Genomic DNA, 72,089 nt, shown 5'->3' with positions numbered 1-72,089 from the left:
ACTGCACCCCTCACATACACACCGAACCTCCCCAACACACACATACACAATACTTCCAAATATATATATATATATATAATATATATATACACACACGCACACACACACTACATTCCTGACATACACACTCTGGATACCCTATACACACACTAGATTCCTTGTAAGCAAACACATACTACACCCCTAAACACACACTCTCTACAAACACTACATCACATATACACACACACACACACTATAGCCTGTATGCACACACTTGCTACATCCCCTATACACACATTCTTTACAGACCCTAGCCACATATGCATTACATTACACCACAAACACAACACGACTAAAACCGACCTTATTACACAATACCACACCACAATCAGCTCACTCTATACACACACACACAATCCCACAAGCAGGCTCCAAACACAGCACGATACTCTTTCCTGGCATTTTTGTCTCCTGGTATCCATTTATAGAGACACCAGAGACAAGTTGCAAGGAAACACAGTGCAAGCATGTTATTAAATTTGCTTGCACTGTGCAGAACAAATACAGGGCTTTTTTCTCATGCTAGAGCTCTTTAGCAGAGCTCTGCGCATGGTCTGCCCTGGCCTGCACTTTGAGAAGGGGGCGTGTTTGTCGTTAGTGACGACAAAACACGCCCTCTCTGCACCGCCCCTTCTTAGTGGGCCGCTGTGATAAAAAAATGCCCGGGCCGAATTTTTATCCCAGTCCGGCCCTGATCACTTTATATACACAGTTACAGTCAGACATGTCAGAAAGATCAAAACTCTCCCGCACCAGGCCCGTGCTGCATTCTATGACAAGGAAGGTAAACATCAGGAGACTCTAGCCTGCACCTCTGCCTAGTGCACAATGGAAGTATTCATCCCGCATGCCCCATCCATTCAGAGCGTGGTTTGGGTGCATTGTCCTAGGTCCCTTAGGCCTGCAAAGGTAATTACTGAAGTTTGAGGTTTAATGCCACCTCTATTGGCTGTCTACAAGACAACCACTAGAGGGACTTCTGGCTGTTAGGCGACTTTTGGTCGCCAAACTGATACTGGACGTCTTCACACTATACATGGGGACGCCCAGTGTCACCCAAAACCCTGTATGAAAGCATTGTAGAATGCTTTCCTAGGAGAAAATCGTAATGTGAGCGCATGCTCTTTAGGTCTCCACCAGGTAGTAAGGAGTAGGTATTAGATATATTCTAATGAGTATCCAGGAGTAGCTTTGGTAGATGTAATATTTGGTAGATGTATATATAATAAAATTAGGAACAACGTTTTATGAGTTAAAAAACGAAATAAAACTAAACAAATATTGATATAACATGTAATATGGAAGTCCCAAATATATAAAGTTCAAAGTAGCAGTGTTTTAAAGTAGCACAGTATGGTATAGATACAAGTGTACAATGTTAGCTTGTGTCAGATAACTTCAGTTATTGAACCAGCTGGGGTTTATCTCCTGAACTTCATATATTTGGGACTTATTACGTCATATCAATATTTGTTTAGTTTTTCAATTCATAAAACGTTGTTCCTGATTTAAAAGGGATATTACATCTACCACAACTACTGCTGGATACTCATTAGAATACATCTAATACCTAATCCTTATCCTGCATTTTGGGCTTTTTTAGTGGAAGCCCTTTTTTTCCAGTAGAGTAGTGCCTTCCGCCATATAATTTTGCTCTAAATCTGAGAATGTTTCTCAAACCATACTCACTTTCTCCAACAGGGAGTGTAGGCAGACCCGAGCCAGTGCCGAGGGACATCGGAGCTGGACTCAGCTAAGTGACAGAAGGGAGTTTTAACCACTGGGGGAAGCTGCAAGGGAGCTATAGTGCCAGGAAAACAAGTTTGTTTTCCTGACACTATAGTTTCCCTTTAATGAAGTGGTTCTGGTGTTTTTAGCTTGTCCCTGCAGACTGAGAAAAGTAAAGCTGCCTTTTCAGAGAAAAGGTAAAATTTACAACTGCTGCCTAGTACCAACTATATTGACAGTCACTCAGATGGCCACTAGAGGTGCTTCCTATCAGTGCAACACAGTGTGCAGCACCTATGTTCCTGCATCTCCACGCTCTGCATTGAGACGCTGAGCGCTCCCCATAGAGATGCATTGAATCAATGTATGTCTTTGAGGAGATGCTGATTGGCACGGGGTGGCATTTTTTCCTATGGGAAAGCATTGGATTGGCTGAGATCACCAAGATTAATGATCTTAACCATGGAGGCAGGGCCAGCAGCTGCGAAACCAGGTCAGCATGGGTAAAAAGGTAAGCTGAAATACCTTGTCACAATGTTCTAAGCTGGGGCAAAAACCTAAATAGTTAATTTAACACTGTAGTGCAGTGGTGTATTAAGGATTTGTGCTGCCCTGGGCAGGACGGTGCTCGGGTATCCCCCCCCAATTTAAATTTTCCCCAACCCTTCCTGTTAAGGCTGTACTTTGACTGACAGATGCTCACTCACTGACAGACGCACACTTACTGACAGATGCACACTCTCACTGACAGACGCACGCACTCACTAACAGACGCACGCCTGCACTGACCAACACATACACACTGACTGACCGACACAAACACACTCACTGACAGACACACACATTCACTCAAATTCACTGACACATACATTAACTGAAACACACACACTCACTGACAGACACACACACTCACTCATTCACATTCACTGACTCACATTCACCGACACACATTCACTGACACACATTCACTGAAACACACACACTCCCTGACACACACACACTCATTCAAATTCACTGACACACACACACTCATTCATATTCACTGACACACACTCACTCACATTCACTGACACTCACAGTCACTAACACACACACTCACTCACATTCACTGGCACACACATTTCCCCACACGCACAATTATTACCATTATTTTTTTTTTTATTTAAATCCACCCAGCTTCCCTACGTTTGGGATAGCTGGGTGGATTTTTCACCTGGGGTCCAGTGGGGCTGCTGGGCAGGCCAGACGTGCAGGCGGCCAGACGTGCAGGCGGGCAGTTGTTTCTCGGGCGGGCAGCCACACTAAGCGCACCGCAGAGTGATGCCGGGAGCCGGAATATGACGTTACTCTGATGGGTGTGTGGCTATACAGCCCCATGCGCTGCAAATTCTGGCGCACAGTGTGCTCTGACACCTTGCTATCATGGCTAGCTTTAAATGAGCACTGTAGTGCCAGGAAAACAAACTAATTTTCTTTGCACTATAGGGTTATTAGGTTTCCCCCCTCCCTCAGGGCTGAAGGGGTTAAAACCCATTCAGCCACTTACCTTCATCCAGTGACAAGACAGGTTAGCCTTCGCATCCCATGTGCATCATTGAACATTGGGGGGTCAATGGATGCCAGTTCACAAGTTGTCCTATCTTGCAATGCTTTTGGTAGCTACTTACATATAGTTACATAGTTAGATAGCTGAAAAGAGACTTGCGTCCATCAAGTTCAGCCTTCCTCACATTTGTTTTTTGCTGTTGATCCAAAAGGCAAAAAAAAAAAAAAAACCCAGTTTGAAGCACAATTTTGCAACAAGCTAGGACAAAAAATTCCTTCTTGACCCCAGAATGGCAGTCAGATTTATCCTTGAATCAAGCAGTTATTACCCGACATTGAAATATTATATCCTTGAATATTCTGTCTTTGCAAGTATGCATCTAGTAGCTGTTTGAACATCTGTATGGACTCTGATAAAACCACTTCTTCAGGCAGAGAATTCCACATCCTGATTGTTCTTACAGTAAAAAAAACTTTCCTTTGCCTTAGACGAAATCTTCTTTCTTCCAGTCTAAACGCATGGCCTCGTGTCCTATGTAAAGTCCGGTTTGTGAATAGATTTCCACACAATGGTTTGTATTGGCCCCGAATATATTTGTATAATGTTATCATATCCCCTCTCAGGCGACGTTTTTCTAAACTGAATAGGTTTACATTTGTTAACCTTTCTTCATAGCTGATATGTTCCATTCCTTTTATTAATTTTGTAGCCCGCCTCTGAACTTTTTCTAGTGCCATGATATCCTTCTTTAGAACAGGTGCCCAAAATTGCACAGCATATTCAATATGTGGTCTTACCAGTGATTTATAGAGAGGCAAAATTATATTCTCGTCCCGAGAATGAATGCCCTTTTTCATGCATGACAATACCCTACTGGCCTTGGCCACTGCTGATTGACATTGCACATTGTTGCATAGTTTGTTGTCTATAACAATTCCCAAGTCCTTTTCGTGTGTTGTTATCCCTAATTCACTTCCATTAAGGGAATACGTTGCTTGTGTATTCTTTACGCCGAAGTGCATAACTTTGCATTTTTCAACATTAAATTTCATCTGCCATTTGAGTGCCCAGTCCTCCAGTCTATCTAAATCCTTCTGCAGCAAAGTAATATCTTGCTCACATTGTATTATTTTACAAAGTTTTGTGTCATCTGCAAACACTGAAACATGACTTTTAATGCTGTCTTCAAGATCATTTATAAAAATGTTAAATAGAAGGGGTCCCAGAACAGACCCCTGAGGGACACCACTTGCCACCTCTGACCAGCTTGAAAATTTACCATTAACGACAACTCTTTGTATTCTGTTTTTAAGCCAATGTTCTACCCAAGAACAAGCATTTTCATCGAGACCGATTTCCTTGAGTTTGAACACTAATCTTTTGTGTGGAACTGTATCAAATGCCTTGGCAAAATCCAAATAGATCACATCCACTGCAACACCCTGATCTATACTTTTACTTACTTCTTCGTAGAACGCAATCAAGTTAGTTTGACATGACCTGTGCTTCATAAAACCGTGCTGATTTTTGCTGATAACCATATTCTTCTCAAGGAATTCTTGAATATTATCCCTTAATAACCTTTCAAATATTTTACCAGCCACAGAAGTTAAGCTCACAGGTCTATAATTTCCAGGCAAGGATTTTGAACCCTTTTTGAATATAGGAACCACATCTGCCTTCCTCCAATCCTCCGGAACACTTCCTGAAAGAAAAGAATCTTGAAAGATTAAAAACAGAGGTTCACTTATTTCTACACTTAGTTCCTTAAGTACACGTGGATGGATACCGTCAGGCCCTGGAGCTTTGTTTATATTAACTTTCTTTAGTTGCTGCAGCACATTGTCTTGAGTTAACCAATTACAATTATTCTGCAAGTTTTTAGTAGCAATCATTTGCACATCTATTGCCATGGGTTCTTCTTTAATATATACGGAGGAGAAATAGTTATTTAGAATTCCTGCCTTTTCTTGGTCTTCATTAACTAACACCCCCGTTTCAGTTTTAAGTGTACCTATACTTTCATTTTTGGGTTTTTTAGAATTTATGTACTTAAAAAATGCTTTGGGGTTGGTTTTGCTCTCTTTAGCTATCATTTTTTCATTTTGAAGTTTAGCAAGTTTAATTGCCTTTTTGCACGCATTATTTGCTTTCTTATATCTTTTATAAGATGCATCTGATTTGTCTGATTTAAATGCTTTAAATGCCCTTTTCTTATTTTTAATCTCTTGTTTTACTACTCTACTAAGCCACATTGGTTTTAATTTGTTTCTTTTATATTTATTTCCCAATGGTACATACTGAGAAATGTATCTTTCTAATATTTGTTGGAAGATGATCCATTTATCCTCAGTGTTCTTTTCACTAAAGAGTTTATGCCAGTCAATATATTGTAAAGCTTCCCTTATCTTATTGAAATTGGCCTTTTTAAAATTATATGTTTTAGTATACCCCATGTGCTTTTGTTTTTTTGAGTTTATTTCAAAGGACACTATATTGTGATCACTATTTCCCAAGTGCTCACCTACTTGAATGTTGGTCAAAAGATCAACGTTGTTTGTTAAAACCAGGTCCAGACAAGCGTCCATTCTAGTTGGTGCTTGTACTAGTTGTGACATGAAGGTGTCATTTAACAAGTTTAAAAACCTAATTCCCTTTGCTGAGCTACTAGTCCCTATGTCCCAATTTATGTCTGGGTAATTAAAATCTCCAATAATTAAAGTGTTACCAAGATTTGCAGCTTTCTCAATTTGCTCAAACAGCTGTTGTTCCTCGTCAATATTAACATTAGGTGGTTTATAACATATCCGAACCAATAGTTGGTTTCCCTTCTTTTCCCCCAAGCAGATATTTACCCATAAAGCTTCCACATTTTCCTCATCGCATTCAATTTGCTTAAGATTTGGCTTTAAATCATGGTTGACATACAATCATACCCCACCACCCTTCTTGTTTTTCCTATCCTTCCTAAATAATGTGTACCCATTTAAGTTAACTGCCCAGTCATGTGTCTCATCCCACCATGTTTCAGTTATGCCTATTATATCATATTGTTTAGTGTATGCTAATGCCTCTAGTTCCCCCATTTTGTTATTTAGGCTCCTTGCATTAGTAAGCATACATTTAATATCATGCGTCTCTTGTTTATTTTGTGAATTACCAACATTACATAGCTTCTCTGTTCTGAGCTTGCCCCTCCCCCCGTCTCCACCCTCCTTATACTGTTCTAAAGCCCATCTCCTTTCTGTCCTATCTTCATTTTGTAGATTGGTATGACCCTCCCCCCCTACTACTAGTTTAAAATCTCCTCCAGCCTTCTAGCCATCCTATCCCCCAGCACTGCAGACCCTCTTCCGTTTAGGTGCAATCCATCACTACTATATAGGTTGTACCCAATCGCAAAGTCGGCCCAGTGCTCTAAAAACCCAAAACCCTCCTTCCTGCACCAAGACTTCAGCCACGCATTAACCTCTCTAATCTCCCGCTGCCTTTCCACTGTAGCACGTGGCACAGGTAATATCTCAGAGAATACCACCTTGGAGGTCCTTTTCTTGAGTTTGCTACCTAATTCCCTGAAATCATTCTTTAGGACCTTCCATCTTCCTCTTACTTTGTCATTGGTACCAACATGGACCATGACCGCTGGGTCATCCCCAGCCCCTCCCAATAATCCATCCACTCTGTCAGCAACATGCCGGACCCGAGCACCCGGGAGACAGCAAACTGTCCGGTTGAGCCGATCAGAGTGGCAGATTGCCCTATCTGCTCTCCTAATGATAGAGTCCCCTACCACCACAACCTGTCTTGCCTTCCTTACATTTTGTACTAGGAACTATCCACAAGACTTGCTGCTTTACAGATGATCTTACCCAGTCATCTAGCAATTACTATTTGGCACTTTTCGAACTCACTCAGATGTTTTCACTTGCCCATTTTTATTGCTTTCAACACATGAAATACAAGAACTGACTGTTCACTTTCTGCCACTCTTGGTGCCATTGTAACAATATAATTGACGTTATTCATTTCACCTGTCAGTGGTTTTAAAGGAACACTACAGGGTCAGGAACACAAACATGTATTCCTGACCCTATAGTGTTAAAAACACCAAATAGCCTCCCTGCTCCTCCCCCTCCCCCCCCCCCCCTTCCTCCCCAAATATAGTAAAATCTTACCTTTATGGTGCTGGCTTTGCCCCTGATCTTCCTTCTTGGCTGACATCATCAGAAGTTGTGATCTCCCATAGGAAAGCATTAGATTGGCTGAGACTGTCAAGGAGGCAGATCAGAGGCAGAGCCAGCACAAACCAAACACAGCCCTGGTCAATAAGCATCTCCTCATACAGATGCATTGAATCAATGCACAACTATGAGGATGGAGACACTGAATGCAGTACTGTCCCAGGAAGAATCTCTAGTAGCCATCTGAGGAGTGGCCAGTGAAGTTATCATTGGGCTGTAATGTAAACACTGCATTTTCGCTGAAAAGACAGTGTTATCTGCAAAAAGCCTGAAGGGAATTATTCTGCTAAACAGAACAAATACAATAAGCTGTAGTTCTGGTGACTATAGTGTCCTTTAATGTTGTGGCTAATCAGTGTGCACATACATGACATTCCATAATTTTTTTTTCTTCTACATTTTTAATTAAAATAGATAAGTGCATTGTTTAACCTTCTGAGACCCAGCTCATTAACTTGTGTCCTCTGTGCGGGACATTCCATTCACATGCATCTCCTTTAATTCTTTTGAGCTACTCTATAAATACCTGCTGTATTGTAAAGAGGGCATCATGGGGTTTCCTGTGATATGTTATGTGATAGGCTGGAATGCTGGGAACTTCCTCTTCCATTTCATCAAAAATGAATGGCATATTGGAAGACAATTTGTATACCAGGAGGATACACCAGTGTGTCTTTTACACTGAGAAATATGGCAGATGTAGAACTCGTCAAAACGGTCTTTACCTCTATATTATACCTCCATCTTGACTGCTTGTCAATCATCGTTATAAATGTTACCCTTTTCTGCAATGAACATCGCGAGTAGAAGATTGTAAGCTTGTTTAACCAGGTTTCCCATCAACCTATTGTTCCTATAACGTTTTGTAATTTTCTCCTTTATTGTTACGTTTCCCCGTTTTATAACACTGTAAAGCGCTGCAGAATAAGTTGGCAATATGTAAATGCCAATAATTATAATAAGTAGAGAAACCAAAACAATATTACAGTGTTTCCCCTCATTTGAATTGCATGCCATTGCTGTGCCTGGACTGTGATTGATAAATCTTTTATATACATATATCTTTACTATACAAACAAGAAAAAAGAGCAGCACGTGTAAAATGTTAATGCAAGTTACAGGTGATTTTTTTTTGTGTGTGTGAATATCTATATTTTGTGTCAGATATAACATATAACAGGTGATTTTTAGTGTTTTATTTAGTGGTAATTTCCATAAATATTACAGGTTCACTTTAACTTATAGAAAAATAACTCTACTGATGAATTAATATGAATGAAAAAAGGATTCGTTTTACTTTGTGGCTTTAGGGAAAGTTATACGGGTGATAATTTGTTCGTAAAATAAAGCTCTAAGTAGTTCAAACACACAAATTTCACAAATAATTGTCATGCCAAATCTACACATTATTTGGCGAGCTAACTACATCAAAGTGAGCATATATTAATATTTAAGACCCATGCAAATCATTTATAGCTAGATTACTTTGCTTCGTGTGTTTGAATGTACACAGCGTAGTGGATTCTCCTCCTAAGTTTGTCTGATTACTGAAGGCTCCGAGTAATTGCTCTAATTCATTTTCTGCTTTGCCATTATCACCTACCAAGTTGTAGCTCAAGGGGATATATATTTTTGTATATTTTGTAACCAACACAAATACCCAGCAAAATGCGGCATGGACTACTGGTATTTCTGCTAATGATTCAACACCAAAGGAAAAAGTTGTATACTGCACTACTGCTACATAATTCACAATGTCCTTGTGCCCAAAAATGGAGCATGTCATTCCAGCATGCAGACCAGGTGGGCAGAAAATCAGAGCTGCCCGTAAAAAAGAATGCTGCGTTAGTGCTAGCGTATGGGTTTAAAATTCTGGCGCACAAGGTGCACTATCCCTCAGTTCTTCTGAGAGAGAGTGACAGAACCGAGCTGCCAGGTGATCAGCAAGTTCCTCTAGATAGAATGTGTGCTCATTGAGCAGGGCCCTCCACCCCCTCTGTTTCTATACGTCCAGTTGTCTGGTTAAAGTTATTGTACAGCGCTACGGAATCTGATGGCGCTATATAAATAATAAAATATTAATATGAGAAAAGATTGAGTGTCACATGGCACCATGTGACTTAATAGGTCACCTTTCAAGGACCACTATAGTGCAAGGAAAACAAACTCGTTTCCCTGGCACTGTAGTATTAATAGGTCCCCCCCCCCTCATGACCCCCCTCCCGCCAGTCTGAAGGGGGAGGAAGGGGTTAATCCCTTACCTTTCTCCAGTGCCGGGCTCCCTCGGCTCTGGGAAGTCTCCTCCTCCTTCGGACGTCATCGGCTGAATGTGCATGCGCAGCAAGAGCCACGTGCGCATTCAGTCAGTCCAAGGGAAAGCATTCTCAATGCTTTCCTATGGACGCTGGCGTCTTCTCACTGTGAAAATCACAGTGAGAAGCGCGGAAGCGCCTCTAGCGGCTGTCAATGAGACAACCACTAGAGGCTGGATTAACCCTAGTGTAAACATAGCAGTTTCTCTGAAACTGCTATGTTTATAGAAGAAAGGGTTAATCCTAGATGGACCTGGCACCAGTGGCGGATCCAGGGGGGGGGGGGGTAGGCTACGGGGCAATTGCCCCCCCTGAGATTCTCCCCTGCCGGCTAATACAGGGCTGGCATTGTCCAGGTACCAGCCCTGCTATGTGCCTGCGGACCGGGGAGGGAGATCAGAGATCTCCCTCCCCGGTCCGCAGGCACTGTGCTGACAGCCGGCAGGGGAGGGAAGAAGAGGAGAGAGGACCCGAGAGCTCAGCTTGCAGCTCCTCCAGGTCCTCCTCTCGGTAACCACGGCAACGCTCCAAATCTCGCGAGAGTGAACTCTAGCCCTGGAGCGCGGGCTAGTGTTCACCTCACCAACACCAGACTACCAGGGAATCGCACTGGACCACCAAGGAACAAAATATGTCCCCCTCCTCCCAGTAAAGGTAAGAAGGGAGGGGGGACATAAAGTACATTCATTTTAATTAAACAAAAAAATGTAATATTAAAAGCCTCCCTACCCCCCATACAAGCACTGCCCCCCATACACACACTACACACACTGCCCCCCATACACACATCCCCCCCATACACACACTGCCCCCCATACACACACTACACACACTGCCCCCCATACATAGACTGCCCCCCATACACACACTACACACACTGCCCCCCATACACACACTGCCCCCATACACACTACACACACTGCCCCCCATACACACACTGCCCCCATGCACACACTACACACACTGCCCCCATACACACACTACACACACTGCCCCCATACACACACTACACACACTGCCCCCCATACACACACTACACACACTGCCCCCATACACACACTACACGCACTGCCCCCATACACACACTGCCCCCATAAACACACTACACAAACTGCCCCCCATACACACACTACACACACTGCCCCTATACACACACTACACACACTGCCCCCATACACACACTACACACACTGCCCCCATACACATTACACACACTGCCCCCATACACACACTATACACACTGCCCCACAAACACTGCCCCCATACACACACTACACACACTGCCCCACAAACACTGCCCCCATACACACACTGCCCCTCCATACACACACTACACACATTGCCCCACAAACACTGCCCCCATACACACACTACACACACTGCCCCCATACACACACTACACACACTGCCCCCCATACACACACTACACACACTGCCCCCATACACACACTGCCCCTCATACACACACTACACACACGGCCCCCATACACACACTGCCCCCCATACACACACTATACACACTGCCCCCATACACACACTATAAACACTGCCCCACAAACACTGCCCCCATACACACACTACACACACTGCCCCACAAACACTGCCCCCATACACACACTACACACACTGCCCCCCATACACACACTACACACACTGCCCCACAAACACTGCCCCCATACACACACTGCCCCACAAACACTGCCCCCATACACACACTACACACACTGCCCCACAAACACTGCCCCCACACACACACTGCAACTCTCACACACACTGCCACCCTCACATACACACTGCACCACTCACACACACACACACTGCAGCTCTCTCACACACACTGCCCCACACATACACTGCCCCCTAACACACACACTGCAACCCTGACATACACTGTACTCGCAGACGCATTTCACCACTCACACACACACTGCACCTTTCACACACACTTCACCCCTAACACATCTCCTATGCCCTATATCCGAGCAGACCCCAGGTAAGTTGTCAAACTGTTCTTAAACGGTTTGACTACTTACTCTGGGATGGGATCCTGGCACTACTGGCGCCATAACTACTACACTGAGCTGTAGTGGTTATTGTGCCTGGATTATTTATTTAAATAATCCACAAGTGCCCCTCCCGAGATCAGGCTCTGGATCCGCCACTGCCTGGCACCCAGACCACTTCATTGAGCTGAAGTGGTCTGGGTGCCTATAGTGGTCCTTTAATAATTCCTCAATTAAATATGACATTTACATATGTTCCAACATTTCAAATGAACAAAGAGTGACACGTTATATATATATTTTTTTTGTTGGGGGGAGGGGGGAAGTGGCAGGGAGCAGGGCTACCATGGGAGATTTTAGGTGACTTACAAATAACAATTAATGCAACTGCAATGTAAGTTATAACAATGTATCTTATTGACAGACTAAAAAATATTGTTGTAGTTTAAAGACCCATTACTGTGAATAATTGTATAAATTTAGACACACCAACAATATGGAGCTCCTAGAAAAGAGGGACCAACGAATAGAGAACAGCGAGACAGGGGAGGGGGATTTTGGTAAAAAATAGGGACTGTCTCTACTACGTAAGGGCATTTGGGAGGTATACATTTATAAGCTGAAGAAAAGAACAAACAAACTGTAATTTGTTTTCCCTCTAATTTAAGTGTTCCCTGATCCAGCAACATTTTACAATCAGTATTATAAATTTTAAAAAAGATAGTATATATACATAGTTACATAGTTAGATAGCTGAAAAGAGACTTGCGTCCATCAAGTTCAGCCTTCCTCACACCTGTTTTTTGCTGTTGATCCAAAAGAGAAAAAAAAAAAAAAAAAAACAAACCCCAGTTTGAAGCACAATTTTGCAACAAGCTAGGACAAAAAATTCCTTATTGACCCCAGAATGGCAGTCAGATTTATCCTTGAATCAAGCAGTTATTACCCTACATTGAAAGATTATATCCTTGAATATTCTGTCTTTGCAAGTATGCATCTAGTAGCTGTTTGAACATCTGTATGGACTCTGATAAAACCACTTCTTCAGGCAGAGAATTCCACATCCTGATTGTTCTTACAGTAAAAAAACCTTTCCTTTGCCTTAGACGAAATCTTCTTTCTTCCAGTCTAAACGCATGGCCTCGTGTCCTATGTAAAGTCCGGTTTGTGAATAGATTTCCACACAATGGTTTGTATTGGCCCCGAATATATTTGTATAATGTTATCATATCCCCTCTCAGGCGACGTTTTTCTAAACTAAATAGGTTTAAATTTGTTAACCTTTCTTCATAGCTGATATGTTCCATTCCTTTTATTAATTTTGTAGCCCGCCTCTGCACTTTTTCTAGTGCCATGATATCCTTCTTTAGAACAGGTGCCCAAAATTGCACAGCATATTCAATATGTGGTCTTACCAGTGATTTATAGAGAGGCAAAATGATATTCTCGTCCCGAGAATGAATGCCCTTTTTCATGCATGACAATACCTTACTGGCCTTGGCCACTGCTGATTGACATTGCACATTGTTGCATAGTTTGTTGTCTATAACAATTCCCAAGTCCTTTTCGTGTGTTGTTATCCCTAATTCGCTTCCATTAAGGGTATACGTTGCTTGTGTATTCTTTACGCCGAAGTGCATAACTTTGCATTTTTCAACATTAAATTTCATCTGCCATTTGAGTGCCCAGTCCTCCAGTCTATCTAAATCCTTCTGCAGCAAAGTAATATCTTGCTCACATTGTATTATTTTACAAAGTTTTGTGTCATCTGCAAACACTGAAACATGACTTTCAATGCTGTCTTCAAGATCATTTATAAAAATGTTATACTATATACTATAGTATATACTAATACTATATACTAATTATATACTATAGTAAAGTCCTCACTGTAAATTTGAAAACCCTGGCCATCTACTGCCTCTATCCCAATATACACCTCCCAATCCACATATAGAGCTGCATTCATGGATTGGGCTACAAAATATATATATATATATATATTTTGAGCTGGCGGCCATGTTTAATTGGGGCAAGGTGCCCTCAGTTTAACCAGAATATGGATTTTTTCCATGCTCTATATATATATATATATATAGAGCATGGAAAAAATCCATATTCTGGTTAAACTGAGGGCACCTTGCCCCAATTAAACATGGCCGCCAGCTCTTCTTTGCCTTGGGGGGGATTGATAGGTAGAGTTTTAAATGCTAGAGAAAGCAGCCGATACATAAAAAATGGTCTCTCGGTATCTGAAGCAGCGGTTCATAGGGCTCCAGAAACATGGCTCCTGAATTGATAGCACACTGGTCTATGGAACGATTTCCGGGGAATCTCTGGGCACGTCACTTCCGGTAGTGATTGTGCTGGCAGCTGCGTAGACATGGCAGCTTTTTCAGGTATGTATGTCAGAGGCCTTCCAAGCGTGGGACTGTAGAGCATTAATAATAATAATAACAACACAGTGTACTGTAATAATGCCAGATACAGGGGTTACTTCCTCTAGCAGATATATATTCGTAATTAATAACCTTTCATGCTCCAGCTGGTATGAGTTCTGCTTCTCATCATGCCCAGCCAGCCATTTGGCTGAGTATAATAATATTGGAAATCCAAAGCAGACACCTGGATCTGGAATTTGGCAATGGACCACCTGCCCTGTTTCTTCCATGTGTGGGTTAGGGCAGCATGTCTGTGTGTAATGCAATTCAATTAATTTGCATTTTCAAGGCATTAAATACATGTTAATAGATGTAAGGAATGTCCAGTTCCTCATTTATATATTTAAGACCCCTTAGCTAACCTCTAGTATAATCTTTAAAACGTAAAGAAGAAGGTGTATATATAATGATATATAAGTGGTTCCAAAACATTTTTGGGGCAAGGTGGTAAGCGTTTACAATGCACACCTACTTGTTGAGTTTCATTACTAGGGACAGGCAACAGCTAAACTGGCACTGGCAGGTCTTAATTACCTGGTGGGTGTCACAGTTTTAATGCTGACATTTATTTAAAATGCATACAGACTGAACGTAAAGAGACACTATAGTCACCAAAACTGCTTTAGCTTAATGAAGCAGTTCTGGTGTACAGGTCATCCCTCTGAAGTCTTGCTGCTCAATTCACTGTCATTTAGGAGTTAAATCACTTTTGTTTCTGTTTTATGCAGTTCTAGCCGCACCTCCCCTGGCTGTGACTGACACCGTCTGCATGCAAAAGAAAATGGTTTAAATTTAAATGCAGTGGTTGCAGGATATTAACAGAGCAGTAGATAAGAAATTTTAAACTAAACAGAATTTGCAATAAAAGGTACTCTTTACACAAAGTGTTTAGAACGGCTGTGCAAGTCACATGCAGGGAGGTGTGACTAGGGCTGCATAATTAAGCAATTTAAAGGGATTCTCCAGTGCCAGGAAAACATTTGTTTTCCTGGCACTGCAGGACCCTCTAGTGCCCCTCTACCCCCCATCCCAAGTTGCTGAAGGGGTTAAAACGAAAGTGACTTACTGGAATCCAGCGCCGATGTCCCTTGGCGCTGGGCCAGGCTCCACCTACGCTCCTCCTCCGCCAAAGTCAGTCGGCGGGGGAGACCTAATGCGTGAGCGCGTCTGTCGGCAGGAGAGACCTAATGCGCATGTGGGGCAATGGCCACGCACGCGCATTAGACCTCCCTATTGGAAAGCATTGAATAATGCTTTCCTGTGGGGATTTCAGCAACGCTGGAGGTCCTCACATAGCGTGAGGACGTCCAGCGTTGTTTTAAACCACTTTTCGTGTTCTATGAACTCGGAAGTCTCCTCTAGTGGCTGTTTATGAAAACTGCAATAATTACACTTGCAGGGTTAAGGGTAGTGGGAGTTGGCACCCAGACCACCTCAATGGACAGAAGTGGTCTGGGTGCCTGGAGTGTCTCTTTAACTCCTAAATGGGAGAGACTTGAGCAGTGAGACTGCAGGGGCATGATCTATACACCAAAACTGTTTCAATAAGCTAAAGTTGTTTTGGTGACTATGGTATAATTGTAATCCTGAAAAATTAATGTTTTATGGCACATGTTGAGTTGGTTTGTGGCACACCAGTGGAGTGCTGGTTGAAAACTACTGGTAAATATTATATTTTTAGCATTCATATTCCATTAAAAAAAAAAAAGACACATTTATATATTAGATGTGCAAAATAAAATCTTAGTAACAAATTATAGGAAGCAAGTGTTAAAATTCACAGTATTCAATCCAGAGATAATATGAAACAAAATATTGAATCTGCAAGTTACGAGTTCGTGGTCAGTCTTTTTCAATTTGCTAGACGATACAGACTAACAGAGCACATCTGTTTGCCACTAAAAGGACATTAAAATACATTATTTACCCAGTTGTTTTTGACTAATAACATCTGACGTTTTGGGAAAGTAACAGAATTGTTTTTATTGTTTAATTATTGTTTAATGTAAGATGGCATTATTATTCTGTAGCTATGTAATAGACCAGAGTTACAAATGAATGGACTTTTAAGCTTTAGAAAAATATAATACACTCTATGCATATCTTTTGCAGACCATTAGGAGACTGCTTAGAAGGAGGGGAAATGCAATGTAAAGAATTGATGCTAGAGGAGGCAGTTGGTTACCTTGAGGAATTAGTTTTGTAATTTAACTAGTTTCCCATGTGTTGACTTCAGATTAACTGACCCGTTTTATTTGTTTTTACAGAAATGGGTGTGATGCCTGAGATTGCTCAGGCTGTGGAGGAAATGGATTGGCTGTAAGTATACAGTGTGTCATGACAAACATTCTGCCACATGCAGTATGATTAGAAGCAAATTCTATGGCAGACAATTCAGTGTCCAACCCACTAAAATATTGTAAGGATATATGTGTTTAATTGGTAACATAGTTAGGAAATTGCACACCCAGTGGCATATTTGATAACCCCAATGTAGTAAATTATGTTTTGGTTTATTCCTACAGAGTTAGACACTGTAAACGATACTCTGTTGACAAGGTATTGTGGGGAATGAGAAAATGCAAATTGCTGATTAACCCCTTCAGGACGGAGTCAATAGTTCACGTTCTGATCAAAACAAAATGTAAACAAAAACTGGAATTTGCGCTATATGTCTGTTCACCCGTAGTTCCCCTCTTTCATATTAAATGCACCCACACTTATATATCATTTTGTTCAGGGGAAACAGGGCTTTCATTTTATATCAAATATTTATATATGAAACATAATTTATTATGAATAAAATTAAAAAAACTGTGAGAATTTTTTTTTTTTTTTTAATTTGTAGTTCCGCCTCACATTTTAGCTGTACATGTCATAATACTGTTAGGTTTTACTGCAACAAAAAGCACATATTTGTAATCAGCGATGTCTCACGAGTACAACAGTACCCCCTATTAACAGGTTTTATGGTGTTTTGGAAAGTTACAGGGTCAAATATAGAACGTTCCATTTTCAAATTGAAATTTGCCAGATTAGTAATGTTACCTTTGAGACAGTGTGGTAGCCCAGGAATGAGAATTACCCCCATAATGGCATACCATTTGAAAAAGTAGACAACCCAAGGTATTGAACGTGGGGTATGTTTAGTCTTTTTTTTAGTAGCCACTTAGTCACAAACACTGGCCAAAGTTAGCGTTCATATTTGTTTTTGTGTGAAAAAAGCAAAAAACTAATATTTGGCCAGTGTTTGTGACTAAGTGGCTACTAAAAATGACTGGACATACCCCATTTGCAATACCTTGGGTTGTCTACTTTTGCAAATGGTATGCCATCATGGGGGTAATTCTTATTCCTGGGCTACCATACGATCTCAAAGGCAACATAACTAATCTGGCAAATTTCAATGTCAAAAAAATTAAATGCAAGCCTTATATGTGACTCTCTAACTTTCCAAAACACCATAAAACCTGTACATGAGGGGTACTGTTATTCTCGGGAGACTTCACTAAACACAAATATTAGTGTTTAAAACAGTAAAACATTAGTGTGTAAAACAGTAAAACATATTACAACAATAATATAGTCCATAAAAGTGCCGTTTGTTTGAAAAAAATGCAAAAAACTTCACTTTAACTTAAAATATCATTGTTTTAATAAAATTTACCAGTTTTAAACACTAATATTTGAGTTCAGCGAAGTCTCCCGAGTAAAACAGTACCCCCTATGTACAGGTTTTATGGTGTCTTGGAGAGTTACAGGGTCAAATATAGTGCTTGCGAATGAAATTTGCTGCACTTTCTCCCTGTGTTGTCAGGCATGTCAATCAAATTTTAATTAATCAAATGACATAATTATGTTAAAAAATGACTTAAAAAATACGTAGAATTTTAATATATATGCATTTATAGGTATTTAAATTCTACGTGCATACTAATGTAATCTTTTATGTAATTATATGTATTTATCTCTATATATATATATATATATATATATATATATATATATATATATATATATATATATATATATTTGCGGTTATTTGCATTTTATATATAGATATATATATATATATATATATATATATATAGAATGTCATTCTAAGTGTATTATGTTACCAATATATATATATTAATAGCAAATTACAGTTAGAATGAAATTACATATGCATATATAATTTATTTTACATTTTGTTTCAATATTTTATTTATTTATTTTATTTATTGTAATTAGACGTATTTATATATAATATATGTGTATATATCTATTATATATATATATATATAATATATATACATATATATGTAACGTCATTCTAAGTGTATTTTAATATTAATATATATACTAATATTAATATTAAAATACACTTTGTCTGACGTTACATATATATAATATGTATATATATATACATATTATATATATATATAAATACTTTTAATTTAATTTTACACATGTTTAATACATTTTTTTTACTCTTCCTACCAGCAGGGGGACTGTCTAATATTTTAGACAGTCCCCCTGCTGGCAGATCCATAGCCAGCTATAGGGGGCCATGTGATCGCTCTTTGAGAGTGATCACATGGCCCCCGGGGGCCTCATTTGCCATGGGTGGGCTGCCTGGGCTGTCAGGCAGCCCCCCAGAAGAGGATCGCGGCGGAGGTAAGTAGCTGCGATCTTCTGGGGGCTTAAGCCGTTACGGCGTTCTATGCCGCCGCAATGGCTTTAAAGCCGCGACGGCATAGAACGCCGTAACGGCGTTAACGAGTTAAAGGGACTCTCCAGTGCCAGGAAATCAAACCCGTTTTCCTGGCACTGCAGAATCCTGCAGTGCCCCCCTCCCTCCCATCTCATGTTGCTGAAGGGGTTAAAACCCTTTCAGTGACTTACCTGAATCCAGCGCTGGTGGCCGCGCGCACGCATTAGACCTCCCCATAGGAAAGCATTATTCAATGCTTTCCTATGGGGGTTCAGGCGAAGCTGGAGGTCCTCATGCATAGCGTGAGGATGTCCAGCGTCATTTAAAACACTTTTTGTGTTTTAAGAACCCGGAAGTCCCTCTAGTGGCTGTCTGATAGATTGATAAAAACTGCAATAATTACACTTGCAGGGTTAAGGGTGATGTCACCCAGACCACTCCAGAGGGCAGAAGTGCCTGGAGTGTCCCTTCAAAATAGCCAGACTGGATTTATTTTCATTAGGTTTTTTGGCTTTAAATGAACACTATAGTCACCAGAACCACTTCAACTTAATGTAGTGGTTGTGTTGTCCATAGCATATCCCTGCAGTCTTTTCAGTGTAAACACAGGTTTTTCAGACAGCCACTAGACGGTGCTTCTTGCACTGAATCTATTTTAGTCCAGATTTTTGGGCTTTAAATGAACACTATAGTCACCAGAACCACTTCAACTTAATGTAGTGGTTGTGGTGTCCATAGCATATCCCTGCAGTCTTTTCAGTGTAAACACAGGTTTTTCAGACAGCCACTAGACGGTGCTTCTTGCAGCACTGACGGTCAGCGTCTCCATGCTCTCCATGGAGATGCCGAACATTCCCTAGAGAGATTCACTGATTCAATGTATCTCTAAAATGAAATGCTTATTGGCGTTTTAGCGTTTAGCCTGCCTTGTGCAATTGCCTCCCAATGCGGGGTGTAAAATATATTTTCACAGGGAGCCACAGGGTTCCGGAATACAAACTATAATACATGCTTGTGTTTCTGGCACTAGTGTTGCTTTAACTTAATTACCTTTAGTTTATGCTGCTTGTGCAACAAATTCTGAACATGTATTACTTTGAATTAAATTTCAGTGGTTGCAAGTTCAGGTTTTTTTTTTTTTTTTTCCATCAAGGTATAAGTAATTTTATTGAAAAAATATAAACATTGTACAAACTAATTTTCTTAAATTAGTTACTTTTTCTGTTCTCCTCGACAGTCTTCCTACGGATATTCAAGCAGAATCTATCCCACTAATCTTAGGTGGTGGGGATGTGCTCATGGTAAGTTCCATTTTATGTTACAAAACTTGACAGTAGTTGATCAAGAATTTAAAAATGAGTTTACTGAGATTTAACTAAAGTGTCAACATCATCTATAGTGAGCAACTTGCTCAAGTAGTTCAATTGTAAAGAAGATAAGAGTTTGCAAAAAGCTGTACAAGATAGCAGATCTGAGCAGCAAATTTGTGCTTCTGAGCTTTCTCTAAAACAAAGCCTTTAAAACAAATTTTGCTACTAATACACAACTACATTTGTAAGACTTTGTGCTCACTCTGAAACTAGAGAGCATTAACCTTGTCATTTGGGACTTGCTTTTTGCAGCTTAGTGTTGTTTGAGAGGCAGATGAAGCAGTTGATTACCTGCCCTCTGGATGCTGGCAGCAACTAGTTGGTCCAATTCTCCTGATGTAACTATAGGCGAGACAGGAGGTCAAGGCTAGCATACCACCCAACAGACCTCTAATTCTGGAATATCTAGACTACACGGAGTAGTGTCCAAAGGGAGGGTGGCGATCACGCTTGTTTGCTACTTTATCCACAACCCATGAATGTATGGCATTCGGTCCCTCTTGATGTTTTCTACCTGCGCAAATCAGGCCCCCAATTGGAGTATTGGTTAAGTACCATGGTCTGTTCCAGGGTCTTGACCTTGTCAACACAGTTGCCATCAGTATTAGGCTATGTTTTTGCAGTCTGATTGCATTGTTTGTTCTCTTTCTTTAGTTTTCTTTTGCTTTTCCTTCTACTTTCATTATTGAATGGCTAAGCATGGTCTTTCCCCCACTTTTATAGCTTTCCATGTGAGCCAGCTGATTTTTATTGCTATATACCATTTATAGAGGTCCTTCAACTTTCATGCTACTCTTTTATTTTTCTATAAAACCAAGGTATACATATTGCTGCTGAGAAATTACTGTTCACTTTGCTTTTTATGCACAAATATGTCGTCTGAATAACCTTTTGTATATACTTTAATAAACAATTATATTAATACATTTATGGTGGAGTGTTGATGCAGTCTATACGTGGATGAATAGTGCAGTGGTACATGATGCAAGTGGCACTTAGATTTGGCACCTTGTGTGTTGGGTTGCTGTTAAGTGATGTTGAAGGATGTTGGCACCAGGATGGTGCAGTTCATGGTGGGAATTGGGTGCACCGATGGTGGTATGAGTTATTGTATCTTTGTGCTGTTAGGAGTAGTGGCTTATATTTGTTTAGTGAGATTGCTGAGGATGGGCCTGTAATAGAATAAATGGCAAATTTAAACATTTTTCTTACCCATTTCTTGTAGGCTGCAGAGACCGGAAGTGGAAAGACAGGGGTGAGTAAATGTACAAGTGACTTGCATTGCCTATTCAAACGTCTCCTCTTGATCCTTTTCTAGTGTTAAATATATCATTGTTCTAGAAATAAACAAATGTTTATAAGATATGTTGATGTTAAATGGATAGTCTTGCAATGAAAACAGGGCCTTTTTTGAGGACTTTCTCTGTTTACATTCCACCCACTTCTGCTAGCAGCTGCCAGGCAAACGCTAGACTAAGATAGATTACGTAATTAAATCTATTTCATGTCTGAGGTCAGCTTGCAAAGTGTGCTGACACTGGCCCTTGTGTGTACATCACGTAATTCTCTATGAAGGATTTGATTGGACACAGATTATCACAATTGATCATCTCACAGTAGTATTCACTTTTATTAGCCGTGTATTCGTAGATCTCTTCACATTTGTCTTTTTTACTCTTGTTTAGGCTTTTAGCATCCCTGTTATCCAGATTGTGTATGAAACACTCAAAGATCACCAGGAAGGGAAAAAAGGAAAAGCTTCTATTAAAACTGGCAGCACAGGTAACGCCACTTTCACGGGGAGTACAGTTACTGTGTGTTTATATCGGTTTATAGTATACACTGAATCGGTACATGGATTATTTTCTGCTTAGTGAAAGAAATACAAATAACATCCTATTGAAAGGGAAAGTACAATTAAGGTTGATTTCATATCAGTCTTGTTAACCCGTGAATGAAGTCGTAACTACAATTAATCGATTTCCCTTCCATTAATGGATATGGTTTCTAAAATTTAGGTTATTGGTATAGCTTTTCTAAGACTGGTACAGTACATCCACTTTGCCTTTTTATTACCATAATGGAAAAATCTAACACAAAATAAATTGCTTATACAGTGATCTTTTGGCCATTTAGCAGTAATACCTAACATTTATGACTTAATTACCACTTTTTGATTCTATTAAAATGCCATAATAGATATGTTGGATCTGGTAAGCTATGATACACTGACTGAGTCCTGAGACGTCTCGTGGATTTAAAACTAGTTAGATCTTTGAATATTTACATTGTAGTTATGCTTTATATTTCATATTTTAGGCTCTAATTTAAAGTTGCACTGTCACCGTTGCCAGTGACGATGAGTAGTTAATATATATTCTAACACTATGAAATACTCCTTTTTAATATAGGGTTAATGTCATGTTTTGAAAACACTTTGACAGTTTTTGCATAATGCCTAATTGCACATTTTCCTATAAATCTGTTCGATAATTGCTCCTTTCTTTTCTAACCAAACACTTCTAGGATTTGTTGTTGCTACATTCTTAGTTTTTCACCTTTTGACATTACTCATTAGCTCCTTTGGCTTCCAATATTATTTCTATGCAGATGACACGCAAATCTACCTGTCCTCTCCTGATCTCTCCCCGTCCCTCTTGACTAGTGTCTCTGACTGCCTCTCTGCTACTTCTAACTGGATGGCTGCCCACTTCCTTAAACTAAACTTGACCAAAACTGAAATTCTGGTCTTCCCTCCTTCAAGTGTTGTTACTCCTGTGTCTGTCTCCCTCCAAGTCAACGGTGCTACCATCAGCTCCACCACGCAGGCTCGCTGCCTAGGTGTTCTCTTTGACTCCGACCTCTCCTTCAAGCCTCATGCTCAGTCTATCGCCAAATCCTGCCGTTCCCATCTCAAAAACATTGCGCGCATCCACCCCTACTTAACGCCTGATGCGACTAAGGTGCTGGTCCATTCCACTGTCCTTTCTAGGCTTGACTGCTGTAATCCGCTTCTCAGTGGTCTTACGTGCTCCCAACTTGCGCCGTTACAGTCCATAATGAATGCGGCAGCGAGGCTCATCTTCCTGTCCGCCTGCACCTCCCATGCCTCACCCTTCTGTCAGTCCCTTCATTGGCTTCCTATAAGATATAGAGCTCAGTTTAAAATTCTGGTTCTTGCTTTCAAATCTCTACATAATGCTGCTCCCACCTATCTATCCTCCCTTATACACAAGTATGTCCCGTCTAGGCCCTTACGATCTGCTGAAGACTTACGTCTATATTCTGTCCGTACTCCCACCTCTGATGCTCGCCTTCAAGACTTCTCGAGGGCTGCACCGTTCCTGTGGAACTCACTTCCCTCTTCCATTAGATGCTCAAAAAATCGTTAAAAACCCACTTCTTCATAAAAGCGTATCAATTGAACTGTTAGTGGCTCCTGACTGATTCCTCTTCTGCAACTGTCACTAGTCTAATACTATCCTTACCTTTTGTGTCATTTTACCCGACTCCCTCTAGCATGTAAGCTCATTGAGCAGGGCCCTCAACCCCTCTGTTCCTGTGTGTCCAACTTGTCTGGTTACAACTACATGTCTGTTCGTCCACCCATTGTAAAGCGCTGCGGAATTTGCTGGCACTATATACATAACATAATAATAATAATAATAATAATAATTACTTTTTTTTTTTTTTCTCTAGTCCTGAATAAATGGCAGATGAACCCATATGATAGAGGTTCAGCCTTTGGTAAGTGCCCTTCATGTAGCTTGTATCAATTTAATTTTTTCTTTCAATGTTTACATGTTTGTTACATTTTTCAAAACTTTATAATATTAAAATTGTTTATTTCTATGAATTATTGACCAGAGTATCTAACACAATTTACTTCTGTTTAGCTATTGGGGCTGATGGCTTCCTTTGCCAAAGCAGAGAAATAAAAGAATGGCACGGCTGCAGATCCACACGAGGTGTTAATAAAGGTAAATTCATATTTGCTCAAAATTATTGAAAACAAGAACCAACCTTGGAATATGAAAACGTTGCAAGGCAGAAAAATGTTTCCTTTTTATAGTTTTTCAAAGTATGCAGCACTGAAGTGGTATTTGTGCAAATGTTTAGGTCAAATTAGATCAGGTAGCAAAAAAAAGCACAGATTGTGAAAAAAGAATGCTACGAAAACATGGTATTTATGTCTAGAGTGGGTTTCTGTGCCATGAGTTTTCCCGAGTAGTTTTCTCTTATTTTTCATGCCAAGGCACACATTCTTTGAGAACAAAAACCGCACTGAAGCTGCCTAGACATTTCTTAGGAGCATAAAAAACTAAAAAACATGTACAGTAGTGTAAAGATCCAAATGTAATCTCCTACTGTTATCGAGTTTCTACTGATAGGTTGAAACCATCACTTACATCCTGGATGAAACTGGAAATGAGCTGAGTGGGGCAAAGGTTTAAAAATAATATCAGGAAGTATTACTTTACTGAGAGGGTAGTGGATGCATGGAATAGCCTTCCAGTTGAAGTGGTAGAGGTTAACACAGTAAGGGAGATTAAGCATGCGTGGGATGGGAATACGGCTATCCGTACTAATAAGATAAAGCCAGGGACTAATGAAAGTATTTAGAAAATTGGGAAGACTAGATGGGCCGAATGGTTCTTATCTGCCGTCACATTCTATGTTTCTATGCTCACTTTAATATCCACACCGTTGAATCTGTTCTGTGTGCACACCTTTTTTAAAAAGTCACGGAAACGCGAGCAAAAACCTCTGTTTGCTCAAAGCAAAATTCCACTTATTTCTCACAATTTATTGTGAAAAGGGCACTTATTTTTTATGGACATTGCATGTAAATCGCAAGTAAATTACTTGCAAATATAAGTTGCAAATAAAGTCCATGATTCAGCTGCACGGAGATTGCAAAATCCATGGTATTTTCTACCAGATCTAAATCGTGGTTATGTATAAATGTTTCCTACAGAAATGGACATTTTACCATGACCATGATTTAATAGTTTTGGATAGACTTTTAAAGTAATTTATTATTATAAAAAATATTAAAATGTTGATATCTTTTTGATATATTTACTTTTGAATATATGTGTGTGTGTGTATGTATGTATGTGTGTGTGTGTATATGTATATGTGTATATATATATATATATATATATATATATATATATATATATATATATATAAAATTTGAAAAGCTTAAACAATAATATTTATATCAGGGCTTGACTTCTAAGCAGCATGGTATAATGGCACAAGTGAGTTAAAACCTAGCAGGAAACATTCTGTGTGTGCATAATCCAGAGGGCAAAGTACTAAGCTATTAGTTGTTCGCTCTGTTTGTGGTTTGGGATGCTCCTTACTGTTATAAAGTTATTGCAATATTATATTTTTTGAACAAGTCTCTCTCTAATACGAACATGCCATCTCTACTGCTTTAACAGGAAAGTACTACTATGAAGTACATTGTCACGATCAGGGCTTATGCCGGGTTGGATGGTCTGTGTCACAAGCTTCTTTAGACCTTGGTAAGTTTCTTGTTTGTATAGTAGGATATATTATTTGTTTAGGTTACCTTGGTGCCATAGTCATTATACAATTATGTATCTGAAACAAAACTTTCTTGTATTGTCTTTTTTCTTTCTTCATACTTTGTTTCAATTCAATAGTTATCTGTCTACTTTTCTTTAACCATACATATAAATGAATTGATAGTATAATATTTACCTAAAAATGTATTATTATATTAACAGGGTTTTTTTTTCTGATCCTAGTTTAGTAATTAAGCCCCATTCTGTGTTTCTTCCTCCTTCCTTCCTTGCAAGTGTCGATATTTATTTATAATTTTTTTTCCCTGATGGTGGTACCTTAAGCCTAATTGACATAGGCTTTATATTTCTATGGCACCCTCTGTTTTTAACTGCAAGGTATGGGAAAAACAGGCAGCAGTGCCATCAATCATTCAACATAGAAATGACACCACACAGAATATAAAGTGCAGAACAGCCTCCACATTGACCGTACCATCAAGTAGTGGCAGAGCTATGGGTGCCTAGGGACTAATTCACTGTCAAACTGCTGAAGTTTAATTTGACACTTAATAGTTGGACACCGACAGAGGACTCCAGCCAGCATAACCACTAAAATGAAATACCATAGTTATAGTGCATATTGTGTCTATTCAAGTAAAACCACCAAGCAATAATTGTAAACAGTCCTCAGAGTAAAATATAAAAAAAAAATGTTTTGTTCTTTTACAAATTTGGGTTTATTTTGAAATATAACTTGGTTATCATTTCTTGTAGGAACGGACAAGTTTGGCTTCGGTTTTGGTGGGACTGGGAAAAAGTCTCATAACAAGCAGTTTGACAATTATGGAGAGGTAAGTGTTTAGGGCATACTTGTAAATTGCTACCATAGGAAGACATGTATCTGAATCTCCTCTACAATCATGTCCCCCTATTATTTAATCCATGAGCTCCCAGTTTGTTAATGTATTATAAAGATAATGCTTTAAAAAATAATGTGCAGACCCCCCCCTCACACACAAGGAAGAAACTCTTGTCCCATAAACTTCAGAACAGGAAGTAGTTTATCCTGAAAACCATTCCACTTATTTCTTTTAGAATGTAAAAACGTCTCTATAAACTGCAATGAGCCATGCTGGTGCTTATAGCTATTCACACATAGTCTGGTTCAATGTATAACGGACAGGCTATGTGCTGCTCGCATCTGAGCCACAGACCACACATGTAAAGTCCTCTTCTTGGTTCTCTTTAAAGGGAAGACCGAGAGCTACATACAAGTTATGTCTCCACAGCGTATGCAAAACTTGGACAATAATGAACTCAGCCAACATTGCAGGGATCTTTCTTTCTTGTATCTTTTGCCCTTCACAGAGTTGGATTAGGGTACTTTTAAACAAGCTTGTGATGGTGCTTACAGTGACACTCTAACATGTGATGGAACTTCTCCAGTAATGGACATTTGTGTTAATGAATATTGTATAAAGATGTCTGACACCATGATAATTCTTCGAGAGACTTGTTTCCCACTTGAGTAGCTACACTATCTTGTTTCTCTTCTATTTCAGGAGTTTACAATGCATGACACTATTGGCTGCTTCTTGGATCTGGACAATAACCAAGTAAAGTTTTCAAAAAATGGTAAGCTCTGGAATCCTCTGTAACTGTAGTAAAGCTTTAGGGTGTTTGCTTGCTTTTCTTTAATAAACGATCTGTGCATCTTGTTTAGGTAAGGACCTTGGTCTTGCATTTGAAATTCCTTCACATCTAAAGAATCAGGCTTTTTTTGCATCCTGCGTGTTAAAGGTACACTTTGTTCCATCTCTTTATTTATATATAGTGTTTGAACTTTATACTACACTGTATTTGTTGTTCATGTTATTTTACATGCTTTACGAAACAAATGTGATGTTCCCAATTCTACTTTAGAATATCTGTTCTATGCTAATTTCACACATTTGTTCTATTTGTTTTGTTTTTAATTGGCTGGCATTGCTATTAGAAATAGTCTTGGAACTGTTACTCCCTAAATTCTTTAGTAAATAACCCTGTAATTTTACAATCAGGTGTTTTGCTCTTTTTTGTTTTGATTTTAGTTTACATTATATGTAAGAGACAGTGAGGTGGCGTTAGGCTGCGCAGCTATTTCTGGTAACTGGTTAACGTTGGTGGTTTGTCTATTAAGCCAGGTACCTATGAGCTATTTCATAATTGTTCTCTTTCAGAATGCTGAACTTAAATTCAACTTCGGGGACGAGGACTTTAAATTCCCACCGAAAGATGGCTTTGTTGCTCTTTGCAAAGCTGCTGATGGTCATGTGGTGAAATCTCCAAACTCTGGTATGTTCCTTTCTCATTTTGTGTATATAGTATTTTAGCTGCCTAGAAGTAGGGGGGGTTATTTTCATTAATGACAATGTAAAAATACAAGTTCCAGTGATTTTTTTTTTTTATTCTTTATTTTTGAAAGTGCATAGATGATTACAAGTTTCAATACTGACAGAGAATGTTGTAGTAGTCGACAATTGGTGACATTTTGGTGTCAGATACATTGCACTTTTTTTTTTTTTTTATAAGAAATTCAAGAGTAAACATAGACAGGCATAACAGAATACCAGTAACAATCAGGTTATACATGCTGTCTACAACAATTTTGCTTGAAATCATAGTGCTATATTTAGTCATATATTGCAAGCTATCTGCACTGTTTCAAATGCTTAGTTACTCATGGGTTAACTTTTTTTTTTGACATTCTGTGATTATCGGTTTGGTATTTTTGACATCGCGTTAATCGTTACAAAAAGGATCATTGCATAGGTTAGTACACCTACATTTGCATTATGAGTCAACAGGTATGCAAGTTCTGATTGCATTAGACTTGTCCTTGGTTAATATATATGTTTATAAAGATCTTTCCTTTCCTCTTTTTTTTCTTCTTTTCCTTTTCCCTTTTCCCTTTCCCCCTTTCTCTTTTTTCCTTGATTTAAGCAAGGTACAACTACCTAATGTAACCAGCAGGCAGGGGATCAGAGCTGTAACTTGCGCAGCATTTTGAAATATACATTCAGAGTTAACCCGAGCTTATGTGTGTACGGATAAAAATACTGGCATACCAAAAAAAAAAAACAAGCCCAGAAATGGTACCTCGTACAGGAGTGAAAACGGCCTTTCTGTATTCCCCAAGGTGCTACAGATTTGAGGTATCTCATCCTCTCACGGCCCACCACAGGAATCGATCAGGGCAGAGCTTTGGTGTTGGGTGTGGGGGTTGGGAGGGTTGGGGACAGACAGCCACATTCCTCCCTCTGTCTAATATTACTATTAAGTGAAACCAAGGTGAGAATTTGCAATACATCCTAGTAAGCCATTACAGAGCCATCCCTGCCTATCCATACACCGATCCCAGGTAGGCCAACAGAGTAGGGGGGTTGTTCCGTCATTTGTTACTGGCATTCCTGTGCTGAGACAAACCCCCTCCGTGGACTATTACTAGCCGTGAGTCTGAGGGGATCTTGTCATGTTAGCCCTTTGTTTGTTTCCGACCCGTTGGTTGCCCATTGGCAGGTGAAGTTTTTATTTTATTGTTTAAAAATAATTTTCATTTTTGAGTTGTGCTCTGTAGTTTTCATTTGCATTGTCTGATTTCTTGTGTTTATGTTGTTTATTGTTAAGTGTCCCAAACCCAGTATGTCTGAACCTTCTGGGCTTTGAATTCTCTTGTAAAAATGACATTCCGCATTAGAGGGCAGCACTAAACTTTACATTTATACTCATGACTTGGTACGAAAAGATGCATTCTATCAGATGACAGGGACTCCCGGAGCAATGCCTTCTCTCTTCATGTGTGCAAGGATTATTTCTGCAGCACTATGTACATAGACAAATTGAGCTACTTTTTAGTCATGTTAACTTCCTCGGAGGTCTAGCCATATATCTCATCCCACTATTCTTATATTGCCAACTCACAGGAAATGTCTACAGTTACTGTGAAACCGTTTGGAGCATTTGACTAAACCTGTTCTTGGCTTGTCATAACATTACAAAGTTGAACAGGCTAATGGAAGGCTTTTATTTCTGCGTCCCCCGCCCCTCCCCCACCCCCTCTTCGAACCACTCAAAAAATGTTTGCAGGAAACCAGGGGGGATAATGCTGCAATAAACTGTAGTGGTTGTGGCGTTTATAGTGGCCCTGTAAAACTAGGAATCTGGCGGACTATTATGGAAAATTTGGTTAATTGAGTTTAATGAAAGTTTCAATGCCACATTTAGCTATTGCTCCTTTATAGCACTGTAAACACATCTACATGTTTCTCTTTCATTAGGAAGTGCACAGGTGTCCCAAGCAAAGAATTTGCCTAATGCACCAAAGGCTCTTATTATTGAACCATCACGAGAACTGGCAGAGCAAACACTGAACAATGTCAAACAGTTTAAGAAATATGTGGACAATCCCAAGTTGAGGTAACACTGTTTTTTTGTTTTGTTTATTTAATACGTTAAATACTTAGAATAGCATTATAGTAAATAATTTGTTTTTTGTCTTCAGGGAACTCTTGATTATTGGTGGAGTTGCAGCAAAGGAACAACTGTCTCTTCTTGAGAGTGGTGTAAGTTTTCATGAAGAATGAAAAATTTGGCATCTACTAATATTATTAATCTGTACATACCTGCTCTTGAATGGTGATGTTTGGCAGTATTCATACCATAGTGTAACATTCAAGAAAGCATTCCCTTTATATAAATCTCATTTGCATGATATGGCACACACCAACAAATTCAAATATGTTTGTAAGCATTATGGGACTTGCTTGACTTTCATTTACCTCTATCAGCAGCTGTATATTTTTAAAGAAAACATGCAGAACAAAGCCCGTCAGGGTCTGACCCTTTGCAAATGATGCTGTTTTTTTGTAGTTGTTTTTTTATGGGTGCTTGGTATATTTCCAGCTCCCTTCAAGCATGCAACCATAACCCAGATCCTAAAGAAGTTCAATCTAAATTTCCTCTTTACCTATTACCATTTGCCCCCCGAGGTCCTTGAGAGTTACCTGAAACAAACTCATTTTTTTGAATCTAACTCGGTGTGACCCACTTCAGTCTGGATTCCACACATCATTCTTTCGAAACATACTTGGCCAAAGTATCCAATGAATTCTTTACGGCAAAATCCAACAGTCACTACTCTCTTTAAATAACTGTTAACATATTTTCCTTCCAGAAAATTCCATTGTAAACTCTTCTAGTAACCTACTTTTCTCATACATGAAATAAATTTGACCCCACTTCCCGTTGAATGTAAGCTTGTTTGACCAGGGCCCTTGGCACCTTCTGTTCCTGTACGTCCAACTTGTCTTGTTGCAACTACTTATTTGTTAGTCTTCCTAATTTGTTGGTGCGTTATACAAATAATGGTGTGTGTGTGTGTGTGTGTGTGTGTGTGTGTGTACATTTTACATGATCTGCCTGTTGTTTATAGGCTAATTTGACCTAACGTTTAAAATTCCCGTTTCATTTTCCAACCCTGAAACTGTATGTATTCATTTATTTTACATTTGAAGCAATTCCAGAGTGTGGTATTTGTTTCTGTAATTTCCTTAAAATGTTATTCATTATATTTTGCAGGTTGATATAGTGGTGGGGACTCCCGGCAGAATAGACGACCTTGTTTCAACTGGAAAACTTGTTCTGTCTCAAGTTAGATTCCTGGTGCTGGATGAAGCTGTAAGTTGAAAGGATTTCTTTAGCAACAAAAAAAGTGTTTAATGGGCTTAAGGAAAACTGTTCTCAAAATAACAATAAATGGAATGATCTGTACAAAAGGTAATGCCGAAAAAGTAGAAAGTGACATAAACGTTACAAAAGTAAAGTGAAAATGGCCATAACATTTGATAAATCAAACCGTAAAAAACAAGAGCTATTCTTTTCTGTGACCCTTTGAGATATTCCTTTAAAGCATCATCATTCAGATTCACTTTGTTACTGCTAGTGATACCCATTTGTACTTTTTTGATTGCAGGACGGCCTTCTCTCTCAAGGTTATTTAGATTTCATCAACAGAATTCATGGGCAGATTCCTCAGATCACATCAGATGGAAAGAGGCTGCAGGTAAGTGCTCCAAGGTACTCAATCCCCAGGTTAGAATTTGCAATCAATGTTTAGTAGACATTGTCTTTACCTAATCCTTTTTTATTAAACATACTGCTGTGTATTAATTGAATGACTTTACGTCTTGGAATCTGTTTTGTACACCAGGTGATTGTATGTTCAGCCACACTGCATTCCTTCGATGTAAAGAAACTGTCCGAGAAAATCATGCATTTCCCTACCTGGGTGGATCTTAAAGGAGAGGACTCTGTCCCTGAAACAGTGCATCATGTCGTCCTCGTTGTCAACCCAAAGAAAGACAAACTCTGGGAACGACTGGGCAAGAGCCATGTCCGGGTAATTGCATGTTCATCATCACTTCGTTCAAGTATACATAGAAAATACTGTTTATCAATATTCCATTTCCAAAGCACTGCTAATCTAAATATTGCCATAACGTGTTGCACAATATAACATCTACTCTTTGGTTTCGGTTGATACCTGAACTAATGGGATAGTGAATGCCCCTCGAAAGTAGGGTTAATCACTAAACAAAAATTGTAAAGTGAATTTCCAAACCCAGCTGTTTTTGTCTAAAATCTGAAATTATCTTCTTAATTCTTGAGCTTTTATAATTTATTAAATAAACCTGAAAATGGTAAAAAAAATTAAGCAATTCTAAAGTTTTTACCCCTATTTTTGTTGAAGTAATAGATATAAACTTGGCACAGTCCATGTATGTATTCTGGTGACAATGACTGACTACATTTTCACAAATTAAAATCGTATTTTCTCACAATTTAGCCGTAATTTAACATTTTAGGATGTGGGTTACCTGAAAACCCCCAAATTTTCTTGCTAAATAATATTCTATACTAGAAATTGTGTTCTTCTATTCTTTTACCTTTCCCTGTGTCTGCTTAGTTATCTTTAGTTCTCATGACTGGTGATTTTTTTGGCCTTTACATAACATTCTTTAAGACCGAGCTGTGCAAGATTGTCTGAAACCACGCTTTTTAGGATTTGTAAAGATTGTCAGATTAAAGAAGATAAGACTTGTTCCTACAGTTTTTCAAGCAAGGTTTATGTTTAATCTGATTTTCTTTAAATGACTGCCAGATTATCTAGTGGCACACACAAATCCTCCAGGCTTTCTTGGCCAGGCAGCATGATATCAATTGACACCAGTTGTATATTATTTCCTTGTCCTTTTTATTTTCCTCTTCTGCTTTGAGATCTCTGTTGCTGTAGGAGCACGGGCGCATAATTCTTTGCAGTAGAAAGAGTACCTGTAGTGAAGTATGGCTTTCTCTACCGTAAAAGAATGTTGTATATTTTTTTATGATAACCACTGACATTTTCATGTCTTGCTTCAAACAATAAGGGATTAAATCCCTCTGATTGCCTGCTACTGTCAGTTTGCCAATCAGACTTACCTCTTTAACAGCAACAAAGCAGTTTAAAGTGGCACTGTCATGGCCGAATCCCATTTTTCTTTAACCCCTCTCCTGACTCCACTACATCTAACTGACCCCCTAGTCACCCCCAAATGCCCCCTTAGCCCCCCCATCTTACCAATTTTTTAAATCTTTATTTTCTGCCCCGACCTATATTCTGGACACGTCATCTGCCCACACTAGATAGCGCTGTCAGATTCCTGTACATGCCCAGTTAAACACTTGGGCATGCGAACAGGAATTTCATCTGTTCATTCATTCGTCAGAAAGACGAATGACTAGAAATTTCAGACGAACAAACAAACACTGAATATCTGTGTTCTTCTGTTTGTTCAGTTTATTACAAGGAGGGAGCTACCCGTGCTCCCCGCTACTTCCTAAGCCCCCCCATGTCCTCCCTCACTCTATGGGGGTCAATATGACCCCTATAATAGCATAAGGGAGATTAAAATATCCCGAAATGCCCCTACTCGCTATACCGCGAGTAGGGGCATGTCTACTAAACAGTGAGCAGCCTATGGCTGCTCACTGTTAAAAAAACCTAGTGGCCCCCACCCCTAAACGACGGGTGGGGTCCCTAAATAACAATAGGGGGGGGACCTATTATCCTCCCCACCCCTGAGCAATAGGTCTCTCCTTCAGGATCGGAGTTTCATTCATTAGATGAAATTCCGATACGAACAAAGTCCCGAATTGCGTCTTAACACAAATTAAGAAACTGTTCTCATTCTGTTAGAATTCGGCAGTTTTGTCGGTGTTCTGTCTAAATGACAGGGCGTTCGGAAATACTGACAGGAAGCATTGCAGGAACACTGAGGAAAAGCTTAAAATTGTGGGAAAACTTCTCTGACCACCGGAAATAAAGCACACTTTCTCCTCCGCTGGTCAAAGATGGTCAGGCGTAGGAAACCTCCATAAGACAAATAGTCCCTACTTTGTCTTATGTTTAAAAGAAAACTAGAGCAGACAGGAAGAAATGAAGAACAGATCCTGAGAGGGGGAGAGAAGAGGAATCGATTAAAGAAAAGTAAGTTCGGCATGACAGTGCCGCTTTAAGGTCCCAGTCCGTTATTTTGATTTGCCTTGGCTCCACTTGTTTGACCTGCTTTTGTTGGTCGAAGGCATCAGAGTCCTTTTCCCCTCTTATATTGACGTTCCTCTCCTTTGACCCAAAGTGCATGTGTACTGATGCCAGCTTAAAGGATCACTATAGTGTCAGGAAAACAAATCGGTTTTCCTGACACTATAGTGCCCCCACCGTCAGGGTCCCCCTCCCGTGGCGCTGAAGGGGTTAAAACCCCTTCAGGTACTTACCTTAATCCAGCGCCGGGCTCCCTCGACACTGCTGACCTCTAGTGGCAGATGTGCCTCTAGTGGCTGTCCGGAAGAGAGCCATAAGAGGCTGGCTTAACCCCAAATGTAAACATAGCAGTTTCTTTGAAACAGCTATGTTTGCATCTGAAGGGTTAAAACCTGAGGGACCTGGCACCCATATCACTTCATTGAGCTGAAGTGGTCTGGGTGACTATAGTGTCCCTTTAATAAATGGCATATAAAAGAACATTGAGAGCTAGCACATTGCTCTTACTAACACTCTGTTTTGGCTCTCACAGTCTTTTAGTTCCTAGTATTCACTTCCTGTGTTACAGTGTACATAAATGCAGTTTAACTTGTTCCAAAGTTTCTGGATCTTTCCCAACTACCATCAACAAGTCCCAGCTGACTACCAGTAGAACACGGGTGCAGCATGTGGGAAATATTGATTTCTGCCTTTTACTTTGAGGGTCCTTCACTTATACATCAGTCTCATAACAACTATATCATTAGGTTTTTGCAACAGCAGGGATGTTTTATTTCTTGCACTGAACCAGTTTCCTTTTTATTTATTTAGTTTTCCTCTTCTTCCTTCATTCTCTGTATTTTAAAATATACATGTTTACAAAAAAATTCTGGTTTTGTAGACTGCATTTGCCAAACTATGTATACGTTATGCATGGACATGTAATATTGTTTTTCTATTTTTCTTTTATTTTTCTTTTTTCTGTCTCTATTAGACTGACGGCGTTCATGATAAAGACAACACTAGACCTGGAGCAAATTCTGCAGGTAATTCTAATGTTTGTTTTTATATTTATAGAAAAAGTCTATGGATCCAACAGGCTTCAGAAATCCTCACTGCAATGATTTTAATTTAAAATCTTTTTGCGTTTTTTTCATTGCAAAAACAAAATCAAACCTTTTCATTTCAGAAATGTGGTCTGAAGCAATAAAAGTGCTAAAAGGCGAATATACTATCCGTGCGATCAAGGAGCATAAAATGGACCAGGCCATCATATTCTGCCGCACCAAGCTGGACTGTGATAACATGGAGCAGTACTTCATACAGCAGGGAGGAGGTATGGATTGATGGCACATCTTGTTCAGAATTGCATCAGAAACAGATGTCATTAAAAAATGTTTCTTATAATGCTTAGCCAGCCTGGTTGTAGGCTGTGCATCATGGGAAATGTAGTTCAGAAACCAAGAAGGTTAACTGTGATGGCATTACTGTGTGTGCTTGCCTGCAAGTGATTTGTCTTGTGGTCCCCAACAGATTTAATAAGGTCTTTCTCTATTATTAGGTCCTGATAGGAAGGGACATCAGTTTTCATGCGTGTGCCTCCACAGTGACAGAAAACCTCAGGAAAGAAAGACAAACCTGGAACGATTTAAGGTAAACGTCAGGCCAAGGAGCCACGAACGTGAATATATGCTGACCATATCCCATAAACCTCTGCACATTATTGCTTCGCAGTTTGTATATAATTATAACAGCCACCTGTTGTTGAGCGTGGCTTCCATTTGGTCTAGAACTGAGTATTTCTTAAATTTCTGACCTTTCAGATCTTTAAGAAGAATTAAATGCCAGTCATGAATGAAACGTTTCATCTTGGGGAATTGAAATAAGTTTGTAAATGTAAACATCGAAAGTAAAATGTGGTAGCAAGTGGCCATTGCACATAGTGTAGTTGTTCTATTAAAATGTGAAGTTACAATTTGTGTTTAGCCCTTGGGGATTCCCTGGGTACATACTGGTTGATACATTTATCTTTTGTTCAGAAAATCAGTGAGGTGAAAGTTTTCGTGATAACCTTATAAATTCTTTACTGTTTTGCTTGTGTTTCTTCCTGCTGGTGCATAGAAAGCTGAAGTTCGATTCCTGATCTGCACAGATGTGGCTGCCAGGGGTATTGATATCCGTGGAGTCCCCTATGGTAAGCTCTTCTATTGCTTCTTATTTTTATTTTTGTATTACATATGTTCAGGCAAATCGTACAAAATTTCTAAATAATTTAGATGGAAAGACATTGCACAAAAGACTGAGTAAACAAACCCAAATATGGAGTTATGACCTCTACCATTTAATGATTAGAGATCTACGCTCTACTTGTGGTACATACAGGGCCGGCCTTAGGGGTGTGCGAGCTGTGCGGCCGCACAGGGCGCCATGGAGCAGGAGACGCCGTGCAGCTGCACAGCTCACACATGGCCGACCGGGATTAAAAAAATAATACATTTGCGGCGGAGGCGGAGCTTCCTGTGCGGCGGGGCGAAGCTTCTGTGTGGCGGGGCGGAGCTAAAAGTGCCGGATAACTGCTGCAGGGAAAGCAGGAAGGAGTCCCTGCTTCCCCCAACAAACAGTCTCCAGTAGCTGCACTGCCTGTCTGCCTCCACAATGAACAGGTAACTATGTGTGATTGTCTGCGTGTGTGTGTGACTGTCTGCCTGTGTGTGTGACTGTCTGCCTGTGTGTGTGACTGTCTGCCTGTGTGTGTGACTGTCTGCCTGCCTTTGTGTGGATGGCCGCCTGCCTGTGTGTGGATGGCCGCCTGCGTGCATGTGTGTGGCTTTCTCCCTGTGTGTGTGTGTGTGTGTAAGACTGTATGTGTGGCTGTGTGTGTGGCTGTCTGCCTGTCATTGTGTGTGTGTGTTTATCTACCTGTAACTGTGTATGTGTGTTACTGCCTGTACCTGTGTATGTGTGTTACTGCCTGTACCTGTGTATGTGTGTTACTGCCTGTACCTGTGTATGTGTGTTACTGCCTGTACCTGTGTGTTTCTGCCTGATCCTGTGTGACTGTCTGCCTGCGACTATATGCATGTGGTGGATTTGACAGTGTATATGTATAACTGTGTGAATCTGACTGTGGGAATGTGTGCTCATAACTCTGCAAAAATATACATCTGCATTCACACACAGGCCTAAATGCATGTTTTTTATCTGAATTACATAACCATCACACACAGCCAATAAACCCAGCACAAATATCACATACAACCAATACACCATATCACACACTGTTAATATACCCATTATAAATATCACACACAGCCAACACATAGCATACATATCACACACTGTTAATACACCCATTATAAATATCACACATAGCATACATATCACACACAGTCATCACATCTATCACATACACAGACAACACTAATATTACATCATACATGGATGACGAAGGGGAGGGGGCGCTGTGAAGATTTTTTTTGCACAGGGTGCCTAAAGGCATATGGATGGGTACATATGTTGCATTTCAGACTCTGACAGGGGCACCACTCTACCATTTTATTTTTGTAAAGTATTATGTGAAACTAAGTGCAAGAGTTAGGGGATTCTATTATCTTTCAGTCAGTTTAATATTGATAATTGGGGATAAAATGGATCACAGGTGTTGCTAGTTTTCTAAGCTGAATACCACAGGTTACAAAGTTATTGGCCACAATTAACATTGTTGTTAATTGATCTTTTAATTTACCTGTGTGTTTCTAAACTACTTTCACTTTTTGCATTTTTGCAGTTATCAACGTTACACTCCCAGACGAAAAACAGAACTACGTCCATCGCATTGGCAGAGTAGGGAGAGCTGAAAGGTATATCCCAAATAATATAATGTTCCTAATTAAATAGTTTTATCCTCAAACCTCAAGTTCTTTTAAGTAACTCTTTTTTTTCACTCTCTAGAATGGGTCTGGCTGTTTCACTGGTGGCAGCCGAGAAAGAGAAGGTAATAAACACATATTTTATTTAAAATCAACTTTGTGTTAATTTAAGTAATAATCAAGAAATTGACACTGAAGGTGCCTGGCTTTCAGTACATTCTAAGATATGTCATTTATGTCACTACACATTTAATTATTTTTAATTTTCATTGTATTAAAAGAATACTCTAAGCACCACAAACTGCAGCTCATTGTAGTAGTTACAGTACAAGGTGTCTGTGGGTGCAGTTCTTTCAAAAGTTATTTATTTTTATAATTTTTTTCAAGAAAACAAATTCCTGGAATCCGTCTGGCTATGCAATTTAATATACTTCTTGATTTGTTTTGTACGATCCAATGAATAGAATACATTTATGGCAATCTGCAGTATTGGATCATTACCAAATCTGTTTTCTGCCTCACTTGGTATCAGAGGAAGGAGTAAGAGTTTTTTCTCTATTGCAAATGCATTCATGGCCAATACTTGTACTGAATGACCCAGGTAGTGTTTCTTATGTTTAATAAATTAATTTAGGATTGTCTAATTGTCAACATTATTTTTTTTTTTTTTCTTGAGGTTTGGTATCATGTGTGCAGCAGCCGGGGGAAAGGCTGTTACAACACAAGGCTGAAAGAAGACGGAGGTTGTACTATATGGTACAATGAGATGCAGGTAATGTTCTCCATATGAGTGCTATATTTTGATGTTTGTAGCTTTTTAGCACATACACTCACTAGAACAGAGAGTTCTGTATACTGTTGCTTTTAGCTTTGCTAAATGTACAGTGTGATATGTACGGCTGAACATTTAATGATTTAAATAGGAACTGTCACTTTACTGTTTTTTTTTTAGTTGAACCCAATAGCTATCTAAAAGTTAGGTATCGGTTGTGCAACTTAAAAAAAAAAAAAAATCTTGTTTTTTTTTTTTTTACTTGCATACTCTGCAAGCCAGGGCTGGACAAAGCTACATGCTTTAGTTAACTCTTGCTTGAATGTTGTACATACTGCACTGCTGGAGAACATTCTGAGCACACATGCACACAGAATTTCTCTTTTAGGTGCCTCAGCGCACTGAAAGGTCATGAGATGCTGGAGATGCTGCAACTTTGAAGTGCAAAGTTGTTTTTTTTTTGGTGTGTTTTTTTTTTTTAAATGACTTCCAATGCATTATTCACAACAGGACAGTAAATGCTGAAATGGCGTGTACTGTGGTGAAGGAATGATAAGTTGGCACATCTCTTCTGGCAATGACAGTTCATCTATAATATCATTGTGTGAAAGTCTGGGATGGATAGCTCTCCAGTTGCAGTAGAGCTGCTTTCTCCTGATGTGCAGCAATCACTCTGAAAGAAAATGAATGTGTCTTTGTGGCTAACTGAGCATCAAGTGATGCTGTAGCTTAACAACTGTTAAAACCAAAAGTGCAGTTTGCCACAGTTACACAACTTCTGTTTTATTTCTTTTTGAAAGTGCTGATTTTATAAAGGTTTTTTTTTTCTAAATATTTAGTTTAACTTAATCATTTAAACTAAATATTTGTGATGTAGTATTTTATTATTGTTTGCTTCTAGTGTATTAAATAGCCTCCTTTATCGTAGCACTTGGTGGACATTAACATGTCATCTGCACATCATGTTAACAAATATGCCAGCAAATACACAGATAAAATATATAATTATTCATTCAGACTGTGATAACGTTAAACCAGGTACATGTAATAAAACTGCTCCAAACCAATCTAAAACCAATAATTAGTTACCATCTTGCTACTCCTCTGGTCAGATTCCACTTCTTATTGACCATCATGTGATTGGACTGTCTGCCTTCCTGTACCTCGTGCACAGGTCAGTGGCATCATTCCACATTGCCCTGTATTATTTCTGCAGCAGGACAGGGTGAGGGAAACTTGCTGTGACTCACAAGATCTATTCCTTCTGGTCTCGGCTATCATTGTAGCTCTGCCTCCACAGCATCTTATTCTGTCTCCATTCACCTCCTCAAAATACTAACTCTGGTTCCATAACATTGAAACTCTGCTGGCCTCCAGTTTCAAAACATGGTAACTACTCTTCCCCAGCCTTACCCTCTCAGCCACTTACATACAATGGGAAAACCTTATAAAAAGCAAAATAGGAGAGTTCTAGCTGGAGGTGGAGCAGGCAGAGAAGCAGAGACTGGCAGGTGGAGCCCATTAACTAGGGGCATGGTCTTGAAAGGTGGGCGGACTGGGTTACAATGTTGTGCCGCAAGATGGGAGCGAATTATGGGTCTGAGACAGGTTTGAAGCAGTTTTTCACAACATTTTCAAAATACATGATTTAGTTGATCTAGAGGTTTTTCACAGTATGTTTCAAAACTAAGGACAATGATTCCATTTTGTATAGTTATTTTTTGGCTACAGTAATCCGTTAAACCTTTGTGCTATTATTATAAATCAATAAATAAGGTACAGAGCTATGCAAACTGAGTGAGAGGTGTCTATCTCACTCTTAGAATACAATGCAGTTACATTGTGGCATAGTATAATATGAAGTTAAACTGTGCTTGCCATAGGCTATACAATTTACTTAGTTGGGTAGACACATCCACTTAAAAAAGGGTATATCTATCCATCTTGGGCTTCATACACTAGTATCTGCTACCTTCATCGGGAATTCTCCTTTTTGTTTCATTTTTTTTATAGCTGCTGTCTGAAATAGAGGAGCACCTGACTTGCACCATATCCCAAGTGGAACCTGATCTCAAAGTTCCTGTGGATGAATTTGATGGAAAGGTTGTGTATGGAAAGCGAAGGGCTACAGGGGGTAAGAGTGAATAAAGACCTAATTCTAATGTTATTTGTCTACTTTACTGTATCTTTCTGTAGAAAGAGCTTGTAGCTATTTATTAAAGCGGCACTATCACTGTCTGGATACTTTGCATAATTTACAAAGAGGTGCTGGAGTGCCGGTGGCTGTGGGGGGGCAGGCGAAAGTGAGTTTTACTTACCTGAACCTGTCCTCGCGGGCACAGCCATCATATTCTGGCTGGTTCGCTCCTGCTCCTGGTGCCTTCCGCTTCTAGGAGTCTATGTAACTGCTGTTCTCTCACATGTGGAAGATTAGTTCCATCCAGTGTCAAGAAGCATCAGGCAGTGGACAAATACTGAAACAATGTAGTCCCTATTTCAGTGAAATTCCAACACAGTAACTCTGCGTATTTAAAGATTCTATCAATGAGTAGCCAGAGAGCAAGGGTGTGGGTCTTGAATCCCTACCTACAGCTAATTTTCCAAGATCCTTTGTCCTCGCTATAGTTATAGAAAATGGGCTGGTAAATGAGAATGGGAATTTATTTTTTTTAGATAGTAATCTGCTTATATTTAAAATCTCTAAATGATAGATATGATTTGCCATCTACGTATTTTACTTGTTTTCATTTATTTTTTATCAGTTGCAACCCTACTACATAATATATAAAAAGTTGGTAAATCTGACTTTCTGTTTGTTTGTTTTCTCTATTTTTGCAGGTGGACTCTATAAAGGTCATGTGGATATTTTGGCACCTACTGTACAGGAGTTGGCCTCTTTGGAAAAAGAGGCTCAGACATCGTTTCTGCATTTAGGGTATTTACCTAACCAGCTGTTCAGAACCTTCTAAAGCTAATGTGAACTGCTAGAGAACCGCTCAGAAATCAAGCCCTAATCTCTGAAAGAAGATACCAAAGTACCAACTGAAACCCAGGCCATAGATCAAGAACATCTAACCGTTCCTTGTCCAGACAGAGGAGAACGTTTCCTAGAATCCTCTGCCTGCAGTAGGATGATCAAAGTCTGACATCCACGTTGTAGAAAAATAATTTCACAAATAGGTACTTTAGAAGTGTGCCCATCAATTCATGTGTTTGTTTATTATTTAAACTGCTAAATGTAGTAAATACATAGTTATAAACCAACAAGGTATACTTTCTTTTTCTCCTGTTTGATTTCTGCATTATATGAATACAACAATAAATGAATGGAGCAAAAGTATCATTTTATTGATTTAATTATTTTGAATGATCTTTGTTTTCAGTAAAGTTTTGTGTGCTTTTGAACTAGTGTATTTCCTTATAAAGTTGTAAAAAAAAACACAGAAAATATTCACACACAATGCAACCTTTATTTTAATACACTTAGTCAAAGGACATAGAAAAAAGGACCTCTAAAAAATAATAAATATTTTACACACACTCCTTGAAGGTGCAAAAACATATTGTGGCTCTGCAATCAGTCAATATACAATACAAAAATAAAAATGCCCTGCATCAATTAGTGAAAATGCACTCCATATTTATTGAGGTCCCCACAACAAGCTGAACAATAGGTCTTTCTCCAGTTCAATTGTTGAACAGAGAAACTAGGAAATGCACAGCTGACATAAACCGAGACAAGCTAGGAAACTTCCTGCTGACAAGAGCAGAGACAAGCTTAGGAGACTTCCAGCTGGCACAAACAGAGACATTTGGAAATGTAAAGCTGGCAGGAAAATACACAGCTGACATGTAAAGAGACAAGCTAGGAAATGTACAGCTGTCAGGAAGATAGACAAGCCACAAAATGTACCGCTGACAGTAGCAGAGACAACCCAGGAAATGTACAGCTGACAGAGACACGCTAGAGAGCTGACCAGAACAGAGACAAGTAGGAAACTTTCAGTTGGCAAGAGCAGAGACCAGCTAGGAAACTTCCAGCTGGCACAAACAGAGAGATTTGGAAATGTAAAGCTGGCAGGAACAGAGACAACCCAGGAAATGTACAGCTGACTGGAACAGAGACACGCTAGGAAATGTAGAGCTGACAGGAACAGAAACAAGCTAGGAAATGCACAGCTGACCGGAACAGAGACACTCTAGGAAACGTCTAGCTGACCGGAACAGAGACAAGCTAGGAAATGCACAGCTGACAGGAACAGGCAAGCTAGGAAATGCACAGCTGGCACAAACAAAGACAAGCTAGGAAACTTCCAGCTGGCACGAACAAAGACAAGCTAGGAAACTTCCAGCTGGCACGAACAGAGAAATTTGGAAATGCACAGCTGACATGTAAAGAGACAAGCTAGGAAATGCACAGCTGACAGAAACAGACAAAAGCTAGGAAATGCACAGCTGTGAGGAACAGATACAACCCAGGAAATGTACAGCTGACAAATTGTGACAAGCTAGGAAATGTACAGCTGACTGGAACAGAGACACGCTAGGAAATGTACAGCTGACCGTAACAGAGACAAGCTAGGAAATGCACAGCTGACTGAACAGAGACAAGCTAGGAAAATTTCAGCTGGCACGAACAGAAAAATTTGGAAATATAAAGCTGGCCGGAACAGAGACAAGCTAGGAAATGCACAGCTAACAGGAACAGAGACATGCTAGGAAACTTCCATCTGGCAGGAACAGAGACACGCTAGGAAACGTCCAGCTGGCAGGAACAGAGACACTCTAGGAAACGTCTAGCTGGCAGGAACAGAGACACTCTAGGAAACGTCTAGCTGACCGGAACAGAGACATGCTAGGAAATGTAGAGCTGGCAGGAACAGACAGTCATGGAAACTTACAGCTGTTGTAGAATCCATCTGCCTTGCATAGCGTACCATGGCAGTATATAGAGCAGTACATGTACAGGTGATACTCGAAAAATTAGAATATCGTGCAAAAGTTCATTTATTTCACTAATGCAACATAAAAGGGTAAACTTATATATGAGATGGACGCATTACATGCAAAGCAAGATAGTTCAAGCCGTGATTTGTCATTAGTTCGATGATTATGGCTTACAGCTCATGAAAACCCCAAATCCACAATCTCAGTAAATTAGAATATTACATGCAATCAATAAAACAAGGAGTGTACATAGAACAATATCGGACCTCTGAAAAGTATAAGCATGCATATGGACTCAGTACTTGGTTTGGGCCCCTTTTGCAGCAATTACTGACTCAATGAGGCGTGGAATGGAAACTAGCAGCCTGTGGCACTGCTGAGGTGTTATGGAAGACCAGGATGCTTCAATAGCGGCCTTCAGCTCTTCTGCATTGTTCGGTCTCATGTCTCTAATTTTTCTCTTGGCAATGCCCCATAGATTCTTTATGGGGTTCAGGTCAGGCGAGTTTGCTGGCCAATCAAGCACAGTAATCCCACGGTCATTGAAACAGGCTTTGGTGCTTTTGGCAGTGTGGGCAAGTGCCAAGTCCTGCTGGAAAATTAAGTCAACATCCCCATAAAGCTCGTCTGCGGAAGGAAGCATGAAGTGCTCCAAAATCTCCTGGTAGACTGCTGCGTTGACCCTGAACTTAATGAAGCACAGTGGACCAACACCAGCAGATGACATGGCTCCCCAAATCAACACAGACTGGAAACTTCACACAGGACTTCAAGCATCTTGCAGTGTGTGCCTCTCAATTCTTCCTCCAGACTCTGGGTCCTTGGTTTCCAAATGAGATGCAAAAGTTGCTCTCATCAGAATAGAGGACTCTGAGCAACAAACCAGGTCTGTTTTTCTTTAGTCCAGGGAAGACGCTTCTGATGTTGTTTGTTGTTCAGGAGTGGCTTGACAAGAGGAATACGACATCTGAAGCCCATGTCCAGGATCCGTCTGTGTGTTGTGGCTCTTGATGCACTGACTCCAGCCTCAGTCCACTCCTTGTGAAAGTCCCCAAAACTTTTGAATGGCCTTTTCCTGACAAGCCTCTCCAGGCTGCGGTCATCCCTGCTGCTTGTGCACCTTTTTCTTCCACACTTTTACTTTCCACATAACTTTCTATTAATGTGCTTTGATATACAGCACTTTGGGAACATCCAACTTTCTTTGCAATTACCTTTTGAGGCTTTCCCTCCTTATGGAGGGTGTCAATGGTTTTCTGCACAACTGTCAGGTCAGCAGTCTTCCCCATGATTGTGATTCCTACTGAACCAGACTGAGAGACCATTTAAAGGCTCAGAAACCCTTTGCAGGTGTTATGGCTTACTTAGCTGATTAGAGTGGAACACTGTGAGCCTAGAATATTGCACCTTTTCACAAGATTCTAATTTACTGAGATTGGGGATTTGGGGTTTTCATGAGCTGTAAGCCATAATCATCGCACTTATGACAAATCACGGCTTGAACTATCTTGCTTTGCATATAATGCGTCTATCTCATATATTAGTTTCCCCTTTTACGTTGCATTACTGAAATAAATTAACTTTTGCATGATATTCTAATTGTTCGAGTATCACCTGTATGCACTCTGTAATCATCTACCAGCTTTTGATTCATGAAACGTTATGAAAAGAATTTCCACAAAAATAATAATCACAAAACGTGTAGGGTACTAGACTAGTTATGTATCTACAAGATCACACCCATATTGCTGTTCATACATAGAAAAAGTCTTCGATCTTTGAGTTCAGCTCATGAAAAATGGGGGCAAAAACAAAAGTGTTGCCTTTATAATTTTGTTCAGTGTATCTTATGGGGGGGGGGGGGTTCTTCTCGATTTCTATTTTACTTAACCTGTCAAGGACCCTGTGTTAACCACGATCAGCAATGTTGCCATCAACATACTCTGGTCCCTAAATACCTGCAGCCAGAACGGACTATCTGATCTAATCAGGTCTAGCAGTGAATAACCGAGAGAGCCATTCCATTGTAGAATAGGATCTTTAGAGAACGGATTGTTATAATGGTATAGTCATTGATTCTAAAGGGTGTTACAGTTTTATTTTGCTGGCTTTGCGATAGTATTGAAGATATGTTTTGAGGTATGCTATGTCGTATCTCGTATTTTGAGTTTGTAAACTGCAAATGGATCTTTTTTAAATGACTGCTAAAGGGTAGCAAAGGAAAAGCATATTGGAGACTCTTAAGGGCTGTAATGGATGGCTATATGGATTATTTTTCTAATGATATGAAAATACACTAGCAAAGATGGTACAGATCGAGTTGTTTATGTATTCATATTCGTTCTAGTTGGCTGTTACTCTGAAATGTATATTTTCCAGTAAACAGGTCCCCCGTGTTACAGCTTACTATTACACTTGAATACAATAAATGAGTTGAGGCATATAGCCTAGTTTCTAAGTAGAGCCGAGCTGAAGTTGCCAAGGAAACATGCCTTTGTTTATTTGAAGACTGACGACAAGTGGCAATAAAGGACCAATCCCATCAGGTCCTTGTGACCCTGCCTCACAAACATACAGTACAAGAGAGTCCTGATGTAATGTTATTTTTAGATATTGTCCTCCTTTGGCTATATATTCTTGGCCACATGGTGGTGCTAATGAATAATTTTTACTCTATGTTGACTTCTACGTTTATTGATGTTTATGGCTGTGCGTAAATATTATATATATATATATATATTTCCAAGTAATATTTACTCTCTTCTTGTTTGACAATTTAACCTGCAAGAAATAATAAAATAGCAAACCGTAAGAAACAAAACAGGTTTCTAAGCACCCAATGAGTTGCAGTTCAGTTGCTATATGACCGTCATTTTCAAAATGTAGAGTAACTTGATTTTTTTTAAGTTGTTTGGATGCTGGGTGGGTAACGGGTAACTATTTGGCTGTTATGAAACTACATCTCCCATAATGATAACATATCTTATTTTTAACTGTAAATTACACAAAGAACTATATATATATATATATATATATATATATATATATATATATATATAAATTTTGTTTATGATTAGTGAATGGATAATTCGCCAGCAGTTGGCAAAACAACACAACCGTAAAGAGCTACTCGTTTTCCTATTTATCACCCCTTGCCTTTTATAAAAGATTATAATAACTTAAATAATTATATTGTTTTCCAACCTGTTTTATTTGTTCTTTAAAGTTGACAAAGGAATGCTGTGTACATACATAGCTCACGTGCTTTTTGAAGAATTTTCAATTGTCTATATACATGTGCTGGTATTCTACATCTCGTTAAAAGCTATGCTTTAGCATAACAAAGAACTGTCACATGACAGCTTTTTGATTGGAATTCATAGTGTTTAGGTTTTTTAACATTTTATATTTAGAACTGATTGGCTGATGGTGTCATTGGGCACCTTAATTTGTTAAGCACTAGATTTGGATTCTGAGTTTCTTTCATAGGTCTGTGACGGAGCTCCAGCCGGGGTACAGGGAGCTCCCTCACAAGGTCTAAATTCTGTCTGCCTCCATTTAAGATATGTTCAAATATAGGCCTAATGAACTCTGACGTTGTCTGCACTAGTAAAAGCTAGGGGCTTGAGTCTCATTGATGCTGTGCGTTTATTACTTAAAACATTGGGACATGGGTGTATGAACTTCGATAGTGCCACCATTGCATCCTTAGTGCACGGGTCTCATAAACCATGACAATGCTTCCACTAGTGAAACCGCAAGACATCGGTGTCATTAATTCGGACAGTGCCTCCGTTAATGAACATTTGTCCTTCTTTTTCTTGTATTCCTTTACAATATTTCATGCTAGATTGTGATTTTATCAAGCAGGTACCTTCAAACCTCTAAAAATGTTTACCCTTTTTACATTTTTGATTATTTGCTGTTTTACATGATCAATTATAAAGTGCTGTTAAATATGTTAACACTATATAATTGTTCATAATTACTTTGACTAATTCTGACAATGCGTCCACAAAGAGAATTTGGCTGATATATATATATATATATACCACATTAAGACAGAGAACCTCAACACAATGATAAATATTGATACAGTAAAACAAACAACAATACTAATAAATGTTTTAATAAATGAAGAATGCAGTTACATCACATGTAATATTTGCATGCAATTATTTCTACACCAGAAGTATTTTAGATTGCCTGTAAAGAGGACCTGTAAAATGAGAGCAACAGGCCAAACATGTCTAACCTTTCCAATGGTACCCACCCTTAATTACACTCTGTGGTTGTGGACCTCTTAGGGGCCTTGGTACAGGCAGTACTAATTAATCCACCTATATTTACACATATGCATGATTAGAATGACACTTGGGCAGCGTTGCTCGTGGAGGAGAAAACAATTGAAAAATAAAATGCTGTATATATGGCTTTTTTCTTTGTGTCCCATTTTTATTTAATTATTGTGTAAATATAGTTATATTGAAGGTCCAGTGTCTACTACAAAAATAGAGAATTGACCATAATGCAATAAAAAAATGTCATTTGAATATAGTGACAATAATTTACTAAATTAACCTCCAAATGAATACACTTAGGAGTTGACATGATGGCTTTTCATATTCCTTCACACCATAGGCAGTGTTGTGAGGGTAAATAATACAGTGTAATGGGGACTTAAATTGTTTAATAATAGGGGTCCAATGATTCTCTCTACATACGGGTAGGACCTTACATAGTTACATAGTTACATAGCTGAAAAGAGACTTGCGTCCATCAAGTTCAGCCTTCCTCACATATGTTTTTTGCTGTTGATCCAAAAGAAGGCAAAAAAAAAAAACAGTTTGAAGCACTTCCAATTTTGCAACAAGCTAGGAAAAAAATTCCTTCTTGACCCCAGAATGGCAGTCAGATTTATCCTTGGATCAAACAGTTATTACCCTACATTGAAAGATTATATCCTTGAATATTCTGTTTTTGCAAGTATGCATCTAGTAGCTGTTTGAACATCTGTATGGACTCTGATAAAACCACTTCTTCAGGCAGAGAATTCCACATCCTGATTGTTCTTACAGTAAAAAAACCTTTCCTTTGCCTTAGACGAAATCTTCTTTCTTCTATACTAAACGCATGACCTCGTGTCCTATGTAAAGTCCGGTTTGTGAATAGATTTCCACACAATGGTTTGTATTGGCCTCGAATATATTTGTATAATGTTATCATATCCCCTCTCAGGCGACATTTTTCTAAACTAAATAGGTTTAAATTTGTTAACCTTTCTTCATAGCTGATATGTTCCATTCCTTTTATTAATTTTGTAGCCCGCCTCTGCACTTTTTCTAGTGCCATAATATCCTTCTTTAGAACAGGTGCCCAAAATTGCACAGCATATTCAATGTGTGGTCTTACCAGTGATTTATAAAGAGGCAAAATGATATTCTCGTCCCGAGAATGAATGCCCTTTTTCATGCATGACAATACCCTACTGGCCTTGGCCACTGCAGATTGACATTGCACATTGTTGCATAGTTTGTTGTCTATAACAATTCCCAAGTCCTTTTCGTGTGTTGTTATCCCTAATTCGCTTCCATTAAGGGTATACGTTGCTTGTGTATTCTTTACGCCGAAGTGCATAACTTTGCATTTTTCAACCTGCTTAATGGTTGTCTCTTTACACAATATGTCACAGAGGAGAGGGTAATAAAAGATGGTGGGTACAGTGTCTGCTCACTCACACGCCCCTCCTTCCCACAGACAGTCGGATAATGGTGTTTCAGAGGAACCACCCCATCTAAGGAGAGAACAATTGCACAGGTGCTCTCCTGCTCACCCTTGCATAGATATTAAATATAATCATGGGCATCACATGGACCCCTTATTCACAAAGAGAGGACCTCCGGCTTCCTCCAATAACATGCTTGGAAATGCCCAATAAGAGAAAACAAAAAAACTAGATTTATGTAAAGGTACTACAATAGTAGAATGGGGACTGGGTATCCTCTGCACTGTAGGGGTGGTAGGTTGAATCAAATAATATGCAGAGATGGAGGGATAAAACAATTCACATCTAGAATCTGGGCATTCCCTGATATAGGACATTAGGGTTGGGTGTGAGTTGGTTGTAATACTGGAAAATTGTTTTATTTATTTATTTTTAACCCCTTAAGGACCAAACTTCTGGAATAAAAGGGAATCATGACATGTCACACATGTCATGTGTCCTTAAGGGGTTAAAGCCATGTAACTGCCCATGCTTGAGCATGGCATGTTTGTGTATAAATGGTCAATTAGATCATATTTTACGCTCACTCAGCATTTGGTTGATCAGAAGCTCATCGTGCAGGTCTTTAATGTATGAGAGGTCTTTTGGACCCTCATTATTAAACATTTTAAGCCTTATACCACTGTCCACGGGAAGGGGAGTCAGTGAATGAGTAGTTGATGCTCCCTACATACTCTTTTATTAACCCTAACCCTTATATTATGAAGTAATAGGAGGGTCCTTGTAATTAATGGGGCTGGCAGCCACTAGAGGTGCTTCCTCACTGAAAACCTGTGATATCTGAAGGTCTTCACATTAAGAGTCATCATGCAAAGCATGATGATACCGCATGCCACTAATGCTCCTCAATGAGAAGCATCAAATTGACAGGGAGTTACCGTTCACGCACCATAGGTTCCCAACGCTTCTATGAGAAGTATTGGATAGAACCGAGATCATCAACGTTGATGCTCTCAAAAGATGTGGAGCAGCTGATGGAATACAGGTTAGTTGTTCATTATTTTTTTTTTATTATTACAATGGGGTAGGAGGGATGAATACGAAATCGCAAAAGAAGGCACTTAGCTCAGACAAGAGAGACGGACGTTCTCTCAGAAGTTGTGGAGACAGGGAGCGGTTTCCTGTGGACCCCAGGTAAGAAGTCAAACCGTTCTAAAACAGTTTGGCTACTTTAATTGGGGGTGGGGGCAGAGCATTACCGGTACCGTAAACATTATAGAGTGAAATCTGAAATTCCTCCAGCACAGCAGCCATTCTAGGCTTCTGAATCTGTATTTGAGTGAACAGGTCCCCAATCTCTCAAGACGTTTCTTGATGCGTTCCCTGCTGATTTGTTGGTTTTTGTTTTCCTAGCTTTTATATGTTGAAAATAAAGTGAATTAGCAAAAACAAAAATAATAAATTGTTAGTGTATATATCTCTCTAAAAGAAAATGTGTTTAGCGTCCATTGTCAATGACACTGCTCAGCTGTCACTCCAATCCTTTATTTCCCAGGCTGTTTAACCTTATGTGTTTCTGAGGTCTAAAAAATAAAATGAATGGTAGAGATCCATACTGTTCTATCCTGGAATTGGGGGCCTCCATCTTGACTCTGTGTCAATCATTGTTATAAAATGTGTTGTGTTTTTTTCTGTCATTGAGCAAACAAAGTCGAGGAGGAGAAGAGAAACAGTATTTCTTTATCTCCCTCAATACAACGTGTGCCCTTGCTGTGCTGAAGTGGATTGTGACGTCAAAACATCAAATGAAGCCTTGCACCCCGCCGCTCCATTGCAATTCTTCAATGTGACTTGTTTAGCGAAAATACATACCTCCCATGTGTCCCTATGTAAGAGACAGTCGATTATCAATCAATCTATCTATCTATTGTCTGTCTGTCTATCTACTAAAAAACATATATTTACCTAACATCTATCAGTCTGTCTCTCTCTACTGTCAATTTAACTCTAATAAAGACACCTACCTATACAGGGAATCCAAACAAGCTTTTTTTCCTTCTATTTTTCCAGTCTATTACCGACTTTTCAATTGCTTTCAGGGTCATATACCTTTTCATGTTGCAGTACAATAGGGACCGTTACATTTATTTATTACTGGAAGCCAGTAACACACGCAGTTACAAGTGAGTAAGCAGTTGCACAGTGTTCTATCTCTGAATGTTCATTGACAATACAGAGACCTTGACCAGAAACAAATAACGATCACAACAAGAGCTTCAGCAAAACAATTAGGGAACATTCACTGCTCACGTACAATCATCAAGGAATTTATGTTTACAATTTTGAAAATGTCCTCTATGAAAGAACATCATAAAGAGGAATGGAATAAATATAATCTGATATATTAAATAGATCTTGGCTGTGTAATATTCAATGGCAAAAAAAACTTTGTGTTTTATGTGTACGCATTGGAACACATGCCAATCTAAAACATTTTTTATTTTGCCATCATCGCTATCAAGTCGTGATTGTTTGAAAAAAATAGCGTCATGTTTAACACATGGGATAAAGCTCAGCCTGGGAACCTGGGGGATTGCGCGTTTTCCCCCCTCTCTTTCTGGGTACGTCTTCTGCCTATACATAGACCAGACAACGACCAAGTATCTGCCTAGAGAATGTCCTATTCACTTAGGACTCAATTGTCGTGGTAAAATACTGGATGGGAATTATTGTAATCTTAAACAGAGAAACCTGATTTTCTGAGTCTGACAACGATTTTTATCCTGTTTGTCTTACTTATACCTGTTATTTTTTACACCATTCTAAAGTCTATAAAAATAGAGATTGTTAAACAACCAACTATATGGGATAAAAGTCTGCTATTTAAACATGGGATAAGAGACTGTACTATGTACATTTATGCAAACTTTGTGTCTAAGTTTTTCCATTTATGAGTGATACGTTTTAAAGATGAGTGGTATCACTTTTCAATTTCAGCAACATATTAGTCAGGGCTGTGACAGATTGTGACCTAACCTGTCATACAGCATCCTTACAGAGCTGGGAGAAGTGATATGACATCACATCCTTTCAGCACTGTCAACATGTGAACGCTAAGGTAGTCAAAAGCTGTCACAGCACGCTCCATTGAAACTCTTAAACGTGACTTGTTTAACCCCTTAACCCCTTAAGGACACATGACATGTGTGACATGTCATGATTCCCTTTTATTCCAGAAGTTTGGTCCTTAAGGGGTTAAGGACACATGACGTGTCTGACACGTCATGATTTCCTTTTCTTCCAGAAGTTTGGTCCTTAAGGGGTTAAGGGAAATACATAAATCCCAAGTGTCTTTATTTAGGAGGGACAGTCCCTATTTTGGGTCCAAATCCTCTGTTTCCATACTGTCCCTCTTTTCTAGGAGCTTCATATTGTTGGTGTGTCTGAGTGTGCAACAGAGCTCCACAGCAATAATACTCCCAGTAATGTGTCTGAGTGTATAATAGAGCTCCACAGCAATAATACTCCCAGTAATGTGTCTGAGCGTGTAACAAAGCTTCACAGCAATAACACTCCCAGTAATGTGTCTGAGTGTATAACAGAGCTTCACAGCAATAATACTCCCAGTAATGTGCCTGAGTGTGCAACAGAGCTCCACAGCAATAATACTCCCAGTAATGTGCCTGAGTGTGCAACAGAGCTCCACAGCAATAATACTCCCAGTAATGTGTCTTTAAGCTACAATAAATTTGTTTAGAAATCAGTCTGTGTAAATAAGATACATTGTTCTTATTCTACATTACATTTTAGTTTAATAAATTATTAGTAAGTCGCCTAAAAATGCACCTGTCATGGTTGATTATATATTTCCTACCTGTTCTATGTTAAATTTTGTATATATTGTATATTAATATTGTTTTTGTATTTTATTGTACACTAACTGTAACAATGCAATGATTTGTGGACCCAGGACATACTTGAAAACAAGAGAAATTTCAATGTATCTTTCCTGGTAAAATATTTTATAACTAAATAAATAAAAACAGCCCATCCATAGCCAAACCCCCACTTAAGCCCCTAAAATTAAAGTGTTCCTTTTTTTGTTTATTTGAAATGTTGTGAGTTATACATTAGAGTAACAGCCACGAACCGGCTTGGCGGACGCAACAGCAGCTGTGTGGAGAGGAGGTATGTAATAAGGGGGAGGAAAATATTGACAGCCAAATGTATGCCAATGAGGTCAAGTGTTCTAATCTGGAGGGCCCAAGCTACATTTTAGGGAACCATATCTACCTTCAGGCAATGTCCGTGTCTTAACCAGGTAAAACCATTTAAGTTGTTGATAAATTCTGCCGCCATTCTCTTCCAATGCAATTCACTTCCCCCAGGAGTCACTCTTCTATAATTTTATTTCAAGACAAGTTTTGAATTAACATCTAATAAAGCATCAAAAATTACATGATGTATTTTTATGATAAATTATACATTCATTGCTTAAGAAGATGTTAGCACTTTAAGTGAAACTGTCATAACATATTCAATATAAACATTACACATTGCGGTGCTGGCTTGAATTCCCAAGTTGGCTGAAACATGAATTCCGGCGTAGAATTCACTTTTCTTGTCACATTCGTACTAACATCTTTGAGAAACTACTGAATTTCCAGCTCCTATACCCCTTCAATTCTCCATTACACATCCAGAAATCTTGTCAAAATTCCACAAATTAAGGAAAAGGGTTGAGCTGATTTCATCTAGATAACGCTTCAAACAAGAGCCAGACGTCATCTCCTTATCCTTATATTATTTCACACAACACTCATAAGTTTAGAAAAAGTCGAGTTTTTGCAGAGGTAGAATTGACCCTAATTATAAACGATTACATAATCCACAAATAATTCTGATAGATGATGCTGTTTATTTATTTCACATGTGTGTGTGTATATGCATACATCCCAGAAAACACCAACACAAAACATGCAAGCACACCCCTGCAAACGCAAACATTATATACAAACACACTCCTGTATTAAAAACTGCCCAAATTATATATAAACACCCATTCATTCACATACCAACACTACACAGAAATGTATACCTGCATTTACAAGCCAACACTGCATACAAACACACCCCTCCATTCAAACGCAAACACAACACACAAGCACACCACCACATTCCAATGGCAACAGTACATACAATTACACCATTACATGCACCCACATACTCTATAAAAAACATGCTTACATTCAAATGCACAAACATTGACCACAAAATGAAACCCTGCAAAGATTGGCAAATGGTAGATTTCCAGCTGGCATAGAATCATGGGAGCAGTAGACAGATTGGGATCTACCTGGCCTTTTGGCCACCCTTGCGGTTCAGGAGAGCCCAAAAACGTTTCCTGCACCAGGACCTTTGCTACATAATATCCACCACTGAGCAGGAGTGAGGCAGCTCTGTGACACATGGAATAGTTTTTTACCCAGAAAACCAGGAAATTCTGTATTTACAACTTTGACAGCAGTTATATCTTAAAGGGACACTATAATAACCAAAACCATAGCTTAGGTAGTGGTTTTGGTACAAAGAGACTTCCCCTGCAGCCTCAGCAAAAAAGGCAGTGTTTACAATCCATACTAAGAACACCACTATCTGCTGTCCCTTAGTGGCCATTGCAGTCCTAGATTCTACCGTGGGAATTAGTGAGTTATCTACCAAAAGGCTGAAAGACCTAAATTGGTCTTTCAGCCAAATTTATTAATACTAAGTAAAAATGACTTAGTATTAGTAAATTTTGCCCCTACTCGCTATACCGCGAGTAGGGGCATGTTTATTAATCAGTGAGCTGCTGTGCGAGTTGGGGCTTCTAACCTGAAGGGGGGACCTATAGCCCCCCCGGCCCCCACCCCTGAATGGCGGGTGGGGGCCCTACAGTAAAATAAGGGGGGGGTACATAATGTCCTCCCCCTGGCCCCCACCCTTCAGCGGTGGGTGGGGGCCCTAAATACTAATAAGTGGGGGGACCTAATGTCCTCCCCCTGGCCCCCACCCCTGAGCAGCGGGTTGGGGCCCTAAAGTAAAATGATGGGGAGGGGGACCTATTGTCCTGCCTCCCGGCCCACACCCCTGAGCGGCGGGTGGGGGCCCTAAATTGGAATAAGGGGGGGACCTAATGTCCTCCCCTTGGCCCCTACCCCTGAGTGGCAGGTGGGGGCCCTAAATTGGAATAAGGGGGGGGGGGGCTAATGTCCTTCCCCCTGGACCCCACCCATGAGCGGCGGGTGGGGGCCCTAAATTGGCATAAGGGTTAGAAGCCCCCACTCGTGCAGCTGCTCACTGTTTAATAGACATGCCCCTACTCGCAGTATAGCGAGTAGGGGCATAATTTACTAATACTAAGTAATCTTTACTTAGTATTAGTAAATTTGGCTGAAAGACCAACTTAGGTCTTTCAGCCTTTTAGTAAATAGCTCCCTAATTCCGTGGGATTTAGGGAGTTATCTACTTATTCATTCCTGTCATTACACTGACTGGCTAAGTAACTTACATTTTATATGAATGTATGTTACTTGATAGTTGTAAGTGTTGCAAATGCTTACAGCTGAATCCTGGCTATGTTTGTATACTTTTTATTTAAAATTGTATACAATGTAACATTCTTCTTCTTTCACTGGGTAAGTATATTAGTACTTAGGCAATACTGTGCTTCGGAACTTCGGCACTTTGACACCTCGGAACTGCGGCAACTTCGGCACTCCAGCAATTCGGCACTTCAGAAATTCGGTCATTTGGGAATTTTGGGACTTCAACCATTCGGCAATTCATCTATTCGGACATTCGGAAGTACCGGAATGTCCGAATTTCCCGAAATTTGTCCGAATTCACATTCGGACTGAAACGAATTGCACATGTCTAGCCAATACGTCCCTATGAGGAGATGCCAATTGATATAGTCCCCCAATGCTTCCTTAAAGGGGAGAATTGGATTTGCTGAGATTATCTGTAACAATCAGGACGGGAAGATCTGCACTGCGAGGAGACTGGCATGCCGCGGGAAATAAAGTAAGTAAAATTTAGAGCAGTGGAGCTCAACTCAAAAGGCAGCAATTGCTAAGAGTACCTGCAAAGACTTCTCATTGAGCTGCAGTGGGAAGACTGTGATTGGACAGCCACAGAAAGTCTCGGCTAAGTTCGAAGGGAAGGGCTTGCAAAGGCTGCAGACAAGATATTTGCAGCGTTTGCAAGCTGTCTTTATATATGGCCCCATAATTAAATGTAGGTATGTTTTCTTTGTGGGTATATCAACTAAACTGTGATTTTAATTTTGATCTTGACAATTCACACTTTGGAAGTGAAATTTAACGAGAGAACAATTCTCTTTGAGTTCTCACTTTAGTGAATAACCCTGAAATTAATTCAACGCTACCAAATCTGTGTTGCCTGTTCAACTATTGTGACCTGAAATCTGAAATTCACTTTCAACTCCAGACAATTACCACTGTAGCGAACTACCCTGCGAATGTATTCTTGGTAAAACCACATCAAATACAATATGCACAAATATTACCTCATAGTACTTATACATTTTCACTTTTTAATATAAAACGTTTATGCAAAGGAGCAAAACTATTCATTATTATGAGAGTTTATTCACTAAAAAGTGGAATACGGTGAACTGAAAGTTGAATTTCAAACTGTAGGTCAGATAACTCAGTAGGAAAAAAATCGGCCATTTCTGCTACCTTCTTCTCATTTTGGTGTAAATGTCAAAATATTTTTTTAAACTCACAATTCACTGTTTATGGGGTTTCGCGGTTTCATACTTTGTCGCTAATCTTATGCTTCTTTCTGAATCCCATTTTTTGTGTGTGTGTGAATTATCCTGGTAGACAAATGCCATTTTTCACAAGACAAGTCAGGCCGCGCTACGCCGCTCTGCATTGTGACAAAGCACGAAGATCCTTTAAACTCGCTCCCCTGATCGTTCGCTGTCTGCCACTTCTTCAATTATGCTTTTCACACTCGGCTTTAGTCAGAAGCTCAAAGCTAACAGCTGAAACCTTGAATGAAGTATGATTTTCTTTCATTCTTCCCATCGCCAGATTGATAGTTTAATGTTAAAGAGGTCAGACTGAATTGGTCTGAGGGAAGGTCAGTGCTCATACAGAATAAAGCTGTCTCAGACATTTTATAGTCGGTGAAATTGAAAGAATGTTGGTTTTAATTACACCTCCTGCATACTGATAGGCTGTTAGAGAACCAGGGGGAGAAGAGAATCTACTTGCTAGGCCAAAGGGACTCTTAGGTAGATTATGTAGCTGACTGGTACCATATGTTACCGAAAACTGACATTACAGCCTCCTGCGGAAAAAGATTAAAAAAAAAAAATAGCTATGTATGTGAAAGATAAAACAATGTTTTATTTGCAAAGCCCGCAGGATTCCAAAGAGAAAAGAACTGCACTCAATCTCCTCGAAGAATATATATTTATAATGAAACAACTTTTTATTGAATTGATTTATGAACCAATTTCCTATATATGTGGTGTTACTGACAAGACAAGCATTACCACAAAAGGTAATTGAAATTTCTGCTGGGCTGCAACGTGGGTTTGGTTCTTATTAACTCCTGCTGTATAGATAGCTGAGAGAAATCTATGGAGATAAAACTGTACTTTCACAGGCTGATATGTGCGGCGTTAGAACTACAACGATTACCCGAATTATAGACATTAAAAAAATGAATTTTGTTACAAACTTTTCATGCACCTTCTGTTCCTGTACGTCCAACTTGTCTCGTTACAACTACTTGTTGGTTACTCCAACTATAGTACAGCGCTGAGGAATTTGTCAGTGCTTTTATAAATAATAGCAATAATAACAGAGTATTTGATGTCTTAAAAGAAAACTCCAAGCACCATAACCACTACAGTTTGCTGTGGTGATTGAGGTAACAGGAGTACCCTGGCATGCCTCCCTCAATGTACGTACATAAACTACTTTAGAATGCACTGCTCCCCACTTTAAATACTGAAAACCGTGGGCCAGAAGTTCCTGAGGATGTGTGGGTTTTGTGGTCGCTAACCATGTAGCTGAGCTGCAATATTAAATCCCAATATCTCCGCTGGTACAGAAAATAATCCAAGAGAAGCGCTGAAAATGAAGGCAATTTCCCAAATCCCCCAGTAACCGGATGAAACACAGTTCTGGGAGTCAACTGACAATTTTATTCACAGCTCTAGTATTTATATGGTTCCCCATGCAAGGGGTTTCCTTAATCACTTTACAGGGGTTATACAGTAGAGGACTACATGGGGAACTTAACATGCAGGACATTATTCCCACCATGCACTGCTGTACGAGAGGGATTCTCCCACTAGAATATCCTGTTAAGTGGATTATCCCTCCGTACAGCAGAACCGGCTTTTTACACAAAATTTTTAAAGATTTACACACTTCCTCCACTCACTGTAACTTAGTCTCAATACACACTTCCTCCCCTCGCTGTAACTTAGTCTCACTACACACTTCCTCCCCTGGCTGTAACTTAGTCTCACTACACACTTCCTCCCCTGGCTGTAACTTAGACTCACTACACACTTCCTCCCCTGGCTGTAACTTAGTCTCACTACACACTTCCTCCCCTGGCTGTAACTTAGTCTCACTACACACTTCCTCCCCTGGCTGTAACTTAGACTCAATACACACTTCCTCCCCTGGCTGTAACTTAGTGTCACTACACACTTCCTCCCCTGGCTGTAACTTAGTCTCACTACACACTTCCTCCCCTGGCTGTAACTTAGTCTCACTACACACTTCCTCCTCTGGCTGTAACTTAGTCTCACTACACACTTCCTCCCCTGGCTGTAACTTAGTGTCACTACACACTTCCTCCCCTGGCTGTAACTTAGTCTCACTACACACTTCCTCCCCTGGCTGTAACTTAGTCTCACTACACACTTCCTCCCCTGGCTGTAACTTAGTGTCACTACACACTTCCTCCCCTGGCTGTAACTTAGTCTCACTACACACTTCCTCCCCTGGCTGAAACTTAGTCTAACTACACACTTCCTCCCCTGGCTGTAACTTAGGCTCGCTACACACTTCCTCCCCTGGCTGTAACTTAGTGTCACTACACACTTCCTCCCATGGCTGTAACTTAGACTCACTACACACTTCCTCCCCTGGCTGTAACTTAGTCTCACTACACACTTCCTCCCCTGGCTGTAACTTAGTGTCACTACACACTTCCTCCCATGGCTGTAACTTAGACTCACTACACACTTCCTCCCCTGGCTGTAACTTAGTCTCACTACACACTTCGTCCCCTGGCTGTAACTTAGTGTCACTACACACTTCGTCCCCTGGCTGTAACTTAGTGTCACTACACACTTCCTCCCCTGGCTGTAACTTAGTCTCACTACACACTTCCTCCCCTGGCTGTAACTTAGTCTCACTACACACTTCCTCCCCTGGCTGTAACTTAGTCTCACTACACACTTCCTCCCCTGGCTGTAACTTAGTCTCACTACACACTTCCTCCCCTGGCTGTAACTTAGTCTCACTACACACTTCCTCCACTGGCTGTAACTTAGTGTCACTACACACTTCCTCCCCTGGCTGTAACTTAGTCTCACTACACACTTCCTCCCCTGGCTGTAACTTAGTGTCACTACACACTTCCTCCCCTGGCTGTAACTTAGTCTCACTACACACTTCCTCCCCTGGCTGTAACTTAGTGTCACTACACACTTCCTCCCCTGGCTGTAACTTAGTCTCACTACACACTTCCTCCCCTGGCTGTAACTTAGTGTCACTACACACTTCCTCCCCTGGCTTTAACTTAGTCTCACTACACACTTCCTCCCCTGGCTGTAACTTAGTCTCACTACACACTTCCTCCCCTGGCTGTAACTTAGTCTCACTACACACTTCCTCCTCTGGCTGTAACTTAGTCTTACTACACACTTCCTCCCCTTGCCGTAACTTAGTCTCACTACACACTTCCTCCCCTGGCTTTAACTTAGTCTCACTACACACTTCCTCCCCTGGCTGTAACTTAGTCTCACTACACACTTCCTCTCCTGGCTGTAACTTAGTCTCACTACACACTTCCTCCCCTGGCTGTAACTTAGTCTCACTACACACTTCCACCCCTGGCTGTTACTTAGTCTCACTACACACTTCCTCCCCTGCCTCTGACAGCTCAGGGCCATCTATAATATTGATTGCACCCTGGGCAAGCATTTGCTTGGGCCTCTGGACCCTGCCCCCCTCACTCATTGGCATGCAACCACTCTCTTCGCTCAAATCCAGAGGGCTCTGGTGCAAGACATTTTTTGGGCCCCCTGTAGCACAAGAGTGGCTAAAAGATAGATCCCATCTGTCATTCAACTCCCAAAATGCTATGCCAGCCAGGGATCTACCGTTTGGCCATCCTCGCAGGGTTGTATTTGTGAGCAGTGTTTGTGCGTTTGAATGTATTGTATAGAGTATGTGTGTGCATGTAGAGTTCTATTTGTGTGTATGTTTGAGTTTGAATTCAGGGGTGTGTTTGTATGTAAGGTTGGCTTTTATATAGTTGTGCTCTTGTGTGTAGAGTTGGTCTTTGTATATCATTTTAGCATTTTAATACAGGGCTGTATTCGTGTGCAATGTTTGCATTTGCATGCAGAGGTGTTAGGATGTAGCGTTGCTTTTAAATGTGGATGTACATGTGTGTGTAGTATTAGTGTTTGAGTGAAGGGTTGTGTTTGTAAATAATTTTGGAATTTTAATTCAGGGGTGGGTTTGTATGAAATGTTTGTTTGCAGGGGTGTGTTTGAATGCTGTTTAGATGTATGCACATACATACATACACAGATATACATAAACATTAACACACAGAAACACACTGACACATGCACACACCTTTGATACATACACACACCTTGACACAGACACACACACCTTAACACACAGATAAACAACAAATAAAACCACACACTGACACATACACACACATATACACTGGCATATACATACACTGACACACACAGATACACACACTGGCACATCCACACACACAGATACGTACACTGACGCACAGATACACAAAGACAATCTGACATACACAGATACATACATGTTATAATTATTATATTTGCAGCCACCTGTGTTTGGGGTCCTGCTGATGCTGGCTGATGCTGATGGGAGTAAGTGTAAGGGTCTGCAGCAGTTCACAGCCTCCCTACATACTCTCCCTTCCTCCCCCCTGCCCAGCCTCTGCAATATAAAGGTTGTTAGGTGATCCACTCTCATTGCTTTAAACCTAAATGGGATCTGCTCAAATTGTTCTGTGCCTCTGAAGATTTCCAAAAGAAGAGAAAATAGATTGCAATATGTTGAGATGTATCTCTAAAATATTGAGTGTCAAAGACTTGCTCACTTTGTAAAGAACCTCTATAGTACCCTGCTCAGAGAGAATGTAGCTCTGTGTCAATATATAGTGACACTGCCCTTCTTGACTCAAGGTGATAATACAGACAAAAGTGAGCTTACTGGATACATTTAACATAAAATAAATTTATTCATCAGAACAACAAATATAACCAAACATTATTAAAAAAAAAAAAAAAAAAAAGACAAGAATATGACACTCAATATTTGAGATAAATCTCAACATATTGCACTAGCTATATACTCTGTTTGCTGTATGGGTCACAGGAGACATCTATCCGAGTGTGTTGGCTGCTATTTCTTACTCAACACTTGTGAAAGCACTTATTAAAACACTTAAAACACATTTTCATTACCATTATCTTAATTATTACATTTTTGCACTTTACATGGGGGGCTTACCGCCACTGGCTGTCTAGTGTCAGTATGCTGTGCGTGCTGGCGTCACATGCCAATTTTGATTGATACTAGCCTGCCAGGAACTCTTGACCCCCAGTGAAGCGGCCGGAGGTTGGGTTACACCTCCGGCAGCAGAGGGGTAATTGCATTTAATAAAGCACTGCACATACAGACTCCAGGCACCACGACCACTTCAAATCACTTAAAGGGACACTGTAGGCACTCAGACCACTTCAGCTCACTAAAGTGGTCTGGATGCTGTGTCCCTTTTGCACTTAGTGCTGCAATGTAAAACATTGCAGTTCCAGAGAACTGCAATGTTCACATTGCAGCTCTAAGTCTGACTCCAGTGGCTGTCTATCAGACAGCCACTAAAGGGCTTCCGGAATCGAAACTGACTTTTAGTCCGTTATCCAACGCTGGACGTCCTTACGCCCTGCATGAGGACCTCCAGCATCAGATTTTTTCCCCATAGGAAAGCATTGATTTAATGCTTTCCTATGGGGAGATCTAATGCGCATGACTTGAAGCTGTGGTGAAGATAGAAATCTTTATTAACACTTTTGTTAACAATCATCACAATCTGATGAAGCCAAGTGTATCGGTGAAACGCGTCATCACGCTCTGACGTAATTACGTCATCACGCTCAACAGCCGTAAGCCCCGCCTCCTGGAACTAGTGGTTCGCCATTTCGGCACTCAGTGACCTGCAAAGCCGGCGCAAGACCGAGGGAACCAACACACCACAAATTGGAGAGGAAGATTCATAAGAAGGGGACTTACCTGCCTGGAAGCTGTTTTTATCCAAAAGTGTTAATAAAGATTTCTATTTTCACCACAGCTTAAAGTCTGCATATTTTGCAAGAGATGCCATCACAGTTCAGACTAAATTGCTCTACCTTTGCGAGTGTTTCTGATTATATCATTTTATATTTGTAATCAAACATATTGCCCTATGAGTTTGTGTTTCCCCTTTTCTATTTGAAATTTACAGTGGAATACTGACACAAGCAAGAGGGCTTACTACAAAGTGGGTAAAGGTATTAAGGATCTTTTTAAACATTTGCACAGTAATTAATACGTGTGTTTTTCACAAGTGCACTTTGGTCATTAATAATTGCACAAATTTTTCTTAAATAATTTTCACTGTTATATGATATTAATGTAATAATTATTTATTTATTGTGGTTTTAAAGGCACAGCGGACACATCTTTTTGGCTCTTTGTCTGTAAACTAATAAGAAGATAATAATTACAACTAATTTCCTTTTATTTCCCAGATCCTGTACTCAGGGGACAAAGGAATAATGTATTAACTGCAGAACACAATGTGTCTCTCTAGGGAACTTAAAATACCATCGAGCCATCACATACCTTTGTGTCAGACTATCACATTGTCTATGCATTAATTATCGCATTTTATATAAAAGTGAAAATCTTTGGAGTGTTAAAAGACATCAGGAAGTGCATGTGAAAAAAAATATACGGTGCAATTATTTATTAGCTAGTACAGTTAAAAACACAAAAAGGGCAAGTTATAACCTTAGAGTACAACACTAATGATAATAATCTTAAAACAACAAATAATATTTTGTTAATGATAATAAACTAACGACAACCTTTAAACAACATATGTTCCTATGTTTCTATATATTAATTCTGCTTTCTAATCCATATACCATTACCCCTGGGTTCTTTCATATCTAATCATACTGGGACACGAGGAAAACCATGGCTTGGAAAAATAATAAAAAACACAAAAATTGTTTTGTGGTTTATTCACTAAACAGTAATATAACTATTAATTTGCACTAAGAAGCAGGCCTGAAACCAGATTATTATGCTCTCTTGATTCACAGAGGGATTTATTTATTTTATTTATTATTGCCATTTATATAGCGTCAACAGATTCCGTAGCGCTTTACAATATTATGAGAGGGGGATTTAACTAGAGGGATAGATATTATATAAGATTGGATAACATAGCGGATACTTCGGCTATTTCAGCACATGAATACACACAAGGCCTGATATTCCAGAGATCTGGAGACCAATCCAATTATGTTACTCAAGATTTTCTGGTAGCTAAACTAGATGCTCAATTGACCTCTATTAATAAGCAGATAACGAATAGCTTTATTGCAATCAAAACTGAGCTGGCAGATCTAAGTATGAAAGTAACCTCTGTTGAAGAGAAAATGACCAAGATGGATGAACAACTTACCACACTGCAAGGAGCAAATAACGACATAGACAACAAAGTCTATCAAATAAACCTGAAGCTTAGGGACCTGGAAGATTGTGCAAGACGCTGCAATTTGAGGTTTAGGAATATTCCAGAAGACATCACTCAGGATCAACTAAAAGATTTCTTACTTTTCTATTTTCAAGAATTAGGCCTATCCAGTGGCGGATCTGGGGGGGGGGAGGGGGCAACAGGGCATTTGCCCCCCTCGCGAGAACGGAGCATTGCCGTGGTAACCGCGGCAACGCTCCGTGATCGTGAGAAGAGAACCCGGCGGAGCTCAGCTGCAGGAAAGAGCTCCCGGGTCTCCTCTCCCTCCTCCCTCCCTGCCGCCAGTAATGTGCCTGCGGATCGGGGAGGGAAATCTTTGATAGCACCGGCCCTGCAGGAGAGAGCATCGGAATGTTTATATAAGGGTTAAGCCAGCCTCTAAATCCTCTAGTGGCTGTCTCACTGACAGCCGCTAGAGGCGCTTGCTTGATTCTCACTGTGAAAATCACAGTGAGAGCACTCAAGCGTCCATAGGAAAGCATTGTAAATGCTTTCCTATGCGACCGTCTGAATGCGCGCGCAGCTCTTGCCGCGCATGCGCATTCAGCCGAAAGGCAGGATCGGAGGCGGAGAGCTCCCCGCCCGGCGCTGGAATAAAGGTAAGTTTTAACAATTTACTCTCCCCAGAGCCGGGCGGGAGGGGGTCCCTGAGGGTGGGGGCACCCTCAGGGCACTATAGTGCCAGGAAAACGAGTATGTTTTCCTGGCACTATAGTGGTCCTTTAACCCCTTAAGGACCAAACTTCTGGAATAAATGGGAATCATGACATGTCACACATGTCATGTGTCCTTAAGGGGTTAAAGAACAACTTGTGAAGATTCAAGAATTTGATAATTATAGTAGTGTCTCAAATTACAGCTTGAATATGAATAAAACAACAGCTATGTCTATTAATATACAAAGAGACAAACTAACTTCCTTAAAGAAAGATTTTGATTTTAATTGGACGGAAAAAGAGTTCACATACCTGGGGGTGACTATCTCTGCAGATATAAGGCGGACCATGGAAATTATTTTTTTGAAATTGTTAAAAGAGACCAACGTCTTATTAAAAGAATGGAGAGTGCATGAAATTTCCTGGTGGGGAAGGATTAGCACCATTAAAGCCTATATAATCCCTAAATGGGCTTACCTATTTGGTATGCTCCCCCTCTCGATCTCTAGCCATTGGTTAAATATGCTACAAAGTAGTATTACATCTTATATCTGGAGAGGGAAGAGACCTAGAATCAATACATATACTCTATCAAGGAAGGCCCAACAGGGGGGGGGGGGGATTGGGCTACCCCTCATTACTCAAATATATCAGGCTAATATGCTGGTCCATGCTAGTAATTTACAATTAAGTGATTCCAAAAACCAAGCTTGGTACAAAATTGAGTCAGCTAGAATTGGACTAGATAATCTTGAGCTTCTCCTATGGAGAAAGGCAAGCCAGAACAAGCAAATGGGCGAGATTACATCCCAATCTCCCCTATCTTTATCACAGACATTAAAAGAATGGAATACTATAAAGAAAAAAGGTGAATATTAATAAAAAAAACTTTATGAGAACCTTAGTTTAAGGTCTTTAGAACACTATATGTTAGGGATTAATTTGGTAAACTGGTATAAAAATTCTAACTATAAGATAAAAGATCTTTATAATGAACAACAATTGAAAAGTTTCGAAGTTCTTAAAAAACTGTTGGATTTACCTTCTAGAGAAATATTTAATTACCTTCGTATCAAGAGCTATCTTAAAGATAATTTACTAACGTTAGATGGCCGTTTGGGTAAACTGTTTAGGAAAATTTTCTCTAGTTTTATGGTAAAAAAGGTGTTCTCTCTTGCGATAGAAGTAATAAAACTTAAGGGGACTCCAGACATTCCCAAAGCTTTAACTAAATGGGAAAATGATTTAGCAATATATATATTCCACTCAATAATTGGTGTAAATCCTTTATGATGACTAAAAAAAGCCATTCACTGTCTGAACATTCTAGAGACCTTTACCAAAATTCTGTATAGATGGTATCTGGTACCGACTAGACTTGCAAAAATATCCAACACTGACCCGTCAAATTGCTGGCGGTGTTTTCACCCAGACGGTTCTATGCTCCATATTTGGTGGGCCTGTCCCCGAATTAAGCCTCTTTGGAGTTCTTCATTTAATCTTATATATAGGATTGGAGGTTCACTGGAGCATAAAGCGGAAATTGCCATTCTCCATCTTATGGGTTCAGAAATAAACGATAATCTCGATATTGTGATTATACATTGTTTAATGGCAACTAAAATATTAATTGCTAGATTTTGGAAAAGTACTGAGATTCCTACTAGAGACCAAGTTAAAGCCCAATTATTATACCAATTTGAGATGGAAAAAGGGTTGATCTTCATGAATGATAATTTTAACGTTAATATTTTGACGCTATATTCCAACCTTATTGACAAGACCAAAGGGCTTTATTGAGGTGAGCTTAATGGAAAAACGTATTATGACCTTCCTAGACCCAGTTGAAACCCAGTATTGGATAATACTTCATGGGCTCCTTGACCATATATCTAATAGTAGCGGTATTTTTTATGGAATTTTTGACCTGCCATATTCCTATTATATCTTGATCAGTTTTGTTTTGTATTGTATGTCTTATTCTTGTGGGTATTGGTTCTTGATGGAGTGTGATGTTTCTATAGTTCAATATTGCATATTACATTTTTACGCACTGGAAGATTTATCTTTTACATACATTTGATGTAATTTGCCATACCTGTGTGTGTTTTATCCGAGAAAGGACGTCTTTTTTTTGTAATACCTTTCTCGGTTGCTGTACTGTATATTTATATTGTTATAAAACTCAATAAAAAAAGATTGAAACAAAAAAAAAAACTTGTGAAGATCCATAGACACAAAGGAACTATGACTGACCGCTATAAAGATATTTAAATTTTTCAAGACTTTTCACTACAAACGAGGCTATGGAGAAAGACTTTCCATCGATCCCAGGAACCTCTTAAACAACATGGAACCAGATATAGATGGGGTTACCCATCAAAATGATGGTTTTGTGAATGCTTTCCTATGAGACTGGCTGAATGCGCGCGCGGCTCATGCCGGGCATGCGCATTCAGCCGAGGAGGAGGAGAGTCCCCCTTCCGGCGCTGGAGAAAGAGGTAAGTTTAACCTCTTCCTCCCCCTAGAGCACGGCTGTAGGGGGACCCTGAGGGTGGGGGCACCCTCAGGGCACTATAGTGCAAGGAAAACGAGTATGTTTTCCTGGCACTATAGTGGTCCTTTAAAAAAAGTCAGAAGTACTAATTCTGGGCCAGAATATAGGTGTATTGCCACTCATACTTAACTTTACATACAATGTAACACCCAACTATATTAACGAATGAACTTTCCATGTAAATTGAGAATAGAAATAATACACAACCAGAGGATACTTAATTGGGTGTATTCTTAAAAAAAGAGTGCCAGTTAGTTCAGAACACAAAGTATGGGCCTAGAACACCAAGATGGAATTTTTCGGTAACATATACACCACAACTCTAAAAAACAAATATATATAATATTTACACATTTTATTTTTAAGGAGGTTCGTTTCACAGCTGCTGACGTGCCAGAAATTGCTCGTTTTGTGGCATCCCAACTTATGCAGAATAAGTGGCAGTAGTCGTTATTTGGATTTTTCTCCCAGCAAGGTAATATAATGAAATTGTCAGGAATTAAAAGAATTTCACAACATGGACCAAAATAGATGAACTGGAAGCAAAGCGGATTTAAGAGATTATTTTCCAAATTTATTCATTGTGGTCCTAAATTTGAAAGTCAATTTGAATTCCTGACAAATCTAACTTTAGCAAATAACACTGTAGGATACAGACACGGCACTCAAGCTGTTGCCGTCTAACAGTTTCAGCAAAGCTAAACTACCATTATTGTAACTATTCCTTCCCCACTCACTGATAGGTCAGGTTGCATGCATTGTGTACTTACCAGGCTCTTGAAAAAGTCTCAGACGAAGCGCGTTGAGCAGAGTATATTGGCACCATAACTCTGGATAGAGAATTGATTCACTGACTTTGGATTGACAAGAGGGGTGAAATTGAGGTCTTATCTCTCTCCAAGACTCCACTGAACTTCCTGAGTATCGTGTGCTATTCCCAGGAGATACGTGGCCCTTGGGGGTAAGGCTCTTTTGCACAAAATATTCTCTTTTGTGCCATTTTAAATTGTTAGTGTTTTTTTTGTTGTATTTTCTATTGTTAAAATAAATACTACACTATAAGTTTTTTTTTCTATTTTATTATTACCCTACCACAGAATATCTATAATTGTGCAACTGTCCATCTACACTTTTACTCCAGGTAACAGATGTATTACCATTAACCCCAGTTCACTATTAGGTGGTGGTGTATGATTGCACTTTGTGATATTACTGATTTGCGCCTAAGACAGGGCTTGACAAATTTTTCTGCAAAAAGTAACACCTCTAGTAAGTGTCACTCAGACGGTCACTAGAGAGTCCTGCGTCACTGCTGCACCACATGTGGCACCCACTTCCAGTGTCACCAAGCTCTGCATGGAGGCGCTGAATGTTCCTCATAGAGATTGGTTAATGTAATGCCTCTCTATGAGGAGATGCGGATTGGTACATTTACTGCACATGCACAAAATCCTCCCAAAGCTTTCCTAAGGGAAAGCATTGCCTTAGCTGAGATCATAAAGATTGATCATCTCAGCCATGGTGAAACTGGCACGGCGTGGGAAAATGGGAAGAAAGGGGAGTAAAAAAAACACCTTCCTCATGCAAGCGGAGGGGGCAGGTACCTAAACACGCACACATACACTGACTGGCTCTCACATACACTCTGACAGGCTCACATATACAAGCATGCTGGCAACAGGCTTGCTCGCACACACTCTGACAGGCGCTCACACACACACACTGACAGGCTCGCTCACTGACAGCACACACACTGACTGACGCACACAGTCTGACAGGCTCACACACACACACAGTCTTGACAGACTCTCTCACAAACACACACACACTCTTGACAGACTCACAAACACACACACTTGACAGACTCTCACAAACACACACACACACTCTTGACAGACTCTCACAAACACACACACACTCTTGACAGACTCTCTCACAAACACACTCTTGACAGACACACACACACATTTTGTTTTAATTGAAACCCACTCAGCCTCCCTACCTTTGGGAGAGCTGAGTGGGTCTTTCCTGGGGTCCGGTGGGGCTGCTCTCTTCCTGTATGCAAAGTAGCAGTACTCTGCCTGTAGCTCCTCTCTGCTCCATAATGATGCCGGGACCGGAATGACGCCATATCCCGGCTCCCAACACCATTACAGCGCGAGGGAGCAGAGAGGAGCTACAGGCAGAGTACTGCTCCCTTGCGCGCCGCCCATAATGCTCCATGTACCTGTGGGTGGCGTCAAAGCTCCCTCTCACACTAACTAGAGAGCTGGCAAATCCCAGACGCCAGGGCGAAATTTCTAGTCGCCGTGGCGATCTGGCGCCTGGGATTTGTCAAGCCCTGGCCTAAGACGCAGGTTAAAATTTGCATACTGTTTTCCCTGTATACCAGGCATATAAGTGTTTAGCAAGGGATAGAACAAAAAAGGCAGCAATGGACAGGAAGAGGCTGCAAAAAAATACAAAAAACAAACAGCATTTTGGACACCAAGCACCATAAACACTTGAACGTGCTGTTGTGGTTACAGATCAAAGAGATTTTGGCTGCAGCCTCATCATTTAAAGGTCACCTGTCATGCCACAAACAACTTATGCTCAATAGATTGAGCGTACAATTTTATCTATACTTCGTACTAGCAAATGTATAGATTATGAGAAATTTAAAAATTGCTTTTTTTCTCCCAGCATACAGAGGCAGTCATTGACAAGGGAGAGCAGAAAAGAGCTCCAAAAGGAGGTCCCTCCGCTCTCCTCTGCTAGCAACCACAGCACCGGCTAGGGAGTATAGGAATGAAGTAACACAATGTGACTCCGTTTTGACACTGGCAACGAAGTGAGCGTGGCAATGCCACTGACGAGATCTGCCCAGCTTGGGAATGTGTCCCAAGCAGGACATATCAAAGACTTCATGAGAAGCAGAGGTGGCGCACTACCATGAAGTGTGTTGGAACATAGGAAAAGTGAGTGATTATTTATATTTTGCATTACATAAACCATGTATCTTTATGATTTATGGTGCTTTCAATGTACATGGGAGCGCGATCAGGTAAGATTTTTTTTATTTCCGTGGGTGGTTCACTTTATGCAGTTTGTCAAAACCCAATCCCCTCACCTGGCAGGCTGAGATTGCTAGGCAAAGAAAACACTAGATCTTACAATCACTGCCATTCAAATTTGGAACTTTTTTTTTAGAGAGAATAGAAATGTTAAACTTCTACATTATATCCACAGTAGCAGAAGCGTCATGATGTACTCATAGTGTGGCACGGGCCACATAAACAAGGTTCAAGTTTATGTGGGTCGCACACACACTCGCTGACAGACAGACACACTGACACACACACTCGCTGACAGACACACTGACACACACACACACACTCACTGACAGACGTACGTACACATACTTTTCCTTAATGCTCCTTACCTTATGGAGCCGATGTGGGGCATCTTCCTGGGGTCCTTCCTGCTCCTCATTGCTCCCTCGCATGGTTTAGTGATGCCGGGTGCCGAAATATGACGTCATATTCCGGAGCCCGGCTTCACTTCAGTCGGTGCACGCAAGGGAGCAGTGAGGAGTTGGAAGGCTGAGCTCCCTCGCGGCCCTCCTCCCCAGCCAGGTAAGTTTTCACAGAGTAGGCACCTGCAATATGGGGAAAGCAGGTGCCTACTCTGCTATAACACTGAGCATGCACTCGCGGCCCGCGAGTTTGACATGCTTGATGTACATGTTGACAGGATCCTGGTAAAACTCTTAAAATTGAGATTTGGTTTTAAATTAACAGTATAGCAGGGAAGACCTAATACTCATTCGCAGCAATTAGGATTTCCCCATAGGAAAGCATCGAATAATATAAAATCTGACGCTGAGCGTGAGGACGTCCAACGTCAGATAACGGACTAAACAGTTTCAATT

The 72,089-nt window shown here is 40.0% G+C and overlaps 1 protein-coding gene across 1 annotated transcript; it reads left to right on the top strand.

The window, feature by feature from the left end:
• Positions 1 to 14,201: 14,201 nt before the first annotated feature.
• DDX1 (DEAD-box helicase 1) lies at positions 14,202 to 42,495 on the top strand. The gene is made up of 26 exons (XM_063442145.1): positions 14,202 to 14,271; positions 16,581 to 16,632; positions 20,247 to 20,310; positions 21,605 to 21,634; positions 22,065 to 22,161; positions 24,079 to 24,126; positions 24,276 to 24,359; positions 25,833 to 25,916; positions 26,694 to 26,770; positions 27,482 to 27,554; positions 27,643 to 27,719; positions 28,139 to 28,253; positions 30,236 to 30,374; positions 30,460 to 30,520; positions 31,536 to 31,634; positions 31,930 to 32,019; positions 32,167 to 32,355; positions 35,510 to 35,561; positions 35,705 to 35,851; positions 36,077 to 36,168; positions 36,637 to 36,709; positions 38,303 to 38,375; positions 38,467 to 38,509; positions 39,061 to 39,156; positions 41,170 to 41,290; positions 41,995 to 42,495. Exons 1-26 carry the CDS (start codon positions 14,256 to 14,258, stop codon positions 42,123 to 42,125), a joined length of 2,223 nt encoding a protein of 740 aa, XP_063298215.1. The 5' UTR covers positions 14,202 to 14,255; the 3' UTR covers positions 42,126 to 42,495.
• Positions 42,496 to 72,089: the final 29,594 nt, after the last annotated feature.

Source organism: Pelobates fuscus, chromosome 2 (assembly GCF_036172605.1).
Source record: "Pelobates fuscus isolate aPelFus1 chromosome 2, aPelFus1.pri, whole genome shotgun sequence".
In the NCBI taxonomy this organism is placed as follows: domain Eukaryota; kingdom Metazoa; phylum Chordata; class Amphibia; order Anura; family Pelobatidae; genus Pelobates; species Pelobates fuscus.
This window is presented reverse-complemented; position numbering and strand designations above follow the sequence as displayed.

What these genes read in the sequence shown, in the direction of transcription:
- DDX1 (XM_063442145.1), top strand. An exon ending in AGTAAAGTTTTCAAAAAATG is followed by an intron (nt 27,555 to 27,642) that starts GTAAGCTCTGGA and finishes CATCTTGTTTAG; the next exon opens with GTAAGGACCTTGGTCTTGCA. An exon ending in TCCTGGTGCTGGATGAAGCT is followed by an intron (nt 31,635 to 31,929) that starts GTAAGTTGAAAG and finishes TTTTGATTGCAG; the next exon opens with GACGGCCTTCTCTCTCAAGG.